Source organism: Gobius niger, assembly GCF_951799975.1.
Source record: "Gobius niger genome assembly, chromosome: 18".
In the NCBI taxonomy this organism is placed as follows: Eukaryota; Metazoa; Chordata; class Actinopteri; order Gobiiformes; family Gobiidae; genus Gobius; species Gobius niger.
In genome coordinates this window covers 28,234,172-28,306,260 of record NC_136869.1, presented here as the reverse complement: position 1 = coordinate 28,306,260, position 72,089 = coordinate 28,234,172, and the positions used below count along the sequence as shown (strand labels likewise).

The 72,089-nt window shown below is 42.7% G+C and overlaps 1 protein-coding gene across 1 annotated transcript; it reads left to right on the top strand.

Moving 5' to 3' along the window:
• Positions 1–27,356: 27,356 nt before the first annotated feature.
• plppr5b (phospholipid phosphatase related 5b) lies at positions 27,357–67,876 on the top strand. The gene is made up of 6 exons (XM_079575972.1): positions 27,357–27,818; positions 35,789–35,921; positions 48,338–48,588; positions 58,608–58,784; positions 61,277–61,414; positions 67,421–67,876. The coding sequence occupies exons 1-6, from the start codon at positions 27,615–27,617 to the stop codon at positions 67,448–67,450; spliced, it is 933 nt and encodes a 310-aa protein (XP_079432098.1). The 5' UTR covers positions 27,357–27,614; the 3' UTR covers positions 67,451–67,876.
• Positions 67,877–72,089: the final 4,213 nt, after the last annotated feature.

The following is a 72,089-nucleotide window of genomic DNA, read 5'->3' as shown; positions in this document are numbered from 1 at the left end:
TTTGTTTACTTTATTAGGCCCACTCATGTTGTCCACTGACCAGGGGTAAAAATGCCGAGATTGAGAACGCTGTATACTAAAATTTAAAACTTTTGGACGAGAGCCCCCTCTTCAAGCTGCAGTTGCAGGCATGACGTCAGCGGAAGTCCTTGAATGGAGAGTTTACAGCCTATAGACACAGATTGTCACGTTTTTGTCGCTTTTTGGTCACTTTTCTGTCGCTCTTTCGTGGCTGTCTGGATTTTTGTTCCTTTTTCGTTTGCCGTGTTTTTGTCACATTTTGTAAATATTTTTGTTGTGTTTTCTTCTTTTTTAATCGCTTATTTGTCATGTATTGGTCATATTTTTGTTGCTTTTTTGTGTCTTTTTCATCACTTTCTCATCTCACTTTTGTCACGGTTTTGTCGCTTTTTTGTTCCTCTTTCGTGGCTGTCTTGATTTTTTGTTGCTTTTTCATCATTACTCTCATCACGTGTTTTTGACACTTTTACATTTGGGTAATGCCGAACTGGAGAAAATGTGCTTGGTTCATGTGGGAGTTAAGAGGTTAGACACACGCCCTGACAAAAGGTTTAATGAACTACTACAGCTAAACCCCATTCAGCTGACACTTCTGTTGTCGTTTTGGGTGTTTAGACCTGCACCCATACAGCATATTAGTTTACATCTTCAGCCCAAAGTGCATGATCAAACTTTAAAGGTGCACTATGCAACTTTTTTATGTAAAAAATAAAATGAAATGGTGCCTTTACTTTCCACCACAGTGGTCTAAAGGATGGTTCAGGATTACTTGTTTGGAAGGTTTTTGCCGCTCTTACCAGAAAACCTCAAACAAGTGCTCCTGGAGCTTTAGAGAGACCACTGTGATAATAATAATGCATTAGTCTTATATAGCTTTTCCAGACGCTCAAAGTGGCGTTACAATTGTGTGCATTATTCATTCACTCCATGCTCAGTGATGGTCAGCGAGGCAACCAGTCTGCACACATCAGCCTCTCCCACCACCAACCACTCACACACACAATACATTCGCCAGGTGTTCCCATACGGTCTCCCATCCAAGTCCTGCCAGGCCCTTCCCTGCTTAGCTTCCGAGGTCTGACGGGATTGGGCATGGCTACATACCTTACACAAAGTAAAGGACACATACAGCCACAAAATATTGCCTCTTTTTTGCATAAAATGTTCGCTCCTACAGACACAGTCTTCCACATAACAAATAGTTATGAATCCCCCGTCTGATTTATTGACCTCGGAACTCAAACAAGACACAAAAATGAGCAGAGAAAGATCAGGTCCAGGCACTCATATTTTGCAAAAGTAGAAAAGGCTTTATTAATAAAGAGAAAATAATTGTTCACATGTTTTTCTGTAATACCTATTGTGTTACAAAACTACACAAGAAATCCAAAACACTCACTGAGCAAACCTTTGTCAGTAATATGTCACAAAATAAAACCATAAATGGTCTCAACTAATATAGCACTTCTCCACCGACATTAGGCACTCAAAGCCACTCACCCATTCATACACCAGTGTACACAGACACTGAAGTCCAAGGACCACGACAGTGTGATCCGAACCCCCGACCTTCTGATCATGAGACGACCCGCTCTACCCCCTATGCCACTGTGGCCCTTTTTCTCTATCTGCTCTCTATCTTTTATTCAGAGTTTGTCGGTTTTGACCCACTTCAGAAATAGCTGGGGTGGAACAGTGTGCGGTGCCACAATATTGACAGTGCAAGTTTTAGTTGATATTTTTTAATAGATTGCTCCGTCATGCCTGTGGGCTCGCACCCAAACAGAAAGCATGTGTGTCAGCACTGACCGCTAAGCTGAAGGGCCCAGACACTCAAGACCTCCAAAAACATCTGTGTGGCTTTGTGAAGGTTGAGTGGGCTGTGGGGAATGATGCACAGCACAGTGTCAAAGGCGCAGGCAAATGTCATCATAATCCAGTCTCTAAAGCATTGTTTCCAAAAAAGTCCAGCATAATGTTGAAAAGTCCAAACGTATTGTCCAGGAACAGCCCAAACAAGAGCTTAACACTACTACTTTTCTCCATTTTGTTTTGCATTGTGAGCCCAGGGGCACATTTAGACATTCTGGCCACTGCCCACTTACTCCAGTGGAGTGACTCTTCGTGTTACTGCAGAGGTGCAACCCAATCAGCCTGACCTACTGGGGCAGAATGTCATCAAAACACTCCTTCAGACCGTCCACATGCAAGCATTAAACTGGAAGTCATGTTTTTAGCCTAAGTATTTGTAACGTTTCTGCTAGAAGTACTTTTGCTGAATGATCCAGTGTCATTATTATCATTGACTGGGTCCATGATCTCTCTGTACAACACCACAAATCTCCTCAAAAACTAAATCATTTGACCTGTTCCATTAAATGTTTACTTTTTACTCGAGTGATTGGATATTATTCTTTTTGCCTTTTTTTTTCTCCAATGAACCGAGGTCAGGCTGAGCAGACGGCCACATCTCCTTCACTGCCCTATACTGACCCCCAGAGGACACTGTGTGCTCTGCAGGCGCTGTCCTTCATTAAAGTATTTATTTAGTGTGGTTTACTGATGAAGACCATTAGACACTGTGGGTCTCCCTCCTTTTGGATACAAAGAGCACATTCTTATCCACAAAGAGATGTGTCTGCACCAATCCATTGTGCTGTGACTGTGGGCTGAACCAGGGCTGAACCAGGAGGTCGAGAATGTGTGGATGCACATCTGCTTGTAGGGTTTTGTGGTAAAGGCGGTTGATTTCCCTCGTGCACAGGCTGCAGCTGCACGTTCCCTCTCCTCTCTCTGAGGTGACTGAGGTGATCTACAAACAAGTAACAGTCAAGGCTCATTCATCATTAGACGTAGATGACGGCTGTGCTCCTGCCGCCTCTGACAGCAGTAGATTCTCTCACCTCCATAAGCATGTTTTTAAGCATGTGTTTTCTGATTACTTTCAAATAAAGTGATCTCATGTAATCCAGTGCCGTCACAGTGATGGCGTTGTGTGTCTCCGTGTGTGTTCCAGATAAGGAGCATGGCTAAAGTGCAGCTGAGCCGGAGAGAGAGGAACAAGCTCATCAAGAACCTGGCCAAAGAGGTGCGCTGCATCACCACACACTCACTGTTTGGGAAAACTGACACCACTTTTGGACACCTTATGCGAAAAAATAATTGTCTCTTTGTTTATACTTGCTGACAGAGACACTGAATGTTGTGACTATTTTTGTTTTGTGTGGATTGTCAGTAATGACAGAGATATTAGTGAAAAACCAAGACAAAAAATCACGTACGTCCTACTTAAATGCACTAAGTCAAGGAGCTGCAAAGTAACGCAAAATATTACGCTACTGTCTGCGCTTAGAAACACAAGATCGGGCCTAAGTCTTTCAGCCTGTGAGCTGGCTCCACATCCCTCAGTGTTCACAGTCAGTACCTGAACCCGTTTGGGTCAAACTTTAGGCTTACGCAGTTGAGATGTGCACTTCACTTATTTTAAACTACAAGCTGTTTAGAATGTTGTGATGTCAGTGAAGTTATACTTTCATGTGTCACGTGAACACACGCTATTTATATAGTGCTTTTACATGACACAAGTCAGCCAAAGCCCTTTACAGTGGAGGGGGTTTGTTATTCATTCACTCCAGTGCGTGTGTAGTGTACTTGTACTTGTGTGTGTATTTGTGTGTGTGAGGGTGCACTTGTGTACTTGTACTTGCAGCGCAGACAGTAGAAACCTCCGTGGGCAGTGGGCACAGATCAGGGCACTGTCTGCTGCTGAGCTCATGTCCAGACACTGAGGCTGCTCACTTTACACACACAACATCATTGTGCCGGTGTCAGGGTCAAAGGGCATGTTCAGCGCTGTGCTCTATTGTTTTTTGAAAAAGAAAAAACATTATGATAATAACTGTAGTACCAACAGTTTTGAGACAGTACTGACACAATGAGGCAATACTGTTGGATATAATTGTATATCATGTTTCTTCTCTTTCACTCTGCACATTATAAGTGTTCTATGGATGTAAGGAGAGAAGTTCAGAACACAGCCACTAGAGGGGGCTGCAGCTTTATTCAGAATCCATTATCAGACTACTGCATACTGCATTAAGGTTAGGAACCTTTAAAAAGGACCAAATTGTAATAACAATAATAAAGTAATGAGAGAAAAATGAAATAACTTTGTTGATGAAGTATTATTATCACACAAAACCTATATATCAGAATTGTTTTATTGGCCATGGCTATGAACAGGTGCAAAAATAAGCCGAGGTGAAAAACAGAACATAACTCTGAAACCGCAGACGTTTGGATAAACATAAAGCGGCCTTCACTTCACTGCCTGATTTCTCAGCTCCAATGAAGCAGAGTCAATGATCATTTTGTTCATCCTCGTGTGAAGGCGCTGTCATTAATCTAGTACTCGTGTAGATGTAGTTATATATTTTGTGAATCCATAACAAGAACACAATTAGGTTCAACATGTGCACTTCCTTTTATGACATTACATTCCAGAACGTCTGCAGGAGTAAAGAAACTTAAAAGTCAAAGTGATTTCCAATGGAGAGGACGTATATTTGAACAGATATGTATGTGCAGAGACACAGAGGGACGAGTGATGGGCCAAACCACTTTGGGGTAATGTTTTATCAATATTGATACTGATACTGGTCACTTAATATGGGTGAATGCTTTTCAATCAATGTACACTTCTAAAATGGGTTATTTTATGTCATGAATATGTAAATTAATTAAATGATGTTACTTTAACTGGTGAATTAAACAATGTCAGTTTGAATTTAAATACATAAACAAAGACAAAAATGACCTAAATCTAAATATTGATTCAATACCCTCAGTGTTTTGGTGCATAACAATAAAGTGAATCATCCTTTTGTGTTTATAATTGCTGCCACGCCCTCTTATTACATATGCAGATTAATATCAATGCTTTTTTATCCAGTAGCGATACTTAAAGGAACAGGCCACCATTTTTCCATACTGAGATATGTTCTTACCCGAGCTTAGACGAGTTGATACGTGCCTGTCTGGTCTTTGTGTGTGCGCTCAGTCACGCGAAACGACCAAAGATGTTTTTAGCATTTGGCCTCTCCCAATGTATTCCTATGGCTCCAAACAGGGGTGAAGTTAGAAGCGACCAAGCTCTTCCACGGGCACAAAGACCAGACAGGTACGTATCAACTCCATAAACAGTGGCCTGTTCCTTTAAAAAGTAGCTGTTTGGTATCGATTGGTACTATGGCATCGATCCACCCCATCCTTAAGAGGAACAGTCCAAAGGGCGACACTTGTACATAAATAACAGAAAGTGCTTTCCCCTACAGGACGATCTGTGTGCTCTATATGTTTATATTAGTGCAGAGAAATGGATTCCAGCGGCGGGTTTCTCCTGTGCGTGACCTCTTGTATGTTGTGTTGCTGACCACATTCACACTTTTGAATGACATGTGTGAATATGTTCTTCCCCAATCACCACAAACATGCACAAAGTCTCCTTTCTGGATTCATAGAAAGGTCAAACATCGTATGATTGGATGTTCTGGATCATCATTGGAAATTGGCCCCAGTCCTCACGTCAGTCCGTTCAGTACTGGGTGGTTCCTGTTCCCATACAAGTGCCACAGCTCTTCCCTCAGATCTCCGGTTTGCATCAGCAGCTGGAGAGAAGGAGCACATGCATTTCTTATGATTTGACGACACCGCAGATAAGCCTTCACTCGGCCGCTTTGAAGTTTTCTCCAGCGCACTGCCCGTAAAGCACAGACCCCCTCTCAGTCCTGGACAGTCGGGAAACTCACATGGACACATGGACACGGGATCCCATTATCAAATTATCTTCTAATCTTTTAGACTTAGCTGTTCTCATTGTTGATGCTCCTGGGCGTGTTTAAAACAAATGTACGGCGTGAAGTGAATTTGAACATAAACCGGCGATTAGATATTTCTCCCAGTGTGTGAGCGAGCGGGCGGGCGTGTGAAGGAGCAGCTTTGTGCAGTGCGGCGCTGTATGTGGGTCAGATGCTGCCTGCAGCGAATGCCTCTACTGTATCATAAACTGAGGCGCCTCATCAGAGCACCTTTGTTCAGATGGGGACACTTCTGTAAGCAGGAGGATGAGGATTTAAAGAGGACATGCTGTGATGTTGTCCCCTCATTTCACAAGCACCTTCAAGTAACCTTATCACTGAGAGCGCTTTAAAGGAACAGGCCACCGTTGTTACTGACTGAGATATGTTCTTACCTGAGCTTAGACGAGTTGATGCGTATACCTATTATTACCGATTATCTCATTGAACTCCTAACTCCTCCGCCCATGACCAGAACACTTAGGTCCACAGACTCCAACCTTCTCTCCGTCCCCAGAACAAAACTCCGGACAATGAGTGACAGAGCCTTCCAGGCGGCTGCTCCTAAACTGTGGAACGCCCGACCACCACACCTGAGATGTTGTTAGCATTTGGCCTCTCCCAGCATATTCCTATTGCTCCAAACGGGGTTGAAGTTGGAAGTCACCACGCTCTTCGACGGGCACAAAGACCAGGCAGGTACATATCAACTCCTCAATTAAACTTTATTTATAAAGCGCTTTTCATACCGAAAGGTATCACAAAGTGCTTTACAGATTACAACATTTAAAACAATACGCCCGGCACAACCTCCCATATATATATTTTATATATTAGGCTTAAATGAATAGATTAGTCAGTTAAAAGCTAAGCTAAAAAGGTGGGTCTTAAGCTGCTCTTAAAAGCATGTTCGTTCTCTGCAGCCCTGAGCTCCTCCTCAGCCCTGAGCTCCTCCTCAGCCCTGAGCTCCTCCTCAGGTGGTTCCAGAGGCGAGAGCCGTATATTGGAAAGACGCCTCACCATGAGTCTTTTTGTTGACTTTAGGAATAACTAGGAGGCCCCTGCCGGAGGAGTGAAGGGGCTGAGAAGGTTCGTAAGGTAAAAACAGTTCTGAAAGATAAGAAGGACCAAGATCATTTAGACATTTTAAAAAACATTAAAAGAACTTTAAAATCGATCCTGAAACACACAGGGCCAATGCAGCGATTCTAAAACCGGTGTAATGTGGTCCCGCCTCCTGGTCTTCGTCAGGACACGAGCTGCTGAATTTTGTAAAAGTTGTAAACCTGAGATCTTCTTTTTGGGAAGAGCAGAAAGCAGGGCATTACAGTGGTGGATACGACTGGTGATAAAAGCATGCATGAGCGTCTCCGTGTTGGCCCGGGAGAGAATGGGGCGACTCTGGCTATGTTCTTTAGATGGTAAAAACCTATCTTTGTGATATTCTTAATGTGTGGAATAAACACCAGCTCAGAGTCAAAGATCACACCCAGGTTCTTCACCCCTTGAGGAAGGATTCAGAGACAGTGACTGTAGTTTGGGTAAAAGTTTCTCTCTCTGGGCCTCAGGGCCAATTATTATCATTTCAGTTTTGTCCTGGTTAAGCTGGAGAAAGTTTTCTGCCATCCAGAAAAATGCAGTTAAAAAGTGCATCTATTGGCCTGGTGTCATCAGGAGACACGGAGATGATTTTAAAGCGCTCTGATCCGCACTTACTGGATTTTCTTGCGTAATAGAGAGAACCTGGCATTGTCCCAAGTGCTGCTGGATTGTTATTGTGCCGTCTCGGATTTGGAGAGGCTGACTGTTCACTTTCTCACTGAGCTGGACGCCGCTCCAGGGCTCGCTGAAGGTCCTGGTGTGGCCAATGAGTGATGTCACGTTCAAGACCAAATCTCTTTTTTCGATTAGCTCTTCAGTGTGAACCCTTCAAACCAGATCATTTGTAAAAAGAGACTTTTTTTTTCATAAATAACAGACACACAGAGTAAGAAAGTCAAATATATTGAGAATAAAAGTTGTAGTCCGTCAGCCACTGTAAGTTTTGTATGAGCCTGCAGTGATTAGTTCTCAATAATATGACATTTGTCCGTATAACAATTAGAGGTTGAACGATATATTGGCCGGCCGATATTTGGGTATTTTACAATATCGTTTATCAGCTGATATATCATCGGAAAGAGCTCAGTTAGCTTTAAAATGATTCCTCTCTCAACTTCCTAGGCCTCAGAGGAGCTGAGAAACTCTGTGATGAAGATCAGACACAAGTTTGTTCACCTCAGATCATATTTTTTGCATTTTTGCTATAACTTCGGAACCATAAGAGACAGACACTTGTCATCTTTTGCTTTTCGGAACATGAACATTCTGAACAAATCAGCCCTATGCCCCTAGTAAAGCGCCCCCTGCTGTCACAGTTCAACACATTTTGCGGTGTAGAAGTTTCATACACAGGATTGTAGTCAAGACATTTGGAAAAATTGGCCATGGATATTGACATCGGCCTTAGAAAAACACGCATCGGTCGACATCTAATAAACATGAATTTGGCAGTCATCAAGGAACCATTAGTCCCGGCACTAAAAGCCAACAGCTCTTGTGTTAGCTGAACCAGAGCCTTGTGCAGCATACTACTTTGTCTGTAACATATATTTGTGGTTAGACATATTGATTGACTGTTTTGGCAGTTTGGGTCCAAAGTGACAGAGACGGCAGACGCACTAGAGCAGGGGCAGCAGATGGAGATGGCCTTCAGCTCCACTGCTCTCCTCCTGTGTCCGAGCGACATATGTCCACATGCAGGGCTCTCTGCAGGGCATGCAGCCTGTGAGAGGCTCCACCGCCTGGCTACAACCCCAGCTTCTTACCCCACGTCGTAATGGGTGGAAGACTGTCCCACATCAAATGTAATGAGGGCGAGCCTGTGTAAATCATCCAGGATTTCACCGTTGTCGTCATGGTTTCAAAAGTCCTCTAAAGATTGTTGACCATAGCGTTTGTTTGGCCAGACTGATGCTGTAGTTTCTCCTGTCACTGCTCCTCCTCCACATGTCCAAAAAAAACAGAAAATCCAAACAGAAATTTGAATGTTCGCTTTTATACGAAATAAAATCCCCCGTGTCCATGGCGTCTTACTGTGTCTGAAAGTGTGGAGTTTAAACCTCTCCAGAAGTGTTAGTTAAGGAAGAGGAAGACTGCAGCGTGCACCAGGCTGGAGAGGGGAAGGCCTCCTGAAAGCGCGCAGAGAAATGAGGTCAGCGCGCCATGCGAGGAATAACAAAGAGGAAGAGCAAATATATTCAGCGCGACAGACGTGATCCTGACAGTGTGAAAAGAACAATGCGCAGGGCTCTACTCCTGAGCCATGGCCGTGTTAGGCAGAGGTTATGTCAGGCGCCATGATGAGCCCGTGCAGTATTGATGGGATTCATGATTCTTTGACACACAATTTAGTTTCACGTCAGAAGGATGCCAGGCCTTTTTAGTCTCAATGAAAGAGAGCTTGTGGCCCATCCGAGGTGCCAAGGACACATGTCCTCACACTGGGGCAGCACCCAGCTGGAAGAGCTCCTCAAGCCCCTTTTTAGATGATGGCACTGGTCTCGCGTTAAAGCCATAGGATCCACATGGGCCCAGCCAAAGTCCAGCGAATGAGGCCAGCACAAGAGGTCAGCTGACTGCCTGAATATACTGAAGGACCGGGTTATTCCATTTGTGGATTTTTCTTCCCTGATGGTACAGGCATACTGTATTTCAAGAGGACTAAAACATGCAGGAGTGCTGCTTGGATATACTGGTTCTTTCAAATCTAACTTTGGTGCAGGGATCTAGCTTGGCCAACACCAGACTAAAATCACAAGTGATATTTAGTCTGGGGACCACCAATTCATTTGCTCGTAGGAGAGGTGTGGTTTACAAAAAGACTTAAAAGTCTCCTGCAGAGGGAGTCCTTCTGGATCTACACTCTAAAAGCAATCAATGGGGAACTGGACTTTACCCCTTTTCTTTAATGCTTTTGTAAATATGACTGTAAATAATTTAGAGATATTTGTACATTATCTTGATATGTATTTTTGTGTTTTATGTGGCTTCTCTTGGTCTTGCAGCTTGTATTTTGAAATGCTGCCCATAGGCTGTACTGCATCAGCTGATTGAGTTCCAGCCCCTATGGTACATGTGACCACTTAATACAGTTTAAAAGCTGCATCCTTACACATCACTCGAGTACTGCCCTGACGAAGGCCTACTACGGCTGAAACGCGTAGGCAATGTTTTAATCTAATGGCCATGCTGCAATACAGGCCTTTTGCCAATACTTTTCTTTGAGTGCCTCAGTTTTGTATCTGTTTAATGTATTTCAAGAGGATTTGTCAATGCCAGGTCCATCGGCCTCACATTGTGAAAGAGTGGTTCAGGAGCAGCAGATGGATTGTCCACCACAGAGTCCAGAGATCAGCAAAGGGAAGAACTTTCAAAGAAAGGATGGTCTTTTGATGTTACAGGTCATGCTGCAGGCCCAGGCGGTCAATTCTTCTTCTTCTCCAAGTAGGGAAACCCAGCGGAGCTTACAGAGAGTCCTCCTCGGGACACGTATGCCTGGAGAGCCCCGTCACTCGATCCCGTCGCGTCTGCCTTAGTGAATGTCCCCATCACTTAGCCCGTCCTGCCCATAGACTGTAAAAAAAAATGGACGTCTTCTGCTCACTCCTCCCCGTTTACCATAATGACCACGGTCGTGGGGGAATTCATGGCGGATTTACAGACTCCCCCTCCCCAGCTCTGATGAAGCATGTTCCTAAAAAGGACATACGGGCGGGATTTTCACCGGAGACTCGGCCCTTGCGTGACGTGTAGCTCGCGCTGCTCCAATGCTAACAGTCCGAGCCTCATTAAGTACGAGATTTCAAAAATTATTTTTACGAAAACCAGCCTGGTTTTATATATTGTGATTAACCCAGCGTTATCTCAGGAGGAATATCTAGCCTAGTCTAGTGTTGAAAAAATTGAAACCAGGCTTTAAAGTAGTTTTTAAGGTCTAAACTCCAATGCTTTTCAATGGGGGCCTAGTGGCGATATATGTCGTGGTCATAAAGCAGAGCAGCCAGCGCCCATTGGTCCTGCCGCTCCGTCTCCACAGCATGACGTGGCCCTCCACTCCTCCACCTGTGCTTCTGTCTCAGTGCGTCACATCCACTCTCACTGCGTTCATTCCCCTCACGCCTCCTCTTTCTAGCCTTCGTGCGTATGTCCCTCATAATGCCGTTGGGCCACGGTGGCCAGTAGGTGTTTGTGTGTGTGCGCGTGCATGTGCACATGCGTGTGTGTGTGAAGACAAAGCAAGGCATGTTTATTTTAAAGCATAACTTTTTAACTTAACTTTTATTTATATTTTACACAAGGAAAGTCAATGGGCCTGAATGAATGGTGGAGGTCAGATGCAGTCGCGCTTCTGTCAGTCTGCCCCCGAGGAAACAGTGGCTACAGACGAAGCTTACCACCACCATGTGTGGAGTGAATATAGAACAAATCCGCTACACCGCGTGAAGCTTTGGGCGACATGTGGAAAGGCGACGTCATGTGGAAAGCGCGATACAAACAAGCTTCCATGACAGCAACAGTACAGCCTGCATGATGTATAAATAAACACACAAAAGATGAACATTGCGATCACATTCTGAGATGGAAAAAATCTCAACACATGAGGTAACAATCCCAGGCCGAGTGGTTTAACAGCAGGCGAGTGCGTGTTACCACCGGCTCTGATAGAAACACCGAGCCATCATCGAGTAACCTCCCTGTTCACAGAGTTAGCACTTTTCACTGCTCTCGGCACAAAGACGTTGTTGAAGTCGAAGATATTTTTCTTTGCTGACATGACTCTACTGTATATCTCCTTCCCGAGGGTAATAGTTCAAACTTACTGTTGGTAGCGGATGGGGAGAGTCTGAAGGGTCATTGATGATGCACATGCACTTCTTTCGAAGCGCTCTTCACACAGGCCGCTCGAAGGCCTCTGCAATATATTTTCACTCTTCAGCTGGCGTTGTCATACCACATCAGCATGGAAGGGCTTTATATGTGAAAGAAAGGTCTCCACCTTTCACGGATGTGTTTTTCTTTACATTTACTCCATACGTTGTGGTGGCAGGTATGTTGCTACAGCTGCCTTTTGGGGCAGACCGACAGAAGCGTGGCTGCACATAACGCTGCTTGTGGAAGTCCGACCACCACCATTCACTCATTTAATCACACAAGGAGATAGATAGCTACTTTTTGGTTACCTTGGCAACTGACTTCTAGTATTTCATTTGTTTTTGTGGGCCCGGGGGGGGGCAACATGAAGGAGAACATGCAAACTCCACACAGAAAGGCACTGTGCAGCTTTGGCAGTATGGATACAAATGCTGTGCATTTACAGTGTGGCAGTGGGAGGAAAACGTATGTGAACCCTTTGAAATGGCTTACATTTCTTCCTAAAATGTGGTCTGATCTTTACTAAAATCACAAGAGTAAACAGTGTCTGCTTAAACTAATACCACCCAAACAATTACATGTTTATGTTAAAATTTAGTGCCCATAACATGGGCAGGGAGGAAAAAGTAAGTGAACCCTTGGATTTAATCGCTGCACTGTAAATAATTTTCCTGTAAAATAACAGTAAAGAGCTGGCAGCAGGGTTGCCAGCTCTTTATTGTTATTTTTACGGTATTGGAACGTACAATGACTTTACGGTAGTAGTCTGTAAACAACAAAAACGGTATATTTCTGTATTACTACAATTTACAGTAAAGAGCTGGCAGCTCAGACGCCCGCAGTTTACCGTTATTTTACGGTATTCATAGGTAAAGTTACTTTACAGTAGTATTCTGTAAATCACTGATCGATCACAGTCTAATCAAGCAAAATAAGCAACAAAAACATCAATAAAAAATAGAATCCTTTATTTCAAAGAACAATGTTGAGTTTTTAACAATATTGCTACTTTAGGGAAAGAAAGAACAAAAGTGATGCTGACTAGACTGACTTTCTAGTCGCACAGAAACAACCTTCAAACGTCTGCTTTAGACAGTGGTTCTCACTTGGTGTGTCGGGACCCAAAAATCATTTTTAGTGGGTGTAGAAACATCTGAATCTGTTGTTTTGGTCATAATTTCAGCTTTATATATATTAATTTAACGTTTATTCACCACTCATTATATATTCAAAATGTTGTATTATTATTTGGGTCACTAGGATTATGGTGGGTCCTGACAGCATCCCAGTTGAGAACCACTGCTTTAGACCATGGCAATAAACTGATGAAATGATTTTTTTTAAAAAGCCCACAGGCTCAGTGGTTTTGTCTTAGAACACTCTGATTAAAAGAGACTGTCCTCCAACAGAAAACGACACAAGTGGTCGTTTGTCTTATCCCTTAATTACGACCATATAAGACGTTTACTAAAACAGCGCCCCCAAGCTCCCATTGAGGGTATGTACATTTACATTACATTTAACCCAATTCAGAAACGACTTTATTTTACGTAGTGTTTTGCGATGACGATTCCAAAACTCAAACGCAAAGAAATAAATCACAAACTTGCAAAATTAGCCCCACATGCAATAAGTAAAGCAGTCCCAGGTCTTCTGCCCCGCCACACCTGTGGAGGAACTGAACGTCCAGCGGTGCCAAAGGCTCTCCAAGCGCGCTCTGCGCTATTACGCATCACACCTCCCCAACCGCAGCAGCGGCTACAGGTCACCACTCTCATCATTTATTACATTATATGTGTGAGCTATAGGTTATCGCCATTTTACTCACAACAACAGCGACACCAAAGCACAACTCACCATTGACGCCTTCGTTTCATCTCCTCCATATGCGTCACTGCCAACTCCATAAACTCTCCTGTCCGCTTCCATCTCTGTCCTCAAACGTCCTCGTGTCTCAGACTCCGTGTCTCCCGTACGTCCGGTTGTCCGGTGACCGCGGCGATCCTCGGATCCGCCCCGGGTTCCAGTGCGCATGATGCAGGGAAGCACCGCTGTCACCCCGACAAAGTCGGGCCTCGGCTCCGCTGCTGTTCTCCACAAAGTCCTGCGTCTCTTTCAGAGTTCCTCTGGAGAACGAGCTCCAAATGTCCTGATCAAACTGATGTGGTTCATTTCTCCGCAGTTTCGTCATTTAAGGGTAAAAATATAAAACATCACAGCTGTGTTTAGCTCGCGGGTTTTTCCAACTAGATTTGACGGACACTCGCTCTGTCCAATGAAAACACGTGAATCAGCTCGAGGGCGTTTGGGCAGGTGAGCCTGCGCTCTGATTGGCTGAAGAGTCAGCTACGTCATATCCAGAAATATTTGTTAATAATTATCATCATTATATTATAAACAATTTGAAATAAACTGTTGTAAAGCATTTCCTCTGATGTCTGTGATTTATATGGACTAAAGCAGGATTTAACCCTATAGCAAAAGGTGCACAGGAGGGAAGAAAAAAGAAAGGGGTTTATGTATTTTATTTTATTTATTTATTTGTACATTTCTTATTATCTACTACTTCTGCATTTATATATTTACCGCAGCAATAACTATTCTTTCTGGGATTCATTTATTTATATTTTTAATTGTTATTTGAGTTTTTTACTTTTACTCAAGTAATATTATTTTGAAGTAGTATCTGTACTCGAGTGTAGTTCTCTTTTTACTGAGTAAATCTGCAAGCGGCAAACTGAAGAAAAAAATGAAAATGAATCAAAGCACAATGAATCTAAACCTGTATTAATTTTCTTGTGTCTTATCAAAATAATTGTGATTTATTTTTTTCTGGGGTATTTTTTACACATATCAGAATTTTCAACATTGTTTTATGTTTTTTCTCTGCTTTATCAACACTAAACCTTAATTAGACAAACATTTACTCAGGGGTTATGATAAAATTAAGAAACAAAAACATAATTCTTATAGTTTTCATCATGTCACGTTTCATCTGGACCGTGAGGGTTCGCACATCCATGTGGTGCATGTGTGTGTTGGTTGATCATATGTGATGTCGGTGGAGCTCACAGGAGAAGCCTCAGCCACATGTGGATCATCAGTGTTAAGTCATGTAACATAAAAGTGAGCGTGTACATTTGACCATCTCAGTGTCGTACACTGGCTCACAAAGGAACCTAAAGAACTGGACGCAATTGGACTGTCCTGAACTCCATGAAGCACATCTGTCCCTGCAGCTGTTCATTAGAGTTTACATCATAGGGAATGATGATGATGTTCCTCTGCACAAAACAGATCAGAAATAATGCAACCTCCTCATTACTATTTGATAAAGTCATGTTTACATTTCTATATTTTATTAAAACACACGTGACAGTCGTCTGTATGATTTACATGATGGCGGCACATGTGGCTGAGTGGTTTGTGCTCTGGCCTCACAGCAAGAGGGTCCTGGGTTCAATTCCCTTTCAGTGGAGTTCACCTGCACCCCAACAAAAGATAAGATAAGATAAGATAAGATAAACGTCTTTAGCCCCAGAGGGGGATTTGTCTTTTTTCTTGGCGACAGTGCCGCTCTGCGCACACACAATCAGACATGACAAAACATTCACACTGAACACAAAGTGCCACATCTGCAGTGTCTCTATTACATTTGCTTTAAACATAAAACATGTGCATTAGGTGAATCCTCCAGCAGGTGATTCTGACCATCAGCCTGGCTCCACATCTGGAGATGGTCCCCAGATGCTACACGCTCCTGCCCACTGCTCCTGACGGCTCGCCTCAGTTGAAGGAGGGGCCACATGCAGAGACACATTTTGTAATGACACATAAATGATCTTAACCTTTATCTGCACTCATGTGTTTAGCTCATTATGTCATAGAAACACATATGGTAGAATGATTATTATGACCAAGACATTTATTTTGAATAGAAAAATAATAAAATGTGTAACATTGTTCATATAAATCACAGACATCAGAGGAATTGCTCTATAACAGTTTATTTCAGATTGTTTATAATATAATGATGATAATTATTAACAAATATTTCTGGATATGACGTAGCTGACTCTTCAGCCAATCAGAGCGCAGGCTCACCTGCCCAAACGCCCTCGAGCTGATTCACGTGTTTTCATTGGACAGAGCGAGTGTCCGTCAAATCTAGTTGGAAAAACCCGCGAGCTAAACACAGCTGTGATGTTTTATATTTTTACCCTTAAATGACGAAACTGCGGAGAAATGAACCACATCAGTTTGATCAGGACATTTGGCTGCACGTTCTCCAGAGGAACTCTGAAAGAGACGCAGGACTTTGTGGAGAACAGCAGCGGAGCCGAGGCCCGACTTTGTCGGGGTGACAGAGGTGCTTCCCTGCATCATGCGCACTGGAACCCGGGGCGGATCCGAGGATCGCCGCGGTCACCGGACAACCGGACGTACGGGAGACACGGAGTCTGAGACACGAGGACGTTTGAGGACAGAGATGGAAGCGGACAGGAGAGTTTATGGAGTTGGCAGTGACGCATATGGAGGAGATGAAACGAAGGCGTCAATGGTGAGTTGTGCTTTGGTGTCGCTGTTGTTGTGAGTAAAATGGCGATAACCTATAGCTCACACATATAATGTAATAAATGATGAGAGTGGTGACCTGTAGCCGCTGCTGCGGTTGGGGAGGTGTGATGCGTAATAGCGCAGAGCGCGCTTGGAGAGCCTTTGGCACCGCTGGACGTTTTGTTCCTCCACAGGTGTGGCGGGGCTGAAGATCTGGGGCTGCTTTACTTATTGCATGTGGGGCTAATTTTGCCAGTTTGTGATTTATTTCTTTGCGTTTGTGTTTTGGAATCGTCATCGCAAAACACTACGTAAAATAAAGTCGTTTCTGAATTGGGTTAAATGTAATGTAAATGTACATACCCTCAATGGGAGCTTGGGGGCGCTGTTTTAGTAAACGTCTTATATGGTCGTAATTAAGGGATAAGTCAAACGACCACTTGTGTCGTATGGATTTGGAGGACTTGTTGGATTAAAATGTCGTCTTAAAGAGTTAACTTAAAAAATATACATTTAAGATTCATATAATGTAATCTGCAAGGTATTCTCTTTCTCTGCTGTACATGCAGATATGCATTCATTATTACATTTTGAACATTAGGCAAAATATTGTCAAAATTTGAAAAACAAACTTAAGGCGAGACGCTATATGTGAATAGGAAAAAAAAATTGCTGAACATTACTGACATAAATATGAGGATAAAAGGTTTTGGAAGTGTTCTTATATTATATATTTTATTAATAAAATGGTCACAATTGTCTTTATTTTCAGTGACAAAATCTTGTTTTGGGGATTCAAAACTCAATAAATAAGACTGGGATTTAGATATAAGATAAGATAAATATATATATATATATTAAAAAATCCCTCTGAAAAAAATGAAAAAAATTAAAATATTGAAAGTCTTTTCCCCGATCTTTTGTAGCAAATGTCTCCCAGAGAAAATATCATATTTGGATTATATGTAGCATCATCTTGAGCCCCTTGTGCAGGACACATTACTTCCAATTACCTCAAGCTCCCTCTCGGACAAGATATCATAAAATAGGCATCTTGCAGGGTGTAACGTCGAGATGCACTTCTTTGTCGAATTGCACTTTTTAGCGCCTCTGCGCAAGCGCATGACCGCTGCCTGTCGATTGGAACTGTCTAGCTCTTCAGCGCATGCGCAACCCTCTGCCGCTCTTTCCATCTTCGGACCCGAACGTGAGTAATTTTCTTTGCATACAATTTTACTACACTGGTGTAATTTGATGACTAAAATAAAGATGGTTGGGAGAATAATTGCTAGATTTTGATATATAACTATAGCCTATAGAAAGTGCAATGTAATACCGCGTAAATGTTCTACGGTGATATTTGGTTTCATAAAAAATAATCTATGCGGCGCACATGTCGTAGGTTAAGCTAATGTCTTTATGTAGCTTAATCGCCGCAATATAATTCCGCTGACTGAAAGCTTTATGTGCAGTCTAACCAAGTGATTTCCATCGAGTTAAAACTTTAGCATAGGGTGGTGTTTTGCTTCGGCCCACTCCATGAGCAGAATGTCAACTGCTCAAATAAACAAATAAACTAAAGTAAACATACTACTTTAACAAATCTACACAATTGTAGCCTTCATTTCGACGACTGTCGTCATTCTCTGCTTTGAATTGCAATTATAATCGATCAATAGGCAAAACAACCTGTCGAGTTTTGATCGTCGATCTGAGCAGTCAGTGCACGCAACTACTATACATCCTCATCATTTGTGTAAATACTCACACATTTAGATTTGATAAACGGTTATGATGAAATTATTTTTCTATATTTTGGTCATCAATTTCTTTTCACTAGTCATAATAACAATGTGTCCTTTTTTTTATCCATTACAGTGCCAGATTGTCTTGCCTTGCCAGCTCTCTATCCTCTTTTCATTACATCCTGCTTATTGATTCTTGGTTTTTGACTCCTGACTGCCTTTTTGACATCGAATTTGCCTCACCCCTTTTTGATTGTTTGCTCCGCTGATTGACACACTGGTTTTGACCCCTGCCTGCCTTTTTGACATCGAATTTGCCTCACCCCTTTTTGATTGTTTGCTCCGCTGATTGACACACTGGTTTTGACCCCTGCCCGCTTTTTGACATCGAATTCTGCCTCACCCCTTTTTGATTTCTTTGCACATTTATATTGAATTGAACTGACCAAAGATGGAGAATAAGTGGAACGAAATTTTCAAATTTTTGACTGAAAAGACATACCCAGACGGCTGTTCTAAAGGCCAGAAAGTAAACTTAAAAAGATATGCTGAGAAATTTACTGTTAAGAGTAAGTATATTGTTTAATTGAAACATTATTTCACAATGTATTTGTTTACATTTATTTGGATTTATTTATTTTCTGCAGATGGAGAGCTTTTCTATAAAAACAGAAGAGCGATTAAAGATCGAGAGGAGACGTGGAAGCTTTTTAAAGAATTTCACTCCTCTCCGATGGGCGGGCACACAGGCATAATAAAAACGCGTCATGCCCTGTGCTCCAGATTTTACTGGCATGGCATGACTGTCCAAATTGACAAATGGGTATGATTTGAGATATATATGTTATTATGAAATGTAATGTTATTACATGTGGTTGTTTATATTTTTGTTTGTTAAAGGTATCGGAGTGTGACAAATGTCAGCGTGAGGGGAAGCCTTTGGCAGCTATGGTGCCTCTGCAAAACATAAAAGTACATTTTCTGTCTCGCTACTGCACTATTCACATCATAAATATATTGTTTAATTGTTTAACTTCTTAGGTGTCTGCGGTGTGGGAGTTGGTGGGAATTGATTTGACGGGGCCACTGCCCACTACCCCAGATGGCTACCAATATATTCTCACAGCAACAGATTATTTTTCAAAATGGGTCGAAGCATACCCTTTGAAAACTAAATCTGCTGCTGAAGTTGCGCAGAAGTTGTGTTCAATCATTTATCGGTTAGGGTGCCCAAAACGTATCCTCTCCGATCAGGGACGTGAATTTGTCAATGAGGTATACAGCGTTTTTATGAATTATTTTCACATTTCATGGACTAAATTAATGTACTTGTTTTTAGCTTAACACCACTCTTTGTGACCTCATGCACATTGAGAGGAGCGTAACAGCAGCTTATCATCCTCAGACAAATGGTCTGGATGAAAAAACAAATCACAACATAAAGCGGCAAGTTATTTTTTCTTCAATATTAAATATTGTTTCAGTGTCTAACCTGTTACAACAAAAGGCTTTTACATTATAATCTATTTTATTACTAGTATTTTGTATTCACCAAATGATGACATTCTCTCTCTCTCTCTTTCGCAGAGCTCTGATGAAGGTGGTCAATGATCGGCAAAACAATTGGGACATCTACTTGGAGGCTACTTTGTTTTCACTTCGATCGAAGCCCCAAAGCTCCACAAAACACACTCCGTTCAAACTGATGTATGGCAGGGAGGCTGTGTTCCCCGCAGAGGTCCCTGTGGATGTCCCAGTGAGCATGGTTCACGCAACAGGTCATTTAATGTAGATTATCTACTGAAGTCATGTCTTTCTTTTCAGCTTTCCATTGTTCTTCCTGAGGAGGAGGATGTGGAGGAGTTTGTCACCATGAACCATGACGGGTTGGACACAAGTTTTAAAATAGCCAAGGACAACATTTCAAAAGCACAACTAAGGCAGAGTTTGGCCTATGGGAAAAGAAAATTAAAGAAATACAAAGGATTCCAATACAGTGTGGGACAGGAGGTGCTCCTCTTTAATTCAAGGAAGCAGGGACGCAAGGGGGGTGAGCATTTTCCTTTTTTTCTATTTTACTTAGATTTACTTTGTACAGTCTTATGTTAGTAATCGCTATACTTTTTTTTGTTTTACTTATAGGACGACTTGAGCCGGACTTTACAGGGCCTTACACAATCCATGAAATAAGTGGAAAAAACGTGTTACTGGTCAATGCTGATGGGGTTGTTCTGAAGAACAGACACAACATCGATCATGTCAAACCATACAAGCGAGATCCTGACATGGTTGGCCCTCCAAACAAACGGTACTTGGAGCAGATGTGTTTTTCTCTACTTGTAGTGCAGACTTTTTGAGAAGCTCCTATTCGTTCTTGCCTTTCTTAAAATACACAAAACAGTGGTTTGACCTGTTTGACCTACACCCTGCCCTCCAGTGGTCAAACAAAATATAGATGCACTGTGCCCAAACATAAACAAGGACAAATGACAACAAATATAATTAACATCAAAGGCCCCTACTAATTTTAATAAGCTTGTTGAGAATGTACCAAAATCTTTTTGTGTTTTAAGCTTGTGAAATTACTTGTGAACTGATACTTGATGTACATATTTTTTGATGTTCTGAATTCCCTTTTAGTCCGCACCTGGAGGAACAGCCAACAAGGCCTTCCATCATTATGTATGCCCCTCCTCGCCAATTAATGGTAAAAGTCATTTTAGTGTGAAAGAAAATGTTTGTACATTACTTATTTTGTCCTTACTAATATCATCTGATCTCGCAACTTCATAATCTGTCTTTAATGTCAGTGAATGGTCATTGTTGGAAATTGGACTTGGTTATATTGCATGTAACTGTTTGTCTACTAATCACCCTGTAGCATCCACAAGATGCATGCAAAAGCAAAGACATACAAGAGCGAGGTTGTAATGTAAAAAAGTTTGACCTGTTGGGTCGTTTGTTCAGCCTACCCGAGTTCATGTTAAGGGTCTGGCCAGTTGAAACTATATGTTTGAAACATTGTTCATATTCTTGCATGCTGTTGCTTTCCTACTTTCTATCCTAATTTGCCTCTTTGAGAGCATTTGAAAGGATTCTTTGTTTCATGACTTTCAACACTCAATAAGGGACCAATTCAAAAATGAGGTTTACACACTTTTTTTTTAGTGATTCAAAATGACAAAAAGTATTTTGACATTTGACATTGTATGAAGTATTAAACATACTTTTTTTCAGAACAGTACAGTATAAATCATAGATGCTAAAACTAAATAGTATGAACTTTGACACCTAATAATGCTTATGTAGAAATGTTTTAAGCATTGAAGGAGGCACTTGGAACTGGCTGGAAAGGTACAGAATTATAGGGAAGATACAAAGAAATATTTACAATAGATTTGTAAAACGACTGTGTGAAGCTCATTTCGGAACAGGGTTCCCTTGTGCAACACATTGCAATCAATCGTCTTAGAAAGTTCTTTGGTTTATCTATGTCAGTTTCTAATAGTTGTTTTTACTTTCAGTCAAATCAATTTGGGCTTCACAAGATGAAGGTTTTGTGGAAGCTGTTGCTGGCCCTTTTAAGCTCTTTGACAAGTCCTTTAGGACACTTGCTGGTGGAAATTGGCTCTCAGATGAAGTAAGACTTTTTTTTTGTATTTAAATGACCATTTCTTTGTTCATGTTCAAAATTGCATTGTCTGTTATGCAGGTCCTTGATGCATATATCCATGTGCTGCACGAAAAACACCAGGTATGTTGATTTTTATAAAATTTGTATTGCATTGACTGTTTTTAGCAAATGCGACGTATTAGATTTACCATTGTTTTTCACAGAAAGTTTTTTATCATCTTAATGCGGTTGTTGCCGCAAGTCTTTTTGTGCGTGGAAGGATGCAAACATTTGTAAAGGTAAATTTGATTCATAACTTGTGTGTTGTGTTTGTCACCATAAAGTTTCTTAATTCCCAATCAGATGAAATTTCCTGCGGAGGATCAGTGGCTGTGTCCTGTCAATGTGGGAGCGCACTGGATTCTTGTGGTGGTCAGCATGTTGAAGAAGGCACTAGTTCTGATAGACCCACTTTCAAATGAGTGTCGATATAAGAACAAAATTCTCAAAAACTGGAGGTTTTTAAACTCATATCGAACTATTTTTCTATTTTTTACTATATTTACCAACATTTTCTTAACACTGCTTCATCTAACAGGAAGTTCTTGGGGAAGGTGGGCAGAGACAGTGACGAATGGTCTGTCAATATGATGGTGCACAACAAACAGGAGGACTCATCTAGCTGCGGGATTCTGGTTCTAATGGTAAATCAATTTCTCAAGTATGTTTGCTTCTTTTTAAGGTCTTACTTTCACTGAATACTTACATAGTTTGCAGAAGCATACCTTGTCCGGGGAAATGTTGGACATGTCAGCACAGCCCAACAGGACATTGCAAGGGCTCGTATGAACGTAGCATGCTCCTTGCTCCAGAGAGGAGGTTTGATGGATCATCATAATACAGTACAACATTTAATTCTTTTTTAACAAATGACACTAAGAGAGACTTTCTTAAACGTTTTAAGGCAACGAGGACTACTGCGTTGTGTGTTCCTTGCATATAAGCACGAGTGGGCGTGAAAAGGTGACCTTTGTCATAGTAGTGTTTGAAGTTATTTTTGTTCTATGCTCTTCATGATTTTGTAATTTCTGACCAGGTGCAGTGCTCTGTGTGCAAGAGGTCTGCTCATGTCCTCTGCAACCATGGAAATGAAGCGTTTATGTGCAAAAAATGCCAACATGCAAAAAGTCAAACATGTGTATAGTACATAAATTAACGCATTACAGCTTTCACATGACATCACAACATTTCTGTTGTAACTGCTAACCATCAAAATGTATCTGTATTGTATTGTTAATATCTCTGTAAATATGGGGCTTATCCCAATGAAACACAAACCTTTATAATGTCCAATGGCTTCTCTAACAATGCATGTGAACTATGAAGGTGTCCAAAAGCAATGTCAAAACATTTGAATAAAATTGTGCCTGATGTTGGCCCATTGAAAGACTTTTAGCCAAAGGTTTTGCATGGCAAGTTGAGTAAAATACCACAAATATGGTCTAAAACATGTGCAGCTGCCTTTTTTGGGAGGCTAAAAATTTTGTAAATCTTAAATGGACAATGTAGCGATTTTTTTGTTCTGTAGGCCTATATGTAGCATTAAAATATAGTACATAAAAATGTAATTAAAAAGCATACAATTTGAGTTGCTACTGCCTGTAGAAACCCTGTAGTAAAAAGGTGGTCATTGAAGAATCCTAATTTGATTCCCTTTTCTATTGATGGTGTTACATAATTTCACGTTATAATACTGACGAATTTACAAGGAAACGTGCCTTGAATAAATTATATATAATTACTGGCCGTCCAGTACTGAGTACTGCTGATGAATGCTATAATTTGTAAGAGTGGCATATTAAGCGATTTTATTTAGTATTTATTCACGTTTGTATAAGGTGTAACTGCGTAATATAATGAGGGGGAAAAAGATACACAGGCAAAAGTGGCATATTAAGTGATATAAATGTTATTAAGCATTTATCCACGTTTGTATAAGGTGTATCTGCGTAATAAAATTGCAAAATTCTGAAAAAAATAAGGATGAACGCACAGGTTAAGTGTTTTCTACGTTAAGTGTTTTCTACAGAAAAGCCTAATTCGATAGATCTGTCCAACTCGACGCATAACCTTGTCAATTCACACTGACTATAGATTATTCAGCGCATGCGCAGAAGCGCTGAGAAGTGCGAGTCGACAAGTAGTGAGTTTCGATTGTACACAGGGTAAATTTTGTAATTTTTATACAGACATAGAGAAGCCTTAAGAACAGCTAACAGCACAAAATGTTCAACATGTGCATCAAGACTACTTTGAAACTATGGTAGTAGAGTAGAACATTTTGACTCTATGCATCAATAAGCATAAAACATGTATAGATGAAACTGTAAGGTGTGCCACTGCGAGCTAGACTTGCAGCTTACCTCTTAAAATGTCATGTGAGGTACTGGCATGTGTTTTACTTCTGAAAAATAGTCCAGTGAGGTAGACATATACTTTCATGTCTTCTTGTTCACTCACTTTGGTCGCCGCTGTTCCTCTCTGCAGCGTTATTCCAGTGTTTCCACTGTCAAACAACAACAATTATAATCATTACAATACACTATTCAATCAGCAATGCTCAATGTACACTCCAAACTAATTTAATTGTATATCCAAAGAAGGTGTTTTACCTCTGAATGAATTCCAGCTTGCACGCTGCCTCTTCCTGATGCTGCAGCTTGAATATGTAGTAGATTGCGAACACAGCAGCAAGTCCAGTTGCAAATGTTGGTGTGATGCCCTCACAGATTACGCATGCCTCCAAGGTGATCATCCAACCTCTAAATGTAACTTGTCCTGTTGCACCTGAGACTTCAAGTCATGGCAACAAGGGAATGTATGTTACCTGACAACGAATGGCCAATATGATAAATTATGTGTCTATCAATTAATCTAAATGAAATATATACTTTACCTGGCAGTAATAGACGAGGACTTGGAGGAAGACTGAGAGTTTTCTCAATGTCAAATGCAGTGGTGAACACCTGCAGAGTACAAAAACATTACAATTTTAGCATTTTAAACAAGGAAAAAAAATATGAAAAAGGTTAAAATTAGTCAACAGATAGAGCATTTGAGTCAAACTGCTAAACAGATTTGGCATGCAAAATTGAGTCTATTTTTAAGGCAAAGTAGGGCTAAACTATACGATTGTTATGTCTGTGAGTGTGACACTTAAATGTTAAAAACTTTTGAAAAGTCCAACTGCAATCTGGTAAAACACAATTACAAGTCAAGTCAGGCATATTTTTTATGTATTCTCATGTGAATAACATATGACTCTATGGTTGCACAGTTATAACAACAGATCTGACAGGAACATTTTGTTACTACCTAATATATCAAATTTTGACATGACTTCTGTATTTAAGTACTGACACTAGGTTGAAAAAACACCCTGGTAAAAGTGCTGAGTCTAAAGTACCTCGCTAACAAGTGCTGTTCCTCCGATGCACAGGCTAATGTTAGTGGAATTAAACAAAAAAAATCCAATCCTAATTTAAATCCAAGCCTCACTGATATGGCATATTTAAATCACTAGAAAGCAAACTCCTGACCACCAGTTTCATATCAAACATTAATATCATTAAGAGTTTAATTACCGTTTAATTTGTAGATGCAAGACCCACTGGATGTTGTTGAAGAACACACGATGATGTGTAGCACATGGCATACAAAGTCCTCCTGGAAATTCTGATCCAAATGATGGTTCATGAATGATGATCCCTCCAGATGTTGATGGCAAATAATTTCTGTGTTGTACCTATATCTTTGACCAAAAGCAGTAGGCTAGCCTCAGGTTGAACGACGTCTGGCTTCTGTTCTGTCCATGCTCCAAATACCCACGTCAGCACGCATTTTTTCAAAAAATACTGTAGTGTCCCGTAATTTTAGCATCATCATACTGTTAATGGCATCTGTCCTGTTGCTTCAAGTTAAGCAACCCACAATGCATTGCAAACTACAGTACTACCCTGTTAAACATGAAAACGGTATTTTAGTGTTGAAAATTGGCTGTAAATTTACAGCAATTTCTTTGACCCTCCTTTGGCAGCGATAACTTCCTCCAGACGTTTCCTGTAGTAACAGATTAGACGTGCACAGTGATCAGGATGAATCTTGGATCATTCCTCTTTACAAAACTGTTGCAGTTCAGTCAGACCCCTGGGATGTCTGGGTGAATGTTTTTCTTGAGGTCATGCCACAGCATCTTAATCAGGTTTAGGTCAGGACAGGCCATTCCAGAACGTGTATTTTATTCTTCTGAAACCATTCTGAAGTGGATTTTCTTCTATGCTTTGGGTCATTGTCTTGTTGCTGCACCCATCTTCTGTTGAGCTTCAACTGTTGGACAGATGGCCTCAAGCTTTTCTTCAAAATAACTTGATAAACTTTGACAAAATTCATTTTTCCATTGATGATGTCCAGGCCCGAAGGCAGCAAAGCACCCCCGCACCATGATGCTCCTGCACCAGACTTCACCATAGGGTTTTGATGTTTGTGTGCTGTTCCATTTTTCCTAAACCCTTGACGTTGTGTGTTCATCCCAAACTATTCAGCTCATGAATATTTTGCCAGTAGTCCAGTGGAGTATCCAAGTGCTCTTTCGCAAGCTTCAAATGTGCAGCAATGTTTTTTTGCTCAACAGAGATGTTGGCCTGTGCCAGTGATTTCTGTAAGTCAAGCTGACACTCTAGGGTTCTTTTTTACCTCATTGTGTATTCTGTGCTGTGCTCTTGGAGTCATCTTTACAGGACACCCACTCCGTGAGGTGAAGCCAAACTGTCTCTATTTATAGACAACTGTGGATTTATCGAGACTTTTAGAGAAGGTTTTGTAAACATTTCCAGCTTTATACAAATCAACACTTCCTGATGATAGGTCCTCAGACAGCTCTTTTGAGTGAGGCATGGTGCATCTCAGACAATGCTTCTCAACAAGGGATAATTCTAACTAGTGTGTTTTTCATTGGCAAGGCCAGCTTTAAGTGATTGGACTTCAGGTTGGCTCACACCGGACTCTAATTGTCTGCGTAAATGTTTCTAATTAGCTCTTGCTGGATCCAGCCAGGTGGTGTACCACTTATTCCACACTCTCCTGTTCACATGTTTTGGCCATTAAAATATGATAACATGTAATTGTTTGGGTGGTATTAGTTCAAGCACACACTGTTTAATCATTGTTGTGATCTTAATAAAGATCGGACCACATTTATTGACCAATTAAGGCAGAAATGTGAGAAATTCCAAAAGGTTCACAAACGTTTTCCTCCGTCTGTAGATGGAAGAACGCTCTGACCATTTACCAATCGTTGAAATGAAGTCAGTATTTGCTAGAGAAGGAAATGTCCCCATGAGGACCTGAGGATTACCCAAAGGTGTTTTATTATGTAATTCCTTTTCCCCATCTGTATGATGTCATGAGAGGGACGTGTCAGTCATGTGGCACCTCTCTCTCCTGCCTCACGTGTGTCCCTCTTACGTCCATTCACTCTCTCTCTCTCTCCCCCTGCCCCCTCTCCTTCTCCGCCTGCTGCCGTCTCCTCCGAGCTGGGGGGCGGGGGCAGCCTCTTACTCACTCCTCTCTCACACACACACGCACACTCCCTTCACTGCGGACACACGCAGCACCGTGCGGAGCATCGGAGTTGCCGGTTGACACGTAGTGGGGGAAATGAGGCTTTCGTGGGGACACGGCGGAGGGGAGAGCGGATGGGAGAGTGAGCCGCAGCGGAGGGGCTAAAGCCGGGGACACGCGTTTGCTTCGGGAGGCGGGGGTGGCTCCCTCCCCCTCTCTCATCTCTCTACCATGCTGTACTTCCAGCTCGTGATCATGGCCGGGACCATCATGCTGGCCTACTACTTTGAGTACACGGACACCTTCAGCGTGCACATGCAGGGCTTCTTCTGCTACGACAGCACCTACACCAAGCCCTACCTGGGCCCAGAGGACAGCAGCGCCGTGCCCCCCGTCCTGCTCTATGCCCTGGTGGCGGGGCTGCCCACACTGCTGGTGAGTGCAGGAGACATCACCTTTTCAACACCCAGCTGTGTCATAAACTGTGCATGCATAAAAGAGCAGTGAGAAGATCGATCTATGTGTGGCTGCTCCAACCAGTCAGCTTCAGGGCAGCTGTGGCTACAGAAGTTGCTCTCCACCAGTGAATGAGTAATATGTGAAATATCAAAGTAACTTTGAGTGTTTTGAATCTGTCAGCACTGGACTAACAGTCTTGTACAGCCTAACACCTACATACTGTTGTCACAGAGGAGCCGCTGAGCCGCAGGGAGGGATATATCAGTGAAAGCAGATATGAGCAGCTAGTGTTGTTTCAATTGCAGTTTTTACATCATCATCCTCAGGTCAGAACTTCCCCAAACTAGTAAAGCTTTATTTGAACCACCCTCTAATCCAGATGACTTTAATGTGTGCATAATGGCCTGACACACAACAGTATGCTTTGGTTTCCAGCCCGGCTGGTCCTGTAGTATGGCACATGCTTCTCTTTAATGTTACCCTTAAGGTGGATCTGTTTGGACTGTAGTTATATGTTCAGTCTGTGAATGCGGTCTGCTCTGGTAGGTTTTAAACCGATACGTGAGGACAGTGGCTCAGACGGTAGAAATCCCACTCTAAACAGTGCATACTGTAGTTTGTCCTTGAGCAAGACACTCAGAGAGTCAGCCTCGAGCTGAAGCTACCAAAATATAGTTCCATCACTGAATGTGAAGAGACTGGACTGTCAAACTAGATCATTCTAAGCCATGCTCATTATGTGCAGTGAAACAATGAATGCAGACGCCCCTCCTGTCTCTCTGTAAGGAACAGTGTGCTCATGTGTCTGTGACGTCACTCCATTCATCCCCTGGTCCTGTGCTCTGGTCCACAGTGATCCAGCTGCAGGTCATGCTCTGCACTCAGCCTGGTTATCTTTTTCTCTCTCTTCCTCTGTGTCTTCATGTATAAAAGAAAGAGCTTTGTCCGGTCTGTTGAGCCGGCTTATAGAGATCTTTTCCCCAAGGGTGGTAGAGCATATGAAGAAATGTGACAAACATGGTCAATAATATTTAAAAGTTCCACTGATGAACTAACTAAGAGAACATTTCAGCGAGAAGTCACGTGGAATTTCTTTCTCATGCTGCGTACACATACTGATGAAAACATCAAATTTAATCTGGATTTTAAAACAACATTTACAACATCACTACGTCATACTCTGCTGCCTGAGTATGATATTACAGTCTCTCTGCAGACGGACTCCCATCAGCCCCGGGTCTATCTGTAGCCTGTCTGTCCATGGGAGTGGATCTCTCCTTGTGGTTCTCCCTGAGGTTTCTGGGTTTTAGAGTTTTTCCTTGTCGCATAGGAGGGTCTAAGGAGAGGGACGCTTGAGCTTATTTGGACATTCCATTGGTTAATGTTTGGTGCAGCCCTGTGAGGAAACTGCTGTTGTGATATTGCACTATAAATAAACAACTTGACTCATTAATTCCTCACGTACGAGGTTACATAAAGATACACTGACATCAACACATTGAGCTCACATGCACATCCCTGTGGTGTTGAGCCCTGTGATGAAGAATAGCTCCTGTACGCTCTGTGCTGCCCCCTGGAGGCCTGGTGCTGTGTGAATAGGCCTATTGTCACCCTGTCAGAATGCTCTTCAGTGCATAGACCGGCCCAGGCGGAGAGAGTGAACGTCAGGACAGAGGCGCTGGTTTGGGGCCTAGGCGGAGGTAAATGATGGCCCCTGCAGTCGCTCCGCTGAGGGATGGGGCTAGTTAGCCGTCAGCTCCTGTTAGCCGTAGCGCCGGGGAAAGTGGGACAAATGGCCCCGGGCACAGGCACCGAGCTGCCAAGGTCCGCCCCGCTCAGGAGTGTGACTCAGGGCTGCACAGACGGAGGGGGGAACACAGATCAAATATGGGCAAGGCTATGCTGAAAAAAACACAGATTTATATGGTAGAGACATATTTTAAAATGTATTTCATCTGTACAATGCAGCAGCGGTTCTTAAAGTACAACAGACCACTCCACATGAGCTCGGAGACAGATCTGAACAGCCGAGGGCAAATGCCTAGTTTGGCTAGTTCAATTATTAATTATAGTAAAAAGTCATTTAGTTGCACCGAGGGTTTTAGAGCAACAGAGTTTCAATTGTATAAACGGAATTAACTCAGCTGCTTCTTTACGTGGAGGAACTGCAGCGTTAGAATCTTATACGTTAAACACTGACATATGTCACATGAGAGATGAAAGGTGTCAAAGGAATCATGATCGGGTTTGAAGAGGACAGTGTTTTAGGTGTTTGAACGATTCAAAGAGCTTTTGGAAATGGAACCGCCATGCCATGTTTGGATCACCTGCACACTGCAATGTTTGGTTATAAAATGAGTCATCTTGTAAAAAAAAAATATATATATATATAAAAAATCAAGCAAAAGAAGAAAACAATTTCAATCTGGAACTCAAAATTGAAAATCAAATCAGGGCTTGAGTGCACTGTTACATCCATACTGTAAAGCACTTTGGGCTGAATGAAGGTAGAAACAAATAAGTTAAGACCATTTACCATGATGCAGGTGCAGTTGGCAGAGCGGGTCGTCTCGTGATCGGAAGGTCGTGGGTTTGAATCCCAGCTCCCACAAATGCACACTGTTGTTGTGTCCTTGGGCAAGACACTTCACCCTCATTGCCTCCAGTGTCTGCGCACATCAGTGTATGAATGAGAGAGAAAGGCTGACTGGTTCCTTACTGTAAAGCGCTTTGGGCCTGATAATGGTGCAAAAGCGCTATATAAGTTGAGTCCATTTTGAGTCCATTTACCATAAAACAAAATTATCATATCAAACGTTGCCATTTTCCCACTACTTTTTAAAAAGGGCATTACAGAATTTAAGTTTTCCAAAGTTGTATTATGTTTTTGACATGGCTATATAATGTGACATTTTTGTTTCAAACATCATTAGGTGACAAATAGTTCACAAATAGTTTATTCAATGAACAAATTCAAAACATACTGTTTATTTAAGCGTTTTGACAGTTTTTTTAATACCTCAAATTATAAGTAGAATTGACAAAAACAGCTAACTGTAATGTAAAGTGCCTCAACATGGGTTTATAAAACACAATCCTACATGACTTCTCTTGAAGACCTTTACATGACTATGATGTGGCTAAATACCACATGTTTTCTACTACACTCTCTTCTCATATGTTTGAAATAATACTGACTTTCTGGAAACATAACAAAGAAGCAAAAAAAAAAAAAAATAAGCTGCATGAAAACATGATCCTGTTCTCCGCTGTACCTGGGGCTCCTGCAGAGGAAACCTAATGGGATTAAAACAGGCATTTGAAAACAGCACACCACCACATATTACTCCATGACAAAACATGCTGTTCACTGCCTCTATGGGCCTTAGGCGGAGGACACTCTGGACATTGGACGGAGTTTGCGGACTGATGAGGACCACAGACAGAGCTGCTATTTCAACTTTATTGCCTCACAGCCAGAAGGTCCCGGGTTTGATTCCATGTGTGCCGTAGCTGTAGATGAGCATGAGTTCTCTCTGTGTCTAGGTGTTCTTCCAAAAGGCCACGGCTGCGCTTCCATTGAGGACACTAAAAGTTTCAAATCTGCAAAGAGATTTGACTATGTTTTGTGCCGCTGTTGTCCAGCCGGTCTCAGTCTCAGCCCTTGGGCCGACTTTAAGCTGGTTAAGTGTAGTCTTACTTTTGCCTCCAGCTGACCCTAGGGAACCTGTAAGACCACGTTAGTCTGCGGCTAATCCCTCTGAGTGCATTAACTAAGCCACTGCCCTGGGACCAGACGGGGACCTTTCCTCTGATTTTACTCTCATCCACCATAGCCAGTAGGGGGATAAAAACATCAATGTCTCATTGTAAATCTAACAGCCATTTGAGCATGTGAGTCCAATATCACATTTGTACTACTTTCTACTTTCTACTTCTCCTCCCGAGCCTCTGTTGGCGGATGAGGCTGATGGAGCTTCCTTGGCTCTGGCCTTTGAGTTCCATTGTTGGTGTCCATCTCAGATGGTAGAGCGGTTAATCCAATAACCCAGAGGTTGGGGGTTCAAAAGCTCTTGAGAAACACCTGACCCCACTTGACTGTATGATGCAGTGAGTGAGTGGTTGGCGGTCGGATGGGCCGATGGAGCAGATTAGCAGCCTCTCTTCTGTCACTCTGCCCCAGGGCAGCTGTGGCTACCAGAGTAGTTCACCATCACTGACGGATTTTTCCATACTGATATATGTTCTTACCTTAGCTTTGACGAGTTCTTTAGGACCTGTCTGATCTTCCCTCGTGCCTTCAGTCACGTAAACACAGCGCAGACGGCGTTAGCATTTAGCCTCTCCCTCTCTCCTCTATAGCTCCAAAACAGGTCAAGATAGAAGCTACCAAGCTCTTCCACGTTTTCCCTATTTAAATATGGTTACGTGAAGTGTTTCACTACAAAGTATAATTACACAAAATTAAACAATGTGGATTTTCTAAGCGGATAAAAGGGGGAACTATATTGTAAGGCGTAATAATACCAGGAGTAGTTTGGCATCCGCACAGTAAAGAGAAGATTACTGCGCAGTAAAGTGAAGATTACTGCGCGGATTTCGAACTACTCCTGGTATTATTACGCCATAAAGAGCAAAGGTGGTCATACCACCTTTGCTCTGCCCAATCCCGTCAGACCTTGGAATCTAAGCAGGGAAGGGCCTGGTCGGTACTTGGATGGGAGACCGTTTAGTAACACCAGGAAGCCTAGTGAATGGAGTGTGTGAGTGAGTGGTTGGTGGTGGTCGGAGGGGCCGATTGCGCAGACTGATTGCCACGCTTCCGTCAGTCTACCCCAGGGCAGCTGTGGCTACAATAGTAGCTTACCACCACCAAGTATGGAGTGAATGAATAGTGCAATGTAAAGCGTCTTTGAGTGTCCAGAAAAGCGCTATATGAACCCCCCCCCCCCCCCCCCCCCCGGGACCAAGGCATTCAACTGTTACACACTTTTCATCAACAGAGAGATCTTTTTTCTTTCCCATATTGCTTGTAAATGATGATCTGCTTAATGATGGTGAACGTTCTTTTTCAGTAGTTTTTCCTTTAACTGTGCTTAACCTGACAACTAATCATCACAGTTGATTAGTTGGTCCCTGATTGATGTCAGTGAGTCAAAGAGCCCTGAGACACAATACCATCCATTATTTTTTTTATTATTATTATTTTTTACCTTTTTACACTGAAATATAATTTGCATAATCATTTGGAACATACTTTATTGCTCATAATAAAATCAGTCAGTCAGTGTATTGATAGGAATATTACTCTTGTAATAACGGTGGCACAGGTGTTTGAGCTGTCTAACTGTGCGGCACGTTTTTAAGCTTTTGACGTAAAGAGAAATTTGCGAGCGTCGACCAATCAGGAGCTTTCCCCAACAGTGACGTTGGAGCGGAGCCACAGGCACAAATCCCATGTGGCAGATGTCATAGTCATAGTCATGGAGGATTTTCGCTTTGTGTTGTGAACCGGAGCTACAGCAGCTCTGGGACTTTTACAAAGACACACATTAGTGTTTCTTTTACCTACACACCCAGGATTAAAAGCAGCTGGAAATATGTGAATAGATCCAATAAAACCACCATCCATATAAAGCCTGGCTCAGTGTGTGAGCCGGGCTGGTTGATTTGTAGTTTATTACTCACATTTCATGTACAATTGGCCATAGCCGGTTGTTTAGTACCCGGAGCTAACTAGCGTCTTAGAAGATCCAGCTATACATATATATATATATATATATATATATATATATACACACCCTGGAGGGGTAGGGTGGAGGGTGAAGGTATCAGTGTTTTTTTTTTTAATATACAGTATATATATATATATATATATATAGCCGTTGTGGTCGACATAGCAATACCAAGCGACTTCAACATCAGGAAAGAGGAACATGAGAACCTAGAGAAATACCAGGGGCTCAGAGAAGAGCTGGAGAAAACCTGGAGGGTGAAGGCATCAGTGGTGCCCGTGGTCGTTGGGGCACTCGGGGCAGTGACCCCCAGACGTGAGGCGTGGCTCCAGCAGATCCCAGGAAATACATCAGACATCTCGGTCCAGAAAAGTGCAGTTCTAGGAACAGCAAAGATACTGCGCAGAACCCTCATGCTCCCAGGCCTCTGGTAGAGGACCCGAGCAGGAGGAGAAAGAGACCTATATATATATATATATATATATATATATATATATATATATATAGCCAGTAAAGCCAGTAACTACATAAAAGCAGCCTTTGAGATGATCACACACTGAGCTGTGCTTGATACATTTGTGGTTTGTTGTAGCCTGGCATCCAGACTAATCTCTGATGTTTATTAATTAATAAACAGGAGACTAGTCTGGCGACCCTGTCGTAGAAAAGCTGCTGCTTGAGGCGGGACTAATGTGGGACAACCGAAGCGCAGCAGCCAATGAGAACATAGCCGATGTGACGACAGAAACAGTGACAAGAAAGTTGTCGTCATTCGGACATTAACAATGGCGCTCCTGCCACACGGAGTTCAGTAAATGACTTCTGTCGTTTATGTCAGAAAAACTTAAGAATACAAGCATACCGGAGCATTGCGTGAAGTGGTTGCTTGTGTTGAAAAACTACAAAACAAAGGCGCAACAACGTGACGCCCGTTCAGGGAGCTGCTCTGATTGGTCGGTAGGCTCCATATCGCTGCGTCACTTCCTTTGAAAGCGCGCAATGGAGTGTTGTCAGACCCTCTTCTTCTGGTTGGCGAGACTAGGTTTGTTGCAGACTTTTCATCAACAATGAGCTGTAGGCAACTGTAACAAGCTAACAGGCAAACCTAGACTAGCTATTGTCCACCAGCACAATCGCCCTTTTGTCAAGCGTTTGGGCTGGATATAGGTTCGAATACTGGCATAGACCAAGGTGGTATAGTTAAGGATCCATAAGACATGGCTGTAGCAAAGTGGGACGAGTTAGCCCCAAAACCGCAGTTATTTTTGAGGCAAGAGCTCCTTCCAAGATGTGGCTATGCTTCAGAACGTTGTAAACAGCCACTGTTAATAAAATATGCACTATATGCCTTTATTGTCCCCTCTTCAGTGTTTATGTGTAAAGCAGAGTAAAGAACAACACATTTGCATCACTCTTGGCTCAAATATGTCCCCAATCTGTCAGAAATAGATCCATTTCTGTCCTGACTCAAAGCAATTGTCCTGGATGTTGACAGCAGCAGACTCTGTGGCGATGGCTCGCTTTTCATAGCACTAAAGTTACAGTAACTCTTATTATCCGTGCCCTCAGAGGAAGTATCTGTGCTGGAACTTACTTCTTAGTTTGGAGCTGTATTCTCTGCATTTGAATCTTTGAAGTCTTCTCAGTTTAGATTGGTAAATGGCATTTCTTCATGTGGGGTATTTTTACACTTTTAGCTCCATTCTTGTTCTTCTTAGCTCCCAGCCTTTCACAGCAAGTCCCACACTTGTTGACTGTCTGGCACATCTTTTGAAAATGTTGTGAGAGTGAACTGTTTTTTTGAATAAAAGTAAACTTGGTGCATAGTAATGGCAGGTGTTTTCTGGGCTGAAACAACATTCGTTTTGGGAGTGTGGCTTTTCATGACGATGGGTCTTGTTATGTTGAGAAGCACTTCTCTATTTCATTGTTGGGTCAATGATCAAGCTCAGTGGTTCAGCTTTGTCACTGTGCTTCTTCCAGACGGATGTAGAGCTTCAAACTCAGGTTCAATAACCTATAGTTAATAATAAAAAGCGATAAAATAGCCCTAAACCAGTTTGTCCAATCGGCTTATGCTCTTGGTTGTGAAGTCCATTATAAAGTCAGTTACATGTTTGTCATTGACAGTCCTGGCCATCTCACACACAGCAGAGTAAGTAACTGATGTGTGTGCTCTCACTGACTCTGGTGTTTCTCCCGTGTGCTCAGATCACCGTGACGGAGACAGCGCTCTTCCTGATCCAGTACACGTCCAAAGAGTTCGACCGCTCCGATAAGACTGTGGCCACCGGAGACTGCTGCTATCTCAACCCCCTGGTCCGACGCACCGTCCGCTTCCTGGGTGAGGCCACAGGCTCCTGGAGGGAGATGTTCTATTCTGTTCTATTGATTTATTGTTGAACGTTCAGCAGTACATTCCAGGCTCTCCGAATTTAGTTTTTACCTCGTGAACATAAACAAAAAATGGGAGAGTGATATGCTTCGAAGACACTGTAACTTTGCAACGTAAGTGGAGTTCACCCAGAGAGGAAGGTATATTAAAACAAGGAATCCTAGCACTGAGACTAGCACTCGGGGGGCTGTCAAGTGCAGTTTCAGAGGTGCACGTTTTTTCAAAACAGGCTTTCCATTAAGGCTCGTTTCAGTTGGAACACTCTACCTATGACAGTTAGAGAAAGAGACAACTGAATTAACATATTTGTATTTATTTAGCAGGTACAGGTGTGTGAGTGTGAGCGGGAGGGACGAGGGGAGTGGCGTATTGTCTGTAATGTGCTGCTGTGTGTTTTGTCTTATGTGTCCTATATTTGGTATGTTCTGTAAGTTTGAACCTCATGGAAATGAGCCTTGAGCTAAATCCAGCATATTTACAGCACTATTTGTCTGTTCATTAATATGCATTGTCCCATTCAAATAATTGAATAAATGAAATGAAGGCGAAAGTCTTTGAGCTCAGAACCAGACGGTACATTTACCCAGAATTATCTGTCATTTACCATTTAGCTTTGATGGAAACACTGAAGGCCGTCAGTCTGTCATTTTGACAGATGGAAAATTAGGCCATAGTTAAACTACAGCTGTGATTCCCACACGACACACACGCACCGGCGACAGACTTGGATTATAAAACACAAAGTACAGAGAGAAGAAAGAGAGCGGAGGTGTGTCACACTACTGAGGGAGGAGCCTGTTCAACACACCATGCACAATGTTGGATATTCCCCCGGTTTTCCATTTCTCGAACATGAAGTTCACATTGAGGAAAAGCAAATTATAAGCTACTACTTCTATTTCCAACAATGAAATATGAGTGAGGCTGTGTGTCAGTTTTTATGCAGATTTAACACATATCTGTCGCAAAATTCATGTTCTATGATTCTATTCATAGGCAAGGGAGGGCAAGTTTATTTGCAGAGCACAATTCATACACAAGGCAATGCAAAGTGCTTCACAGCTGCATAAAATTACAAGAAAACCGAAAAAATCAATAAAACATCAACATAAAATGAATCAGTAAAAGGCAAGATATAAAACTTTCAGTTATATGCATGGGCAAAAAGAACAGTTTTCATCCTGGATTTGAACATTGTCAGAGTTGAGGCCTGTCTCACATCCTCATGAAGACTGTTCCAGATTTAGCCCAGCGTGTTTAGTCCTGACTCTGGGAACCACCAGGAGACCCCCCCCCCCCCCCCCCCCTGAGATGGTTCAAACGGCTGTAACATGTCAGAGATGGACTTCGGCGCTAAACCATGAAAAGACTTGTAACAAGCAGAGCTGTTTTAAATTCTATTCTCTGAGTGACAGAAAGCCAGTGCAGAGACCAGAGCACTGGACTAATATGGTCGTATTTCCTGTAGGGTTGGGCGATGTCCCCTTAATTGGCCGTTGCCGATGTTTACAGTGAACCATTGTGATGGACGATGATATCGTCCATTTCTCATTATAAGCATTTTTTAAAGACATTTACATATGTATGCTGCATATTACTATTTATGTTAGGAAAATGTGAGATTGCAGGATAAATGGATCTAAACTAAACATGATCGGAAAAGAGTCGCAGGACACAAATTTTGCAACAGAAATGTGTTAAAACAGTCTGAGAGGAGGGCTCTTATCACACTAATACAAATGTAAATCAGAGCTTATATTTGCATTTGCTCAATTTTAACGTAATGTTTAAGAAACAGTGGGTGAACGGGACCATATGTACACGTTTGCGTCGTAGCTCACGTTTTTGAAGCCGCTCCACGAGCTGCCCGGTCCGTGAGCTCGTAACCTCGTAACTCCTGCACCGCCTCTTTCTCTCTCCTCTCTCTCTCCTCTCTTTCTCTCTCCTCTCTCTCTCCTCTCCTCTCTCGGCCCTTCGTGAGAATAATCCAAACCCATGCGCGCTCAGCTAGCTCCGATGTGAGAGCCATCTCGTCATTTTAAAACGGTTTAAGTTTCCGTACAAAGCAAAGCAAAGCAAAACCATGCACTGTTAAACTCTGAGCTGCATAGAGAGAGAGAGCTCCGCGCGTCAGAAATAGAGCAGCGCTGCGTCTTTACTTTAATAATTACGGCTAACACATCATGGCTTCTGGCAGGCTACTGAAACTAGCGTGCATATTAGTTACAGTATATCCGTGATTGAATTTACAGTGCAATCCCTGCAAAGATTGTAGGTTTACAAGGCCTACAGAAGACCAGCACGTGTTTCTGACAGGAGGGGGCGTGGCATCACAATTTCCTGGTTCTTGTCCGGACTCGAGCAGCAGCGGATGTACTGCCGCTGTCTGATAGCTCCTTTAGAGAGGCCAGTGAGCAGCCGTTACAGTCGTCTCACCTGCTGGAGACAAATGCATGGATAAGTCTCTCTAAGTCCGGTTTTGACACTATTCCTCTTAGCCATGTTTTTCAGATGGTAAAAAGCTGCTGATGTTATTGCTTTGATGTGGCTGTTCATTTTCATTTCATTTATTCAATTATTTGAATGGGACAGTGCATATTAATGAAAAGACAACTAGTGCTGTAAATATGCCGGATTTAGCTCAAGGCTAATTTCCATCCGCAGTCCCATAAAAAACAAGAACATACAAAATATAAAACATATAAGCCACAACACACAGCAGTACATTACAGACAAAACAGGCAAGGACAACAACTACACAATACATAAAGTGCATCTCTTTCATACAACACTGCCCTCGTCCCTCCCACTCACACACCTGTACCTGCAAGTATTTAAAAATATGTTTCTGTCTAATGTCTTTTAATGGTTACACCTGTGTTGGCAGAAAAGCCGTTCTTTCAGTTGTCTCTTAAATGAGACGTAGGTGCTGCTTTCTCTAACTGTCACAGGTAAAGTGTTCCAACTAGAACAAGCCTTAATGGAAAGCACGTTTTGAGAAAACGTGTGCCGCCGGAACTGTACCTCACACCCCCCTGACTGTTGATCGAGTGCTGGTCTCACAATTTCTTTTTTTTTTTTTATAAATTCCCGAAGAGGAGGCGGGGCCTGGTCATGTAGCACTCTATAAACAAGGCAATTCATTTTAAAACATTTTAGATTTTCAACATTTAAACATTTATATTTGTTTATTAGAGCACATATGTGAAAAGACTGGGGTGTTTGATCAAGTACCTTAATAACTGCTTTGTACAACTGCTGAATGGGATTAAGCGCAGTGGCACCAGCAAAGGACCAGGCCGTGAAACAATATTCAATATGGGAGAATATCATACAGTGGAGGTATGAATTTGCTGCCTCTGCTGTAATAAAGGGTCGAATTTGTTTATAGTTTTTTTTAAATTGAATTTGATGGTGTTTGTGACCTTTTTAATGTGCTTTTTGAATGAGAGGTTGGGAACTAAAGTGGGTCACTAACTCCAGCTCCTCTCCATCCAAAAACACAGACGATCTCTCTTGTTTCAAGTTTTTTTTGGTAAAACATCATGCAGACTGTCTTTTTTTAGTTGAGCTTGAGACAACTTTGTTAAGCTAGTCATGCACTTTGTTTAAGCCCTCGGTGAGTTTGGTAGCGATTGACTGAACATTGGCCCCATAAGTGAAGAGCACAGCATCATCAGCATACATTATCATATCAAGCTCAGGGCAGACGTCTGGCAAGTCGTTGATGTATAACGAGAATAGTAGAGGCCCGAGTACGGAACCTTGCGGAACACCAACACCACTGCTGAGACACTGGGACTGTACACCATTTATGCAGACACGCTGTTTTCTATTACATAAATAGGAGTGAAACCACGCAGGTGAATCCATAGAGAAATTGAAATGTGTAAGTTTAGTCAAAAGGACCTGTTGGTTAACTGTGTCAAATGCTTTCTTGAGATCTAGAAAAACAGCGCCGCCATAGAGATGTTTGTCTAATAACAGTTTTATTTTTTCAATAAAGAAACAGTTTGCTGTCTCAGTAGAATGGTTTGGACGAAAGCCAAACTGCATTCTGTGCAATGGAGTGAATCCTTTATCTAGGTGTGTCACTAGTTGATTTGCCACGCACTTTTCAGTGATATAACTGGCAAGATGCTGATCGGTCGGTAGTTTGTGATTTGTGTTTTATCCCCCGTTTTAAAAACTGGTGTTATAGTAGCCTCTTTCCAAGTTCTCACTGATTGACTGATTAACCAAGTCAGTGATGGGTTGCACCAGTGCCTCAGCGTGAGTTCTTAAAAAATTGGTGTCGATACCATGCACGTCCCCGGCTTTCAAAATTTTGAGGGTTGAGATGATTTTAACAACCTCCTCCACGGATATATTTTGCAGCTGGAAAATAGGGTACTCTTCATTTAATGAGAGTGGCAGAATAGTAGAAGGAGGGAAGTGCTTTGTTATTTCAAATATACTGTCAATGAAATAATTGTTGAAAGCATTGGATAGAACCAAAGGATCACTGATCAATTTACAGTGCCTCTCGTTAGTATTCATACACCTTGAACTTTTGCACATTTTGTCATGTTTACAACCCTAAACATGAAGATTTTATTTTGATTTGTTTTACTGAACGTTCACACACAAGTAACCGACAACTGTGAAGTGAAAGCAAAATGATACATGATTCTGTTATTTTTTTTAAAATAGAAAAGTGAAAAGTGGGGCTTGCATAAGTATTCATACAGCATGAATTAATACTTTGTGGAACCCCCTTTTGCTGCAATAACAGCAGCAAGTCTCTTGGGGTATGACTGTACAAGATTTGCACATCTAGAAACTGAAATTTTAGCCCATTCCTCTTTACAAAACAACTCCAGCTCTGTCACATTAGAAGGAGAGCGTTTGTGAACAGCAGTTTTCAATTTTTTCCACAGATTTTCAATAGGATTTAGGTCAGGACTTTGACTGGGCCATTCTAACACATTAATATGTTTGTCTTTAAACCATTCCATTGTAGATTTAGCTTTGTGTTTAGGGTCATTGTCCTGAAGGTGAATCTCCATCCCAGCCTCAGTTCTCTTGCTGACTCCAGCAGGTTTTCCTCCAAAATGTCTCTATATTTGGCTCCATCCATGTTCCCAACTATTCTCACAATCTTCCCAGTCCCCGCTGAGTAAAAGCAGCCCCACAGCATGATGCTCCCCCCCGTATATTTGACACTGGGGATGGTGCACTCAGGACAATGAGCAGTGTCAGATTTGCTCCAGTTCAATTTTTGTCTCATCTGACCAAAGCTCCTTCTTCCACATGGAGCTGTGTCCTCCATATGACTTCTAGCAAACTTCAAATGGGATTTTTTATGGCCTCCTTTCAATAATGGCTTTCTTCTTCCACTCGTCCATGAAGGCCAGATTTGAGAAGAATACGAGTTATAGTTGTCCCATGTACAGATTCCCCCAGCTCAGCGGCAGGACTTCACAGCTCCTCCAGAGTTATCTTGGGGCACTTGGTTGCCTTTCTGACCAGTGTTCCCCTTGTTCGCTCTGATATTTTAGGTGGAGGACCACGCCTTGGTAAGTTGGCAGTGGTGCTTTACTCTTTCCATTTCCGAACAATGGATTGAACAGTTGCTCCGGGAAATGTTCAAATCTTGGGAAATCTTTGTATAACTTAAGGCTGCTTTAAACTTCTCCACAGCTTTATCCCTGACCTCTCTGGTGCTCCTTGACCTTCATTATGCTGTTCAGTGACCAACACACTCCGACCACAGCTCTTGAGGGCCTGAAAGAACAGCTGTAATTATACTGAGAGTAGATTACACACAGGTGCCTCTATTTAACCGTTAGGCCAAGGTGTGAACATTCTGGAGTCATGAGGAATGTTTTAAAGGCAATTTAATGCACTCAGAAAATGCTGTATGAATACTTATGCAAGCCCCACTTTTCACTTTTCTATTTTTTGAAAAATAACAGAATCATGTATCATTTTGCTTTCACTTCACAGTTGTCTGTTACTTGTGTGTGAACGTTCAGTAAAAAAAAAAAAAAAAAATCTTTATGTTTAGGGTTGTAAACATGACAAAATGTGCAAAAGTTCAAGGTGTATGAATACTAACGAGAGGTGTATCATTTACTGCCATCTCCAGAGGTGGAGCCTCTGATTTGAACTTTTTCCCAAAGAGTTTATTTAGGATTTGCCAAGTTTTTTTTCCATTACCTTTAGTACTTTCTAATATGTTAACAAAGAAACTTGCTTTGGCTTTTCGTAAGGTTCATAAGGTTCATCTTTGTTACGGGCATGTGTGAATTGTTGCCGGTCAGTAGACAAGCCAGTTTTCAAGCATTTTTTAAGCAGTGAGTCCCTTACTTTTACCTTACTGCAATTTTGGTCATGGTAGGTTACCCTTTTTGGATTTACGGCTCCCCCTCCTGGTAAAAGATGACATCACTTCCCTTAATTTATTAACAAAAGACTCACTACTTGTTTCGATATCGGAGGATAGCACTTCTTCCCAGACAACCAGGTTTAATGCGTCATTAAGATTTTGAATCAGGTTTCTGGGTATATATTCAGATATAGGGGAGTCTCTATGTGATTTGATGTATCTCTGTTTTGTAAGTTTTCGAGTGAATAGAATTATATTATGATCAGAGAGCCCTGTCAGCAAATTAAACATTTTAGCAATTCTTTCAGGCTTATTAGAGAAGAGGAGATCTATTCTTGTCTGGGAGGTACTTGTCATCCTAGTTGGCTTTTCTACTAGTTGCTCCAAGTTAAAATAATCTGTTGTACGTTTAAGGTTTTGTCGATTCTTCTTGTCATCCCAGTTAATGTTGAAATCACCAATTATGATGATCTCTTTATTTTGGTCAAATAACTTGAGCATTTTTTTTAGTTGGTCATAGAAGTCCGTTTTGGCTGTAGGAGGTCTATATAAGCAAACCAGGATAAAGGACATTTCATTAGAAAGGAATATTTCCACACCAACACCTCCAATTGAATATCAGGTGGCCAAAGAAGCTGTTTACATTTCAGAGAATCCCTAATATAGAGTAACACACCCCCTCCTTTGCCTTTCTCTCTATCCTTCCTTAATATTTTATAGCCTGGCATTGTGACCAGAGCTTCTGCTGATGTTTGTTTTAACCAAGTTTCTGTTATCCCGAAACAATCAATGTTGGAGTCGCATAATAAGTTTTCGAACTGTTCACGTTTATTCGCGATGCTTCTAGCATTTATATGTCCACATAGTAGTCCCTTTGGTTTGCAGTTAGCGTCCCAAACCATTCTAGACTGGTTAAGTATTTGAAACAGTCTGATTCTGCGGTGTTTTTTAAAGACTGTGTTTCGGTTGTTTACCTTTCTAATGTTCAAGACGTGAGCTGCATCTTCAGGCGTAGTTAGCTCCAGGTTTAGTAGAGGCCTTCGCGAAGTAGGAGAGTTCACCGTAGGAGTAGTCCACGTAGGAGCCGCCATTAGGCCAGCTGCAGGGCTCCCCGTAGGCGCTGATAAACACGGGCTGCCGGATGGTGCTAGGGGTAAAAGTTGCCCTGCCGATGCAGGATAGTATGTAGCATACCTGGTCACACGCGGCTCCGTCGGTGGAATCCTCGGTGGTATTAGCCCTCCAAACACTGGCACTCCACTGCTGAGCGCTGCAGCTGTCCATGGTATCCCGCGGACAGCTGCGCCAGCCCCAGGCGGAGCTGCCGGTTTAGTTAGCCGCTCAGGTGTCACTGGCCCAGGGTTTAGCTCAACATCCCCGGCTAACAGAAGAATCACGGCACGACAACCCCATACGAGTCCACCGTTGTAGGCTCTTTGCGCTGCGTTACCTTACTTGCTTTGGGGTAGCCACCAACCAAAAAGCAAGAACACAAGAGATGTTGACTTCTGGCGGCTGGAAAAAACATTCCATTCCCCACATCAGGTATCCAATGGTAACGGTACAAGCAGATGATAATACACAAGATAAAGGTGATCTGGTGGTATATCAGCCCTTGTGTAGCTGCACCGATAGAGCATCTCTTAGATTGGTATGGGGGTTTAGAAATCCTACTTTCAGTTTGTGGACACTCTGCTGCTGAGCGAGGATACACCGCTGCCGCCATGCTGCACACTCTGCACACTCACTCTGGGTCCTTTCCTTCCTCACGGGGGAGGGAGGAAGTTTAAGTTCAGTTTAAGTTCAGTTTAAACTGTTTAAGTTCAGGTCTGAGTCCACGATTACTCCTAGATTTCAAACCTGATTTTTTAATCATCGTAATCATGCAACCTATAATCTTTGTTTTTCTTAACCCAAATAATGTTGAAACGTCTAATAAATGCTTATAATGACAAACTAAAATAGCTCATGACAGATTCTCTTACTACATTTACCCCACATAGCTCCTAATCGCTGGAGGAACCTCCAGAGTTGCGATGAGTCCACAATGTTCTCATCGCACTCACTAAAACTAAACTTGTAAAACCATGCCGTGCCGCGTACTGCTGCTGTGTTGAAGCGCACAACGTGGAAAAATGACAATATTTGGTTATCTAATACCTGGCCTGTATTATTCAGCTTTCTTTTTTTCAGTAACTAAACTTACCCATTTAAAGGGACTATACAGAGTTTAAAAAATTTGAAATTATGTTCACCACAACTGCCTCTAAAATCCTGCACTGTCACTCAAAAAGATGTTACTTCGTATGTACTGCCGTCATGCACGAGCTTAATATAAAAGGTACAGTTACACGTATGACCTGAGGTGGCAGTAGTGAGTATAAAATGGCAAACTTGCATCTATAAAAAAAATATATCCAAAATCCACACGGATATTTTTTTCATCTCACATGCCACAAAATAAACCGATACATTTAAAATGAGGTCTTATCTTTAATGCTATTATAGATCATACATTGTACAGCACACACACATTTGAACATATGAAAAAACACAATTATGGTCCAGTACATACTTTTATTTCTGTCACAAACCTACTCTTCTTATTCTACTAATTGGTGTAATGTCGGTGTCTGTGCTGCTCCCGAGCTGAAGTGCGTGTCCCGGTACGTGCCCCAGCTGTTCCGTCAGTCCACCCCTCCGCCCTCTGCTCCTGGGCCCTCCAGCTCTGGACGGCCCGCTCTGCTCTCCGCTCCATGACTCATAGACTGCTGTGTGTCTGTGTGTGGAATATTATATTTAGCTTCAGTGGCTCTGGGCTCCTGTCTGTCCTGTCTGCTGCTCCTCACATGGAAGAAATCCACTTAAGATTCACACGGCTCACATGTAGCTTATGAAATAGGAGACTTTAACTTAAGACGAGGGTGGGGGGCAGAGGGTCAGATGGAGATGATGAAGGCTCCACGGTTTCATTGGTGGGAGATGATTGTGGTGATAATGTCCTGAGGCGGCAGAAACATCAGTTCAGCCATTAACCATACGCCCCCTCCTCAAAGTCACCCCCACATTACAGACAACAGTGTTTCCAACAAGCCAAATAAGGAGAGAGATGGACACAGTCATTCTAGAAAGACTTCAAAAAGCAGCACAGAGATGACAGCAATAAGAAAATGAAGTAATGGTAAATGTTGTTCAGGCGACTTCATAGGCATTTCATCATGAAGAAAAAAGGACATTTATTCAGTGACTTTGAACAAATCAAATCCCTTGGATAAAACTGAATGCTTTGTACCTATTTTACAGACTTGTTTGTAGGGTCGTAACATCAGGAAGTGAAGCCAGTGCAGCTGCACTTGACCAAAAGCTTACACCACTAATCACTTTAACTGTGCTAAAACATATTGACAATAATTGATCGTGATTAAAATTCTCTAGATTTGCGATTAATTCTTGATTTGGATGTCTCGATGTACATTTTCAAAATGCCTTTTTCTCATGAACTCTTCAGCTAGTTTTTGTGAGAGTGACCCTATAATGTGACTATAAACTTGTGCTCGTGAAGAAATGGGATGCTACAAATATGTTATGAAATTCAGGAATGAGTTTGGACCAAAACTAACATTTAAATTGGGTAGCTCTTTCATTTTTTTATAATAAAAAAAAAAAAAAAAGTGCATTGATACATTGAAGTTTTGTTTTCTGTAAACAGGGTTCACACGTCTGACCAGGGGTTTCCAAGTAAATTTCCCTAGGTGCCAAATATATTGGGGTTGTATTGCTGGGGTCCATAAACAAAGGTTCCAGTAAAATATGTTTTAATAGGGAAAATACTATTGTGGAATCTTTTCAATAAATAAATAATAATAATGAGCCTGATGGGACTGTAGCCTCATAAAAATGGCTCACACTTGGATCACACTTACAGGTTTCTTCTAAACTGTGGTCATTATTCATTCATTCCACACTCGGTGGTGGTAAACTACAATTGTAACCACAGCTGCCCTGGGGCAGACCACGTGGCTGTAATGTGTGGAATTCTTTCCTTTTTTATTTAAGCCACTAGGGGGCAGGTCATTTCTTTAAAAATCCATAACTCTGCACAGGAATGGGCTTTTTTGACATACTCAGGAATTTGTGCTCTAAAAGTCACAAGCCAGATTGAATCATCTCCGGCCCGCGGGCCGCCTGTTGGAGACCCCTGCTTTAGACAGTTATGATAGTCTTTTGTAGAGATCTTGATCAAGGGGGCACTGAGAAGTATTTTCTGAGGTGATACTTGGTGGGAAAAGTATCACACATGTACACTACACTGCCCGAAACAGGTTGAAAATCCACAGCAGATTTCCAACCGTGAACACACACTGTGTTTATCATAAAGTCTGTCATTGCAACATTGATTTGAAAGTCTGGTCATACTTTGGTAAATGACAGCCTTGGAACAGTCCTTTTGCTGGACGCAGCCCTGTAACTTCTACAAACATTGGTAATGAGGCTGTCAATAGAACCACCGAAGCTAGCGCTGGCTAACGGGTCCTGATTGGCCAGTGATGTACAACATATCGATGTCCGCGGGTCTCCGGCTCAAAGCGCTCCATGGCATTGATTTCCTGCAGACTGTTGTGTAGATGGTTGGGATTGATCCGTGCTCTCCGCTGTAGCGCGAGGACAGTCCTGTGATTCACTTCATTATTCTCCCAAACCTTTCTCACTTGGTTTGGCAGAGTGACAACAAATGGGCTTACTAGTGTGTGTCGAGTGCTCCGGATACTTCATCACAGAAACAAGGCCACGGGTTCGAGTCCTGGACCGCGTGGCATCTTACTGTGTGGACGTTGGTGTTGTCCCAGTGTTTGCTCAGAAGGCAGAATCAGCCCGACACACACTTTGGGTCAGATCTGGTTACCAAAAACAGTTTTCAAACATAAACATAAAAGGAACAGACATTTTCTGTTTAGAAAATGGCTGGTTCTCTCTATCTTTATACTTTCTATATTTACAGATTGTGTTCAACAGTTTCAGAACATGACCAACGAAACGTGGGCAAGTGTGTAGAGACAGAGTTTAGGAGCGGCTGTTTGGAGCTGTCTCTAACATGTCTCTCTCTTCTCCTTGTGTTTTCAGGCGTGTTCATGTGACTGACTGGAGGAGCTGCTGGTTGGAGCTGTCTCTAACATGTCTCTCTCCTCTCCTTGTGTTTTCAGGCGAGTTCATGTGACTGACTGAAGGAGCTGCTGGTTGGAGCTGTCTCTAACATGTCTCTCTCTTCTTGTGTTTTCAGGCGTGTTCATGTGACTGACTGAAGGAGCTGCTGGTTGGAGCTGTCTCTAACATGTCTCTCTCTTCTCCTTGTGTTTTCAGGCGTGTTCATGTGACTGACTGAAGGAGCTGCTGGTTGGAGCTGTCTCTAACATGTCTCTCTCTTCTTGTGTTTTCAGGCGTGTTCATGTGACTGACTGAAGGAGCTGCTGGTTGGAGCTGTCTCTAACATGTCTCTCTCCTCTCCTTGTGTTTTCAGGCGTGTTCATGTGACTGACTGAAGGAGCTGCTGGTTGGAGCTGTCTCTAACATGTCTCTCTCCTCTCCTTGTGTTTTCAGGCGTGTTCATGTGACTGACTGAAGGAGCTGCTGGTTGGAGCTGTCTCTAACATGTCTCTCTCTTCTCCTTGTGTTTACAGGCGTGTTCATGTGACTGACTGAAGGAGCTGCTGTTTGGAGCTGTCTCTAACATGTCTCTCTCCTCTCCTTGTGTTTTCAGGCGTGTTCATGTGACTGACTGAAGGAGCTGCTGGTTGGAGCTGTCTCTAACATGTCTCTCTCCTCTCCTTGTGTTTTCAGGCGTGTTCATGTGACTGACTGAAGGAGCTGCTGGTTGGAGCTGTCTCTAACATGTCTCTCTCCTCTCCTTGTGTTTACAGACGTGTTCATGTGACTGACTGAAGGAGCTGCTGGTTGGAGCTGTCTCTAACATGTCTCTCTCCTCTCCTTGTGTTTTCAGGCGTGTACGTGTTCGGCCTCTTCACTGTGGACATCTTTGTGAACGCGGGGCAGGTGGTGACTGGAAACCTGGCCCCGTACTTCCTGACTGTGTGTAAGCCCAACTACACGGCGCTGGGCTGTCAGCAAGCGCTGCGCTACATCAGCCACCAGGAGGCGTGCACGGGCAACCAGGACGACATCCTGAGAGCCCGCAAGAGCTTCCCCTCCAAAGAGGCCGCCCTGAGTGTGTACGGGGCGCTCTACCTGGCCGTGAGTTCGCCTGTTTTCTGTCGTCAGAGCTGGATGTAGTGACAAAACAAACACACAAAAAAAACGGAACGTCTTGGAACCTCAGTCGCAGTTTCAGTCTTAATTGGTAATCGATCTGCTTCTTCTGGGAGTTCACACTTTTCAGTTCAAGTGGTTTTATTGTCAGTTCCACCACATGTAAAGCACATCAAAGTTGTTGCCTGTCCAGCCGTCTACTCCTGCTCTTTGTTTCTGTCTTAAAGCAGGACCGTCTGGAACTTTGCAAACAGCCAATCAAATCTCCCAAAGTCACAGGCCACGCTGTTACGTACATTGAAACAGCCGTTGCGCATTCATGTGGATTTCTGATGTTTAAAATCTGACCCGAGTTGCCAACAACTTTGTGCAACTTTTTGCTTTAAGTTTGTGCCACAATTGACATTGGGCCTTATTCACGACAAATTTGTTCTTAGGAAGGTTTTGGGCATTCACAAAAACTTAAAACGTTCCTCTGTAAGAACAAATCCTTAGAAAAGCCAGGAGGAGTCTTACATTTCTGTTCACAATCTGCTCCTGATGGAACCCAACATTCTGAGTCATGTATATTTCTACATGTTAAATCATGTACTCATTGATTCAGAATGTACATTTTATTATGATCGATTACAGATACTCTGTTTATTCAGAAATTCAAGAGACTGACCCACGGGAAGAAGGAAAACCCTTTCACGATGTACACTTGTCTATTTAAACAGTTTGTAATGAGAGCAAAGTTGCCCAGAGGTTTAGGAGGCTCATATGTAACTCTAGAAACCTTGGCACAAAATAACAAAGCCATTTCACATATGTGCTAAGTAGGGGGCAGCAGAGGGAGGGGAGAGTTCAGCTTCCTGGTGGATGCAGCTGTCCTTCGGTGAGCTGGACCTGGCATGGATTGAGACTCCACAGCCTTTCGATTGTGATGTCATTCTGAAAGCCTGTATTTGCCACTGAACCCCCTCCTTTCTCTCTCTTGTCCTTGGCGATTGGTGCAAAGTGTGAGTTTATGTAAATCCCGGCGGCTCACCGTACAGCTTTGGTCAGAAGGGCTGCCTCAGCGCCGCCGGCCCCTTTCCACACAGCTGAGCCTCTTTGGGCGTCCTGTGATCCCATCAGGGGCTTACGCCGAGTCTTAGCTCTGGAATATCTCAGTCAGTGTGCCTAAGTAATCATTCAGAAATGCCACGTTTCTGAATGATGGCAATATAAAGTATTCTGTTTCTAAATCCCAGCATTGTTCCCTTTGGAGATGAGTCAACTTTGGAAACTGTTACAAAACACACACACATCACACACTAGAATATCATCTCAAATCTTTGACTGCTCCAGAAGATTTCCCTGATCCTTTACCAAAACTGGAGAGATCCGTCTGTGTATTTGGTGTGTGTGGTTGTCGTGTTTTTTTGTGCTAGATTCGTGTCACTTGTGTTGCTATTATCTGTTTATTCTAGATTACCACTTTCTTGCAAATATATTTTAAATATAAGAGAAAGAAGAGTGTTATGTTTGGCCGGGCTAAAGTGGTTGCTACTGACATGTTCATATGGTGAAGTAAACTGAGCTGTGGCTCAGCTCATTTACGTTTACATTACATTCATGTTAGCTGACAAACTCCCGAACTGACCGGTGGTTGTTTTTCTATGTTGGTGCCACTTAATGTAGCCGTTTGTTTTGCAAATGCAAAGATAAGGCTCTGGCAAATTCACCCCACTTTTATTTAGGTCTATTCATTTACTGATATATAAAGCTGTTGCTATGCTGTTATCTACAAATGGAGCTTTCAGTAGAGGTCAACCCACATATCGACCGGCCGATATATCGGGCCGATATGTGTGTATTTTACTACTTTTATGCCGATAAAAGGCCGGTATCTGTGGAACCGAGGTGATAGAGACTCATGTTTTGCACCCATAACTTCCTTGGCCTCGAGGGAGCTGAGAAACATTGTGGTGAAAGGCGGTCACGAGTTTGTTCACCTCGGATCATGTTTTATACATTTTGTGTTGCAGACTTGTGCGATTTTTGCTTTGAAATCTGCTGATTTTTGTCTTTCAAACGAGCTCCGTGTGAAGTATCTACAAAACATGAATGCCCTGAATAAATCAGGCCTGTGCCCCTAATAAAGCACCTGCTGTCACAGGTTCAATACTGACACATCTTTGAGTTGAGAAGAATCAAACAAAGGAGTTTAGATGGGACATATCTAAAAATGTGTGTGGTGCATTTTGGCATCAACCAAATGCACCACACACATGGTGCATTTGCGCAAGTCTGCTTTGCAAAAAAAAAAAATTCGAAAAAAAAAAAATGAAAAAAAATTGAAAAACATTTTTTTTATTTATTTTTTTTTGAAAAAAAAAAACACATCACATAACAAGAAAACACTGCTCTGTGTCGTTTCAATAGTACATTGGATGCTCTTAAATACGGACTGTATCTTTCTTGTGTATAGGGATGGGACGATAAACAATAATATTCTTAATTGCAATAAAAAATGTGGCAATTAATCGATCGCCACATTTTTTGATTATCGTAATTATTATGCTAGAAGATCATCTCTAAATTCATCAGACAACCAGTGCCGGTTACTTTACCGGGAGTGGGTGCGTCTCCATGGAGATGTGACTAAAGTCAGCAGTATTTAAGATTTCAGTACGTTAGTTCCTCATCCAAATCCATTCTTTGATTATCCACTGCAGAAATAGCAGTTTCTGTGTGGAGCTCCTCATTAGCTGCATGTTTTGTATTGATGACAACAGTATAGTCCAAAATGCTACACAGTGTGCCTTTAAATACTTACTTTATGTCTCACTCAACATGACATTTACCACAGACAATGAAGAGGAATATTTAATAATTGCCAAATCTCCATCATTCTTTCAGTTTCAGTGATTTTTTAAACCACAGGCAATTATTTTGGCCAAGATAATCGTGACCCCAAATTTCATTATCGTCCCATCCCTACTCATGCATAATCTCTCACTTATTAATTCTGACCTTATTAAAACACTTAAAAACACAACAGAATATGTTAAGGCTCATGGGCATCTGAATCCTAAATGTGTGTTCTCTCACAAACACCTGTTAAAACCTTCTGAAATGTTTTGTGGGTTATATTCTCTAGTTTTTCTTGCTTAATGCAGTCAGTATTCAACGCACCACCAGCTCCACAAACAGCCCCTTTGTTGAGACTGAAATCCTCCCTGACCTTGAGCGCTGTGTGAACGCAGACTCCATCTCCTGTTCGCCTCAGCTCCTGTCTTCTATGGTTATTGTTATGGCTCTTGTTATGACTGGGTTGTTACTGCAGTAGCTGTAAAATGTAGAAACAGCCTCTATAAAACCTCTCATCATTATCCAACACATTTAACAAGACTGCAGCCCACAGCGGCACCTCCACTCGGTAACAACTGTACGCTCCAAAGACATGAGCTGAAATCCATAGCAACAGCGCGAGCTAATGGCTCTGGTCTGTTTAGAGGCAGGAGGATATACTCAAACCATGCTAGTGCCCAACTACATCACGAACTGTGTTTCCATCACTGGATTTTTATGCACACATTCAAGTTTCACATAAGTAACGAGTGATGGAGACACTCATTAAAAGCCTTAATTTGCATTATGCTGTGTGTAAACAAATTATTATGCAAATGATAGTTTTCTCAGATTTTCTAAATCGTCAACTCAAATGAGAGTCAGCATAATTTTCAAGTCTTTGACTGTTAGAGGATCATTTAATGTGATTGAAAAAAAACTCCTAGTGACAAAAGTATTTATTTATTTATTTTTTCAAAAATAAATATAGTAAACGACTCAAAATGTACAGTTCAGAATTATTTTACACAGCCAAGTTTGAATACATATTATAGGTTGCAAAGAACTGAAAATGGTAATTTGTTGAATTTGTAGCATTGGGAGGTCATAGTTACTGAAATGAAAAACAACTGAAATCAAAAAAAGTTTTTGGAGAGTTTCTGCTTGGATTTCTTTGCAGGGTGTTAGAATATCCTCCCAGAGCTGCCATTTGGATGAAAACTGCCTCCCACCCTCATAGAAGTTTTGCTTGAGGCTCCAAAGGTTCTCAATAGGGTTGAGGTCAGGGGAGGAGGGGGTCCACATCATGAGTTTCTCTCCTTTTATGCCCATAGCAGCCAGTGATGCAGAGGTTTTCTTTACAGCTGGACATGGTGCGTTGAAAGCACAGCTCTTCTTTTTGTACTATAGAAGACAGTGGTCAGTCAGAAACTCCACATATTTTTCAGAGGTCATTTTCACACCTTCAGGGAGCCTAAAAGGGCCTAAAGGGGCGGACCAGCTCTCTCCCCATGATTCTGGCCCAAAACATGACTCCGCCCCCTCCTTACTGACGTCACAGCCTTGTTGGGACATTGTGGCCGTTCACCAACCATCCACTACTCCATCCATATGACCATCCAGGGTCACACGGCCTCATCAGTGAACAAGACTGTTTGAAAATGAGTCCTCGTGTATTTCTGAGCCACTGCAGCCGTTTCTGTTCATCAGCTTCAATTAACAGTTTAGGGGAGGCCCGGATAGAAGGTTTATGCACAACTGCAGCCTCTGGAGGGTCCTACACCTTGATGTTCGGGAGACTCCAGAGGCACCAGCAGCTTCAAATACCTGTCTGCTGCTTTGTAGCAGCTGTTCTCTTAATCTGATGTGTTTGTCTGGCAGAAACTGTCCATATTGTGCCTTTATCTGCACAAGCCTGTGTGTGCTCTCTTCATCTTTCGTAAAATATCTATGGTATTCAAACCTAGTCCAAGGCATTCAATTATGTCACGCTTTTCATCAGCAGAGATCCCTTTTCTTTCCCATATTGATTGAAAATGGTGGTCTGCTTAATAATGTGGCACGTCCTTTTTCAGTAGTTTTTCCCTTAACGGGGCTTAACCTGAAAACTAATCATCACAGGTATCTGAGATTGATGTCAGTGATTCAGAGAGCCCCGAGACACAACACCATCCATGAGTTTCATTGAAAAACAAGAAGAAGATGGAAAGAGGTTTTTCGCATAATGTTTGACGTAGCAAATTAGAAGGACATGTGACAGTTGGCGGAGCTGACCTGTGGACAGAAGTGAAGAAGAAGACTAATCCATCAGTCGCAGGTCGTCTCTTGTCAACAAAATATGTCCCCGATGCAGGAGCTCAAACATCACTGCAGTGTCTTTGCTGCTGCGTTCATGCTAAGAACAGTGCATTGTCACTAATGGACTAAGTTAGTGACTAAAAACTTGCCCAGAGACACAGGCACTCCTGATCTTCAGTAGAAAACTTAGACAAAAATTGCGGCATTCAGCCAACTGCTGTAACTAGGTAACCAGTGCTCTTCTTTGGCAAAAACCCTTTGATGGAAATGCATGTACTGTACATTTGCTTTTGTTATGCACATTTATCATGGAAACTCAATTAGGTTCATTAGGTCTAGTATCGATGACAACATGTTCTTCCTTCCTCAGAGCTGTCATGTCGTGTTGCTGTGACACTGAACCAGTTTGTGGCTCAGTTTTCCTGCTCGTAGTATCAGGCTGACAGCACCATCTGCAGTCCCACTTCTTCAGAACTGTGCCCAGGCGTGAGAAAGCTGGTACTTCCCCTCATCCCGGTTCACAGGATCTCGATGGCTTCTCTGATCCAAAGGTGGTGCTTGTTTCTCTCTGCGCCGATAACACGGTCCATGAGGTGGTTCTTCCTCTCGCAGTGGGCTGATATAGCAGACTTCAGCAGACGACAAGCAGAACAAGAGCAGCTACATATTGTCATACTCCATAAAGAAAAGGTTTAGTGAAGGCTTAACACTTGTGTAGTTTGAAAAGATGATTTACATTTATTTTGGGAAGATCCATGTTCTTTGAGGAATAATCCGCATGGGTGTGTTTCCTGGAGTTTAGCACAAAACATGGACTGGATTTTTAATAACTAGGATCTGGATGCGGCAGACAAAGTGTGGCAAAAACATACAGGCTGGGTTTGTATCAGTACATGAGCTGCTCCTGGAATAAACAGAACAGATTTTGTAAATGTTTGAATTATTGGTGATTAGTTTTGCATAAGGCCAGTATTGGAGTGGGAAATATTGCTGACAATTGGCACCTGGATGACTTACTGTACACATACAGTGAGCAGCTGCAGTCTGAGGCCTTCATCTTTCATATGCGTGTACATGTTTAATAACAACGGCAACAGCGAGGACGGTTTAGGGTCAGACCAAAACGATGAGACAAATGTCACGGTGAACATGTCGAATGTGGGATGTTTATTTATATACACTGCTCACAAAAACTTAGGGCACACTCAAAAAACACATCCTAGATGTCAATCAATTCGATTTTTCGGATGAAAATCTTTATTCATAGTGTAGGGCAATGTGTTGAGAACAAAATAACATAAGAATGATAAATGGAAATCAAATTCTCAGCCCCTGGAGGTCTGGATCCAAAATTATAGTCAAAATCAAAGTGACAAATCAGGTCACTGGTTGATCCAAATTCTGTAGAAATTCCTCCAAACGAGTCTGTATCATCCTCAGTCGTGTGTGTGGCCTCCACGTGCCTGAATGCACTCCCTACAACGCCTGGGCAGCTCCTGATGAGACCACGGATGTCCTCCTGAGGGATCTCCTCCCAGACCTGGGTTAGAGCATCAGTCAGCTCCTGGACAGTCTGTGGTGCGACGTGGCGTTGATGGATGGACCGAGACATGATGTCCCAGATGTGCTCTATTGGATTTAAGTCTGGGGAACGGGCAGGCCAGTCCAGAACATCAATACCTTCATCATGCAGGACCTGCTGACACACTCTTGCCACATGTGGCCTGGCATTATCAGGCATCAGAAGGAACCCAGGGCCCACAGCACCAGCATATGGTCTTACAATAGGTCTGAGGATCTCATCCCGGTCCCCAATGCCAGTCAGGGAACCTCTGGCTCGCACATGGAGGGCTGTGCGGCCCTCCAATGAAATGCCTCCCCAGACCATCACTGACCCACCACCAAACCGGTCATGCTGGATGATGTTGCAGCAGCAGAACGTTCTCCAGGGCGTCTCCAGACTCTGTCACGTCTGTCACATGTGCTCAGGGTGAACCTGCTCTCATCCGTGAAGAGCACAGGGCACCATTGGCCAATCTGCCAATCGCTGTGTTCTCGGGCAAATGCCAATCGGGCTGCACGGTGTTGGGCAGTAAGCACCGGCCCAACTTGTGGACGTCGGGCCCTCATACCCCCCTCATGGAGTCGGTTTCTGACCGTTTGAGGACCAACATGCACATTTGTGGCCCTCTGGAGGTCATTTTGTAGGGCTCGGGCAGTGCTTCTCCTGTTTCTCCGTGCACAAATGAGCAGATAGCGGTCCTGCTGCTGGGTTGTTGACCTCGGTCGGCCCCCCCAGCCCCTGGCCTGTCTCCTGGTATCTCATCCATGCTCTGGACACTGCGCTGGGAGACACAGCAAACCTTCTTGCCACAGCACGAATGGACGTGCCATTTTGGATGAGCATCACTCCCTGAGCAGCTTCTGTAGGTTGTAGATGCTCCTCATGATGCCTCTAGTGGTGAGAACACTGGACAAATGCAAAAGTGTTCCAAAAATACGGTACAAAGGATGAAGACAGGGAAATGGTCTGTGGTCACCACCTGCAAAACCATTCCTCTTTGGAGTGATCTTGCTAATTGCCTCTCATTTTCACCTGTTGTCTGTTTAATTTCCACAACACCAAGTGAAATTGATTCACAATAAGCGTGGCTTCCTAAGTGGACAGTCTGATATCCCAGAAATTTGACTGACTTGGAGTTACATTGTGTTTTTTGAGTGTGCCCTAAGTTTTTGTGAGCAGTGTATATATATATATAGGCTATATATATACAGTATGTAGTCCAAAGACACTTGTTCCTGTATCTGTGAGCAGTTTGTGTACTTTGGATACTGTTCATTCTTTGACCTTGTGCACCTTATGTGGTTGGAAGTTTCTTTGGGCTGCAATAGTTTTTGCTCTCGGTTCCATCACACTGCCCATAAAAGGAGAGCGCGTGTCGAGTTGAAGGAGCGGAGCAAAGTGGAGTAGAAAGCGAGGATATATTGTACAACATCATAAATCGTTTGAATGTGGTGCTGGACGCCCGTGTCTCCGTCTGCTCGCCGCGCTCTCCCTGACAGCGACATGATGCACAGGCCATTACTGCAGGATTTATGAGGCGCAGGAGATAGAGGAGAGGAAGTACAGCCTGACCTCACACTCAGGGGCAAACGCAACTCAGTCCGAGCCACAGGAGGCGCTGTTTTAAGGACAGGGAGACATGACAGGAGACATGACTGACACATGAATGAATGTGCTAGATCAAAGCTCCGCTCCGTCTCGGCCCACTGCCCCTCACATCCGTGAACGCAGCAGAGGGAGAGGTCATGTGACTGCAGGCCCTTCAGCCCAGTCATCAGGACACACAGTCACATGACCTGCTCACATGATCGCCGTCTCAGACATCGTGAAACATGAATCAGATGATGTTCAGACTTCATTCTAACTTTAGGCTCTTCAAATCGGTGGTTCTCAACAGACTTGTTGTCGGGATCCAACATCAAGCTTGGAAGACCCAAATAAGAATCTAATTTGGCTAATAGAAATCAAAATATGGTAAGTACTGTTAAATACGCATTAGAGAAGGCTAAACAGTTGATGATGAAACCAAGCTGATAACAGTCTTTATAACAGACATCGTTATTATACTTTTTCAGCAGATAAGTATTGAAAGAAATGATGCAGGGAAAGGCCTAGCTGAGAACCACTGCTTTAAAGCCTGTGATGCCACTCTTTTGAGCTTTGATGAAAAAAATAAATAAAATAAATCGTCTTTACTCTGTAGTTGATTAAAAAGTATTGTGTTTTTTTCTCTATTTTGTTCAATCGCTTAACCCCCACTTTAACCAAGCGCATTTTCTCCAGTTCAGGTTTACCTAAATCTAAAAGCTTCTCGACTAGAGCTGACAGCCTATAGGCCAGGGTAACGCCTCATTTGAAAGCTAAGACCTAAACTCTTACCTCGTTTGTGTTGTGACATTTTTGTGACTTCATCACACTTACATTACACCAAAAAAATAAAAACACTACAAAAAAGCAACGAAAACATGACTAAATCGCAGCAATAACGTGAAAGAAGCCAAGATGAGCTTTGTAGGCCTTAGCTTTCAAATGAGGTGTTGCCCTGCCCTCAGGTGAAGAAGCCTTTAGATTTGGGTAATGTTGAACTGGAGAAACTGTGCTTGGTTCGGATGGGGGTTAAGAGGTTAACATGGAAAGCAGTGCCAAGTGCATAATATGTGTTTTATTTTATTTTCATTTGACCTTTATTTAACCAGGAAAGCCCTACTGAGATTGTGAATATCTCTTTCAGGGGAGTCCTGGCCCCAGGGTGGAACCTATTGTACATGTTTTAGTGGTAGAGGAAACCTACATAGACACAGTGAGAACATGCAAACTCCACACAGAAAGGCCCCGTGCAGGTGGGGATTGAACCCAGACCTTCTAGCTGTGAGGCGCGAGTGCTAACCACTGAGCCACCGTGCCGCCCAAACAATATGAGTGACAGTCTGCGATAGTATGAGCCAAAATCTGCGCCAGAACAAAGGCTGTGACAAATGATTTGTGGAAATGTTGTAAGGAAGGGCTCTCCAGTTCTGCTTCTATTTCCTTCAGTCAGAACGATTTGAAAGATTATACTCTCACACTCATGGTGGTAAATCAGTAAATACATGTGAAATATGTTTTCTTTGGGAGACAGAGGAGAAAAGCTAAGAGGAAGCACTTTGAGGCGAGTAGAATCTTCAGCACCACGGACAGCTCCTCTGGGAACGAGTTCATTCATAAAACAGAGCCATTGTCTTAGCTTTGTATTAATAATACATTTTAGTTTTTCCAACACAGTCCCTGTTTTTGCCATGGTTCATAGGATTAAAATCACCTGTCTGTCCCGTGTTCCCATGTGCAGATGTACGTGACGTGTGTGATGAAGTCTAAAAACACCCGCCTGGCCTCCCCGGTGCTGTCCCTGGGCCTCATGTGCCTGGCCTTCCTCACCGGGCTCAACCGCGTGGCCGAGTACCGCAACCACTGGGCGGACGTCATCGCCGGCTACATCATCGGCACCGCCATCGCCACCTTCCTGGTAAGTGCAGGAGGACGCTGCAGACACTCCGGAGCGTGTGTGGGAGACCAGACAGGGACTGAGTTGGGGTGCGCGGTAGATCGTGGATGTACAGTGAAAATATCAGAGTTTACAAAGCAGCCTCCGCAAAGGACTATTCCTTTTTTCTCCGTTTGCATTGCGTTAGCCACAGAGCAAATCACTCCATTCCCTCGGCGCTGCACACATGATCATAGAAACTCCCTCACCTCTGGATTCACACGTCTGTGCCTCCACAGAGATGAAGGTGAGCCTGAGCTGCTTGTGAAGAGTGAAGAGTTTAGGAGGCTTATGTTTGGGAATGTTTTGGATAAAGACAAGAACTTATCTCACAGCCACTGACTAAAACACAATTAAATTAAGAGCAAATAGCAAGACATTATTTTGGCTATTGGATCAGGTGTTGGATCTTTGATATAAATTAATATAGTATTATATCCAATCCCATGTGTCACAAGGCCCAGATGAGTTTTGTTCTCAGCCTGGTGATCATTAGCATCAGATGAATTTAAACCCCATTTCCCAGTCGGCCCTGCCCACAGCCAGTTCCCACGGTCTCCACTGTGTCTTTGTTAACACACACAGGAGAGAATGACACCTTCCCTTTCCAGCACAAAGACGCAGCCGAAGGTCCAATAGACCGAGAGCAGGAGGCGGGAGTGAAGCTAAATGGCTGGTAAAGATGCATCGTAAAGCGAACTTTAAGGTTACTGTCAGAGAGTGCATCCTGTGGTGATGCGTCTCTCTCTGCGACTGAAGCTGAATATCTACAATGCAACATTCTGTGGGAAATGAAAAGTATCACGACGCCCATATAAGTTTGAGTAAATGAACACTATTATCATATTATTATATTATTACAATTGGGCTAAAGGTTTTGTCTGTTCCAAACCACAACCACCACTGTTTTCATCAAACTGGCCCCTGCTCCAAAGAAGGCTGACCCCCTGCCACATGATATGTGTATAGTAGTATATCATAGTATGATATACTATACTTTATTGTCCCTCAATGGGGAAATCTGTGTTGGGAACATGGTGCTGCTTTGGACACATCCACAAAACAATCATACACTGTAGTAAAAACAAAAACCCAATGACTGTCAGAGCTCAAAATAATAAAAGAGTGAAATGCTCCTACACGTTCTAATGAAGCATATGGAGGACGAGATGAATGAATTTGTAAATCTGTTGTGTTTGCACTTTGGCTCCTGAACCTATGGCAGAAGGAGCATCTGGAAGTCTCACTCTTCAGGGAGGTTGATGGTTTTCTTTGGTCACTCACTGTTCAGAGCAGTTCTCATCTGATTTGAAGGTTTGCTTTCAGACTGCACCGACCGATTTCCAAACCAGACCTGAATGCCGTAAAGTTCCACACTCTCTAAAGTGGCCTGGGCATGGGTGCAGCAGTCACCCAGGCTGTCCTGCTGCTCTCTGGCTCAGTGAGATGTTCAGTTGAGGTCAGTCCATACAGTTGTAGCTGTGCTCGTGCTGACCCTCTGTACCCTGCGCCGGACGCCGGGCGGATGTCTCTGCCTGTTAGAGAGCGGAGCAGGCTGACTGGAGCCGCAGCCGCAGGGAGTGTGACCTACATCTTCCTCTACCCACAATGCCGGGGCGGTTGCTTTCTCCTCTGGGCGCTGGGGGGGTAGGCTCCTGCAGAGCTGAAGGGTGCAACTGAGCTGAGACTCAGGTTTCCTTTTGCTTTCATCATTTCTGAATTTGAATTAATTTACTAAAAATAATATTTATGTTTGAAGCATAGTGAGAAACCAGAGATTTGACTGCAGCATGTTAGCATCATGCTAATATGGCGGAGATGTGCAGAGATACAGTCATATGCTCTCAATATTTTAATGAACATGTGAAGATAACTGTTACCAAACAGTCCTATATGTATTAAAGGGACTATACGGAGTTTAAAAATGTTAAAAGTATGTATTTTCCTCCCCCTACATGCTCCAGCCATGTCCTAATGTGTAGAATGAGCTCAGACCTGTTCACCACAACTGCCTCTAAAATCCTGCACTGTCACTCAAAAAGGTTTTAATTCGGGTCCGAAGTGCCGTCATGCACGAGCTTAATATTGAAGCTGCAGTTACGAATAAGGCCTGAGGTGGCAGTGGTGAGTATAAAATCACAAACTTGCATCTAGCCCCTTTAAGCTGCAATTGTTGCACTTCAAGTTACAATATATAGATGCTATTCCTCAAAGTTTAGTTTCTTGAAGTATTTTATAAAATGAGAATCTTAGTTGAGCTTTTGGTTGAAATGAAGTTATTTGCAATAGGCCTGTGTTTAAGTGCTGCAGGGGCAAAAACACGCAGTCTTTCTCTTTTTTCATGGCAGCAGCTATGCAGAAGGGGAGTGAGGGGAGGGGCTTAGAACCAGGAAGGGAAACTAGATAAATGATTTATGGTCAATATAGCAACGTCTAACTATGAGAGTGTGAGATCATGTCTCCCCTGTTCTCAGGTGGTGTGTGTGGTGCATAACTTCAAGGGGAAGCTGCTGCTGGGCGACGACCCCCCTGTCCCGGAGCAGATGCCCAGCCCCATCCCCCTGCACCTGGGCCGGGTGGAGAGTCCCATGGAGAAGTATATGTCCTCCCAGGTCAGAGCCTCGCTCAGGCTGATGAATGTGCCTCTAAAACGGGAGCGTCCTGATGAATAATCCACAGAACACAGAACCATGCTCCTGGACAGCTGTGCCACACACAGGGCCCAGGCTCCGGCCCAGAAGACGCTGCCAGTCCTGCCAAAGAGGGCGGGAGTTCAAAGTTCAAAGAGTCACACTTAAAGATACTTATACTTCAAGATACAATAACCCAGGGGTCCAGGACACTATAGGAACTGTCTTAAAGTGTGACTCTTTGGACTTTGGTAGGACCCGCAGGATTCTTGTGCTGACTGGAAGTGCTCAAGAACCAAAACTCAGCTCAAATTTAAGGATATAATGATACATCATTTGCTGTTTTTGTATCTTGGACTTAGACTAAAGCACTGTCCGGGTACTTGATTTTATCCTAAGTAAGAGTACAGATATTACTGGTCAAACATTACGGCAGTAAAAGTAGAAGTTGAGTTATTACTCAAATGAAAGTGCTGAAGTATTTAACATAATTATAAAGTAGAACTCTGTTTAAGTGTTCACTGTAGTGAAACTTAAATATTCGACTGGACTGGGTTGAGTGAGTTGAGGACAGAGGCTTCTTCTTCTCTCCCGTGGTCATGTGGTCAGAATGTGACCACTGAAACGGCAGCCTCCTCACTGAGGTCAGGTGAACGACTCTTGGTTGTTAATGTTAATGGTCAGTAGGTGGGTGTGGTCAGTCCTGTCCCCTCCTCCTGAGGTTTGGTGTCACATTCTGACTGAGAAGAAGCTTCTGTGAATAGAAGTGAAACATCCTTGTTAGAGACCAAACTGGCCCAAGACCTGAACATTTATTTAAAGGGGCTATATCCTGCTATTTTAGCCATTCCAAAGTTAAGTATAGGCATTTATATGATATATTGTACCTCTACCACTATGGAGCACTCATTTTTGTGATAAATATAAGTGTTTTCTGGAGGTATTTTTCAAACCCGGAAGACACAACGCTTCGATTCAGTTAACTCCGCCCCCTCTCTGCAATAAATAAACAGCAATAAGTGAAGTCACTTCACGATGCAGTTATACGGAGTTGTCATCTCCAACACAGCTTCATAAATGGCTAACACACATGCTAATATGCTAACACACAAGCTAACACACGTTTGGATTGACTCACCGCTCTGGTCCATCGCTGTTTACATTATGGGACTCGCGTTGGTTATAAAAGTTAATCCACTTTGATTCTGGTGAAGGTTCACCAAACATCCATCAGTGACAGTCACAGAAAAACACCATTTTGGTGATAGTCGCTGAATCCCGGAGAAACAAACAGCTGAGTGGCCTCTTCCTGAAAAGGGTTGAATATAAACTCCTCGTCCTCGTAGCCAAACGCGCTTCTTTTTCTCCGCCCGTGACATTATCGTTAGTTAAGAATAAAAAAAACAGGTGTGTCCAGAATAGGTAACGAGCTCCATCTTCAGCTGCAGCGCAAACATGACTGATCTGTTCAGACGCGATGTGTTTGTTTTGGCCTCAGCTGACCTGGAAGCGCCTCGGGCACATCCTTTTTTTTTTTTTTTTTTTTTTTTTTTACATTTTTTACATTTTTTTCTCTTTGTTTCTCTCTTACGACAGAAATAATGAAAAAGCTGTTTTACAAATTAAAATCAGGCCGTAAGCATAGAATTAAGACATTACATTACAGACTTTGAGCACTTCCGTTCCGCTGTTACGACACAACTGAACACTCAGTCGTTCACCAGGAGAGGGCGGAGCCTCAGAGAGCAGGATTCAGGAGGATTACTGAGAGCTGCGTGAATGAAGCCACAAACCACTCTGGGGGTGTTTTTGATAAGGAAATAGCATAACAACATGGCTAAAAGCTCTAAAAAGTCGATTTTGCATGATATAGGACCTTTAAAGGGAAAGGTCATTTAAAAAAATGTTTTTTGAGAAAATCTTTGGATTTGAGAAAAAAAATACCTTGTTTTGTATAGTTGTTCACTGTGATATCATTTTGGCAGGATCCTCAATATAGGAGGATTATAAATAAACAATATAAGGGGTAGCTTCGGAGAAAGCTTCGGAACACTGCTCTATTTTACCAAGCCCAGTCCAGTCAGCGATTTAAGTTTCACTTCGGTTTAAGTAAGTGGTGAAAAACCCTTTGCATTGTGCTTTATGTACGGCAACACGACGGGGACAAATCTTCTGTCTTGTTGTGAGTCCGTGGCATTTGACAGATGGTCTGTACAGCGCCACCTACTGTGTGCATGTAAGGACGTTTACTTTGTCAATGACCACCTCTGAACAGTGATACCTGCTACATGCTCAGTGAGAGAAGCGATTCTAGGACGTCCGAAAAACATTCATAATATCCTCACCCTGTTCCGGTCAGTGCTGCTCAATATCTGACTCACTGACTCCACACTCGCCATAGGAGACGGACAGTGAGGAGGAGCAGAGCTGGGACCTGAAGGAGAAGGTGCTGACCTTTGTGAGCTGGCTGCGTGGCCTGGACTGGCTCAGCCGCTTCAGGAGCAAAAGGCAAACCGCCTGTGTGCCTCTGTGTGACTCTGTGTGCCTCTGTGTGCCTCTGTCTGCCTCTGTGTGACTCTGTGGGCCTCTGTGGGCCTCTGTGTGACTCTGTGGGCCTCTGTGGGCCTCTGTGGGCCTCTGTGTGCCTCTGTGTGCCTCTGTGTGCCGCGGGCCTCCGCGGGCCTCCGCGGGCCTCCGCGGGCCTCCGCGGGCCTCCGCGGGCCTCCGCGGGCCTCCGCGGGCCTCCGCGGGCCTCCGCGGGCCTCCGCGGGCCTCCGCGGGCCTCCGCGGGCCTGCTCTTTCCTCTGGGCTTCATATTTACTACATCTGGCTGTGGATTCACAAGTTTCCAGTTAATATCTTTTATTTCATCTATGTATTTGACTGCAGTGCCTCTCTTAGGCCTGGTGTACACTGTGTGATACTTTGTCTTATAAGATTTTCAGATGTCACATTGCGCGACGTGGGGATTGTAAAGTCATGAGCCGCTCTCGTCTCCACTGTGCGATGATTCAAAGAGAGAATGTTAGCTTAGACCAAGTTTATTGTAGCGAATATCAGGCTACAGACGGCGTACAGAGTCGGACAAAGACTCCGCACACCGGAGCCTCCCGTGGTCAAAATACGCAGCATTACCTACAAAGAAACTATAAGATATTTCCAAATTCTGAAACGAGAAGCAGTGAGCCTTGTATCTTGTGACACTGCACTTTCCCATATAAATCTATGGCTGATAAACTATTGAGTAAAATACACATGGATTGGTATGATCCTGTTGGTCACGTCGAGGCTCAGCAACATTTTGAGATCAGCTGACGACCTCTAGAATGACCAGGATATTCCATCAATGGGTTTCTTCTTCCCTGATGACGTAGGCGTATTCCAAGATGTCAACGCCAGGATTCATGGGGCTCACTCGTGAAAGAGTGTCAGTGCCCAGATCTTAACCCCGTGCTGGAGAAGGCTTAGGCAGAGGTGGTCCTGCTTATTTCCTTAGACACAGTATAATTAGGGCTGGGACATACACTTATGTTACAATACAATACAATACAATACAACAAACCTGTAACACATTACTCTGAATGGATTGAATGAGAAAGCACACCTTTAAGAATATATTAAATCTCAATCAGTCAGACATTTTGAAACATTTTGAAAACGGCAGTTAGTTTACAGCCTAGAAGAAGAGAAAATGTGCTCGGTAAGAGGTTAACAAAGTGATTCAGATTTTGGTCAGTATAATGAAACTAAAGTCAAACCAAAAGCTCCTCCTGCAGTTTGCTGGAGGGTTTGCTCATGCCTCTTGTGAGCTGACCCGTTGTCCAGATCCACGGGGTGAAACTGTCTTAATGCCAGGATGATGCGGCCCCTTCTCTCCATTCCGCTGATGTGTCTGTTACTCGTGACTTCATATGTTCCACTGGTCAGAGCGGCGCTAATATCTCAGCCCTGACACAGCGGCCGAGTAACTCTATAAATATCTGAATCCGCTGGAAGGCGCAGCACATTCCCATAGTTCTTTATTACACCCTTCAGGCGGCTGCGATTGGCTCCAAATCTCTCAGCGCCGACGGTTTCAGCGCTTTTGCTCAGCTCATAACGAGGTTTTAATCACGCGCCGGACTCTTTGGCGGCCTTTAGCGCTAAACTGTTGCACGGCCCATCTAAGAGCTAATCCTCCAATCTAAATGCTAATATCGGCGCCGAAATGAGCTGTAGAGACCAGCGGCAGAGATTAACACTCTAAAGCCGAGAGGCTCGACGCAACAATAACAGCACAGCAGCGGACGAGGACGGCCCACTTTGAACGTCCACTCATTACACGTGTGGACAACTTATGTATCGCTTTAGTACCGCGGGGCAAGGGCTTCACAGGGCTCCTTTTATACTCGGGAGTTAGAGATTCTGCGACTAGATGTAGATGTGCTGGTGGTATATTGTTAAAGGACTGAGGGCTTTTAAAACCTCCAACTTTCAGCAGACACTTGGCACAAAGAAGGAAAGTCAGTGAACACATTTTAACCTTAAAGGGACTACACCTCGTTTTGAACCTTTTTAGTCAAAATGTGACACAATGGGTATTTTTACGTCATGGCCGTCCTTCAGAGTCGCTATATGACAGAAAAGGCAAACCCAAATAGTCACATATTGACTGGAATCTTGCTCCAGTTTTACTCAAATCTAAAAGCTTCTCGACTGGAGCTTACAGTCGAGAAGCCACGATACGTACGATTCTTATTTCATGATGTTTGGTCACGAGGGAGCTGGAGTTTATGCCGCAAAAGCCGGGTTCCCACGCTTATCCATTCACAAATATTGACATATTTTATATCCATGTGTCCGGCTGCGCAAGGTGCTCGAAATGACTCTATAATCCAAATATGGTCATTTCCTTTGAGGGAGACGCCCACGATGACATACCGGAGAAATGTTCTCACACATGCACACACGTGACTAAACTTTAGGGCCGGTTTTCTCAAGCTGAGGTTTTTGTTCATCTCATGCAACAACTTCTCAGCTCTTACAGACTCCAAACTAATCAGTCTTGGACTTCACAAGCTTTAATCATTATTTAGATTTCGTTGCTGAAAATATCGTCAATTTTGGCCATGTTTATGTCTTATGGCAGAAGACTTACGATATATATTTTTCCCCATATTAAAGCGATACTAAGTAACTTGTTTACCTTAATAAATCCTCCCCGTAGTCCCTGTGGGGGTGATACAAGTGTTAATGGGATGATTGGGGGGGTCTTTCATCTCCCCCTGGTGTCTCTGGACAGAAAACCACAATTGCAACTTGACTGCCACCGGGTTGGAGTCACCAATACACACTAATGGAATCACGAAGAAGAAGCTAACAGGCCAACGGGCAAAGCTAACTGTGGGCTAGCGCCACTAAAGCAGTATTTGCAGCCAAGTTTGAGTGAAAGAAATGATCTCAAATGTGTAATTGGGTGAACAATATCCCTCTGTCCCTTTGTCTTTTCTGTCAGTGAAGTATTTACTCTCACGGACAATTAATGAGTAAAAAAGTCACAACTAGCTACGACACCTGCAGTGGCGCTTATGGCCTCTAGGGGCATCAGTTAATTAGTACTGCTTTAATATCAGTAATGTTCAGCATTATAGACACTTTTTCTGATGATTCAATTAATTTAGGAGGAGATTAGAGTAGGCCTACACCACTCCCAGCGAGAGTGGACTTTTAGAAAGTTGCTGATGACCTGAAATGGACCCAGATGGCTCGAAGTTTTTTATGTCCCAACGCAAATAAATGATCAGAAGTACTTTTTTAAAGAACGTTGTCATTCTTTTTTTATTGTTGTATGTTAGGGATGTAATGAATGTGTTCTCCTCTTTAATGTGCTCTGCTGTTCTATAGAAAAGAGAGTGATGTAGTCCTGTTTATCCTGAGTGCTGTTCTAACGCTCTTTGATACATGGAGGGGACACAGTTCGGTCTAAACTCTTTTCTCGTTGTCTTTCAGAACCACATCGCCTTCGCAGAGGTCACATGACGTGGAGTCGGCTGTGTGGCAGACCCACTGGACGTCCACGCTCTTCACCGTCCAATCAAACCTTCGGGACTGAGCCACGCCCCCTCCTCTCTCCGCACCAGGACTGAGCCCCGCCTCCTCATGTCTGCCCCCTGACCTCTGACCTCTCCTCTGACCTGGGTGACCATCTCCACAGGTGTGATTTGGTCAGACATTCACAAAAGGAACATCTGCAGTGACACAAGTCTAGTTTGCCACTTAAAGGCGCCGTACCCAATATTTCCTGTTTTCAACCCATTTCTCATCCGTTCTGTTTTGAAAACCTGTACTTTTATTTACTATCATAAACTCGGATTTAGCGCTGATGGTAAAAACATTTACGTAAAAGCTGCTCCAATTAATAATACTATTATTCAAACTCCTACTTTTTTGTGGGAATGTAATGGAGTAGAAAGTATTATATGTATCTTAAAAACATTACATCTTCAGTAGATCTTCACAAACGAAGTCAAAGGCCGTATTGTTGTGTTGTTGCCGTGATAGCGATTCTGCTAACACATGTTAGATGATGGTTATGAATCACAAAGCTCACAATGACTTTTTGGTCATTTACCGCCGATTGTAAAAAAGCTCTTGCTCTCCCGAGGGCCATTCCTAGATTGTTATTGAGGGGAGTAAAAACTACAGAGCAGTGTCATTCCGGACTTGGCCGGCTGATGAGTTCGGACCACAACCCTCAATTTAAACTTAGCTGAAAATGGGAAACATTGGGTACAGGATATTTTCACAAAAAACAGGCTGCTGAGGGACTAGAAACAAAATCCAACTTATTTTATAGGACTCAACACACACAACTAGTTTACAAAGTCACAATTGCGCCTGAAATATGAAAGAGGACGACCTGAATTAAACCATTAGATAGCGAGCAATGGGTTCCAAAATTCCCTCCAAACATTTAACCCAGGAGATACTGACAGTTGCCTCTACATTCTCTAAATCGGTGGGGCCGGGTGACAAAGGACTTTCCAACCAAAAGTGTGACCTTTGCCCATCGCAGTCTGCTGACCTGAAGACCTCTGCCTCCTCCATCTATGCATCTCCTCAGCTCCTGACCACTGTGAACCAGAGACCATCTCAGCACCACATCACCACCTGGGTCAGCATTTGCACCTCCAAGGAGCTCCTCATGAAGTCAGCCCCGCCAGAATTCACACCAAAGTTTGGACCATGCTATTTTCTCTGTTCCCAAAAGAGGAGTGGTGAAAAGAGACATCCTTGTCATGTGTGTGTATTATTGATAAAGTATTACTTTTTACTTTTAGTTTCTCTGTCTACTCAAATACACAGCGCCCTCCACTACTATTGCAATCCCCGATAACTTGTAACTTCCTACCAACTTAATCACAAATCAAGTTGGTAGGAAGTAACTGTTGTCATTTAGGAGAAAAATAATAAGAAAATAAATAATAGATACTTGCAGTTCTTCAGCAGTGATTTAAAGAGAGTAAACTCCACAGACACGATGCACATGGTCCTTGTGCTTCTGTTTGCTTAACACTTAGAGTAGGAGTTTCAAACTTTAAATCAAAATAAATTCACAGAAGTCAAAGATCCAAAAAATGTATTCTGTGCTCATGGCTCTAAAACGGTCAGCATTTAAATTGTCAAAATGATGAGCAAACAATATATAAAACACTAATAATTCTAGAGTAAAGATAGGACACTCAGGAGTTTTATTGAGAGACATAGCACTGCCTGTGGTCAGTGAGCTCCTAAAGGTATAAAGGATGCTGTGGTAAGATGAAGGGACTGATCTAAAAGTACACTCAGACAACTGTGATTGGAGTTCTTTATAACGGTCATGGTTCAGAGTGCACATTCACTGTGACAAAGTAGTACTTTTCCAAAATAACATTTTCTTCATATTTCCTTTTAGATTTAACTTGATCACTGCTATATTTTCGTACCAATTTCAAACTTTTAAAGCTTCCAGTTTTTCCCAAACAAAACCTCTTTCTGAGCCTTATGCCAGTGAAGCTGGACTGGTCGCCCATTTCTTGCTTGTTTCTATGTTTCAGAAGAGACCTATTCATTTCCAACACCAGTAAAAAAATATGTTAATAGTTAGTTATTATACTGTTTATATACAATGTTTTTTTTTAAATATTTTAAGATGGTGTAAGTTATTTATAGCGGTTGTGTCCTCTTTACAACAGGCCAAGGCTGCACCTGCCATGCTATGTGTGCATATATAGCAATCCATATGTTATGTTAAATGAGCCATGGGCCAGATTACATTTTTTTGGGGCCAGACCTATTGGAGACCCCTGCCTTAGTGTTTTTTTGTATGCTTCCTCTGACCATTAACATTAAGTATCACTTTGGATAAATGTTTTACTTTTTTCATGCAAAATTAGAAAGGATGCTCACATTACAATCAAAAGTACCTCAAATCAACCTCTTACCCCCGATAGATAAAAATAGTTAAATTCTAAGCACACTTGTTCTTTGGGGAAGCGATATGCCTGGAGGGCATGTGTTCACCTCAACTTTTGGAAAATCGCTGTCACCCAAACTTTGTATCGTCAGTGCAGAATGATCACACTTCAGTTGGATTGTGCTTGCTTTGTTGAAAATCAGGTAGCTAATCTTTAGTTGCTGGAGTTCCCTAATATATGACAGAAATACTGAAGGAAATTATTTGTATATTTATGAAAATTGTACTGGCAAAAGAAGAGCCAAAGTGGAAAACAAAATGCTCTCATTAATATCTCATATTGCAGCAGATGACACGTCCAATGCCAAAGAATCTTCAGGGTAACTCGCAGGTGTAAGTGTTAACCTCGAGGGCCAGGGCAGATGACATGATCGTGGGATCTTGACATGTAGCATTCCCTAGTGATGGGCGATACCATGCTTTTTACAATCAGATCTGTTTTTTTGTTTACATGTATATACTATATGTCCCTATACATTCAATAGTTACAAAATGAAAGATGCTATCCACAGAGAATAAAGACTGTTACAATACTTACCCATCAGCCCAGCTTTGCTCTGGACTCAGGGGGAAGTCTTATTCTGATTATGTTGCGCTTTTGACAATCACCTCTGCCTGTCGTTGCATTCTCTTTCCTCATTCTAATCTGTTGTTTGTGTGTAAACTGATCAAGGGACTCATGAACCAAATATGAGATCATTTTGTAAAGTTGAAGGTTCATTTACACCAGGGGTAGGCAAGTTCACATCACAGAGGGACGATTTTCATCATAGCCAAAACACCGAGGGCCGAACCTCACCATTGCAGCCTACAGTTAAGAACCATTATCTACAAATGCCAATGTTTTACATCACATTTAAAGTGGTCCGGCTCCGAGACCCGCCATTACCTTAACGACAACCTGTGACCCAAATAAAAATGTAATTTGTCATGTATCGCATAACATTTTTTATTTACCAAGCCGTAGATTTGCTTTTAAAGCAGTACTAAGTAACTTGTTTACCTTAATAAATCCTTTCTGCTGTCCCTCTGGGGGACTGCGGAAGGGACTTTCCCTCTAACACCAAAGTGTTCATGGGATGATTGGGGGTCTTTAATCTCCCCCTGGTGTCTCTGGACAGAAAACCACAATTGCAACTTGACTGCCACCGGGTCAGAGTCACCAATACACACTAATGGAATCACGAAGAAGAAGCTAACAGGCTAACGGGCAAAGCTAACTGCGGACTAGCACCACTTAAACAGTATTTGCAGCCAAGTTTGAGTGAAAAAAATCATCTCCATTGTATAATTGGATGAACAATATCCCTCTGTCCCTTTGTATTTCCCGTCAGCGTAGGATTTACTCTCTAAGACAATTAATAAGTAAAAAAATTGCAACATGCTACAACACCTGCAGTTGCGGTTATGGCCTCTAGGGCCAATAGTTACTTAGTACTGCTTTAAGACTGTATTTATGATCAAAACAACACATATTAATTTGAACAGACTCCAGTGTGTTTCCGTGTAGTTTCAGATGGAAAATATTGAAAAAAAAGTTGTAGCTGTAGGCTCGCGACCCACTTTTGAGTCCCGACCCACCAGTTGAGAATCACTGTTTTACATTATATTTGCCAAAGTGGGATGTTCTGCAAAGACATTTAAAAAATACACTATTTCTCACATTTTTAGAGTACTTTAACAGGTATTTGATCCCTAATTTGCATAATATTTCGCAAAATCATATTGAGGGCCAGAGGTTCTGTGCTGGAGGGCCGGATTTGGCCCCTGGGCCTGACGTTGCCTACCCCTTATTTACACCATCTGCCCTCTGATGTTCTCCCATCTGTCTGGTCTGCAGTGCTGTATTCTGTGTGTCAGGTTAGCGTCATATCAAAGCTCCTGAAGTCGTGCTACGCCTGGTGCATTGTGGGATGTGTAGTCCCACCACAAGACGCCTTCGATCATTGAGTCAGGTCGGCTTTTCTACTGTGCCCTAATTTCAGCACTCAGTTAATGTGAGCAAAAATAGTATTTCAAAAAAAAAATACATTCAATGCTTCAAAGCGTTAAATAGCTCAAAAATAAAGACATAGGACATAAAAATAAAAAAAAATCACAACAAATATTTGATTACCCATTAGTATGTACATTTTAGTGATATGTTGTACTTGTATTTTTTTT

What these genes read in the sequence shown, in the direction of transcription:
- plppr5b (XM_079575972.1), top strand. Translation starts at nt 27,615, where the DNA reads ATGCTGTACTTCCAGCTCGTGATCATGGCCGGGACCATCATGCTGGCC. An exon ending in CGGGGCTGCCCACACTGCTG is followed by an intron (nt 27,819 to 35,788) that starts GTGAGTGCAGGA and finishes CCGTGTGCTCAG; the next exon opens with ATCACCGTGACGGAGACAGC. An exon ending in ACGGGGCGCTCTACCTGGCC is followed by an intron (nt 48,589 to 58,607) that starts GTGAGTTCGCCT and finishes TCCCATGTGCAG; the next exon opens with ATGTACGTGACGTGTGTGAT.